General features: G+C 35.7%; 7 protein-coding genes and 1 pseudogene across 11 annotated transcripts in view; 6 read left to right on the forward strand and 2 right to left on the reverse strand.

The window, feature by feature from the left end:
- LOC137828542 (exocyst complex component EXO70A1) overlaps positions 1 to 942 on the forward strand; it is a 9,832-nt gene extending 8,890 nt beyond the window's left edge. The window contains exons 12-13 of one of the 4 annotated variants that reach the window (XM_068635160.1): positions 476 to 601; positions 692 to 942. In XM_068635160.1, the coding sequence (XP_068491261.1) occupies positions 476 to 593 (118 nt within the window). In that variant the 3' untranslated portion in view covers positions 594 to 601; positions 692 to 942. Of the gene's footprint in view, positions 1 to 475; positions 610 to 688 lie in introns of all 4 variants that reach the window. The other 3 variants (XM_068635159.1, XM_068635162.1, XM_068635161.1) reach the window with 3 other exon arrangements.
- A 1,108-nt stretch (positions 943 to 2,050) lies between these two features.
- LOC137828543 (Nuclear transport factor 2 (NTF2) family protein) lies at positions 2,051 to 6,912 on the forward strand. 2 transcript variants are annotated; one of them, XM_068635163.2, is made up of 7 exons: positions 2,051 to 2,194; positions 2,272 to 2,359; positions 2,446 to 2,529; positions 2,613 to 2,652; positions 3,429 to 3,497; positions 3,624 to 3,733; positions 6,571 to 6,912. In XM_068635163.2, exons 1-7 carry the CDS (start codon positions 2,083 to 2,085, stop codon positions 6,704 to 6,706), a joined length of 639 nt encoding a protein of 212 aa, XP_068491264.1. In that variant the 5' UTR covers positions 2,051 to 2,082; the 3' UTR covers positions 6,707 to 6,912. The 2 variants fall into 2 exon arrangements, with proteins under 2 accessions (XP_068491264.1, XP_090161049.1); XM_090304923.1 differs by having other exon boundaries at positions 2,072 to 2,194; positions 2,272 to 2,364.
- An 11,335-nt stretch (positions 6,913 to 18,247) lies between these two features.
- On the reverse strand, positions 18,248 to 18,652 carry LOC137829257 (uncharacterized). Its single transcript, XM_068636057.2, has one exon. It carries the CDS (start codon positions 18,650 to 18,652, stop codon positions 18,248 to 18,250), a length of 405 nt encoding a protein of 134 aa, XP_068492158.2.
- Positions 18,653 to 20,082: 1,430 nt separating this feature from the next.
- On the forward strand, positions 20,083 to 24,610 carry LOC150025916 (uncharacterized; annotated as a pseudogene).
- An 8,459-nt stretch (positions 24,611 to 33,069) lies between these two features.
- Positions 33,070 to 36,921, reverse strand: LOC137828544 (protein SMAX1-LIKE 3). The gene is made up of 3 exons (XM_068635164.2): positions 34,933 to 36,921; positions 34,587 to 34,815; positions 33,070 to 34,484 (listed from the first exon to the last, which is right to left on the reverse strand). The coding sequence occupies exons 1-3, from the start codon at positions 36,126 to 36,128 to the stop codon at positions 33,375 to 33,377; spliced, it is 2,535 nt and encodes an 844-aa protein (XP_068491265.1). The 5' UTR covers positions 36,129 to 36,921; the 3' UTR covers positions 33,070 to 33,374.
- Positions 36,922 to 42,510: 5,589 nt separating this feature from the next.
- LOC150025917 (uncharacterized) lies at positions 42,511 to 44,277 on the forward strand. Its single transcript, XM_090304816.1, has one exon. It carries the CDS (start codon positions 42,511 to 42,513, stop codon positions 44,275 to 44,277), a length of 1,767 nt encoding a protein of 588 aa, XP_090160942.1.
- Positions 44,278 to 69,565: 25,288 nt separating this feature from the next.
- LOC137829260 (uncharacterized) lies at positions 69,566 to 70,354 on the forward strand. The gene has a single exon (XM_068636061.2). It carries the CDS (start codon positions 69,566 to 69,568, stop codon positions 70,352 to 70,354), a length of 789 nt encoding a protein of 262 aa, XP_068492162.2.
- Positions 70,355 to 71,971: 1,617 nt separating this feature from the next.
- The window catches only part of LOC137824851 (uncharacterized), a 1,539-nt gene continuing 1,421 nt past the window's right edge, over positions 71,972 to 72,089 (forward strand). The window contains exon 1 of the mRNA XM_090304817.1: positions 71,972 to 72,089. This exon is cut by the window's right edge and continues 331 nt beyond it. Within this exon, the coding sequence (XP_090160943.1) occupies positions 71,972 to 72,089 (118 nt within the window).

A 72,089-nucleotide genomic window follows, 5' to 3' on the forward strand; every position in this document is an offset into this window, starting at 1 on the left:
CCATGAAGGTGAAAAGTTCTCTTCGTCCCCTTTGAGACAAAAATGCATGTATAATGACATCAAATCCTATTGAAAGAAAAAATATTATAATAATTTGAGATTATAGTTATTTTTGCTATCCTTAAAACATGGGGTGAATTGCACTTTATTCCCTTCTAAGTTTTGTGCAAATCAACTTGGTTTGCCAGTTTCAACAGTTCCAGTGTTTTTGGGTCTTCAAAGGGTTTTGTAATCTTTGTGCACCGAAAGTGTTTAGGATGTAACTTTTAGGGAGGTCAACTGAAATTTATTCTGAAATATATCTCAGCCGTTTATATGTGAATCCTCTAGTTTCCCTTCAACTTCCTTACAGTTTTTTCTAGTTACTGATCACTATTTATCCACTCATCTTTGATATGTTTGCATTTGATGGCTTATGGCTTTTGTAAGAACATTCATTTTGCAATGATGCATGATCGGGAACATTGTGTTTCAGGCCGTTAGTGGAGAGTGGAAAGAATCCTCAGAAGTACATCAAATACACTGCAGAAGATTTAGACCGAATGTTGGGTGAATTTTTTGAAGGAAAGAACATGAATGAGACCAAGCGATAAAATAATTGGTAATAAGGTAGATGATGTGGTTTAATTTATCATAATGGTATTTACTATTATGTGGATTGTTTCTTTTCTCACTTGTTATAATTCAGCAGGTTGCATTTGGTGGCCAAAAAGGAGTTTTCATTTTTGTGTTTTTGGTGTTGCAACAAGTGTGATAAGATGGTGATTTCTCTGTATAGTTTCATTTGATTTGTTCATGAGGTTGGTCTTCAAAGCAAATGTAAGTGTGATAATAGAATCTCTTGATTTACTTGAGCATTGATTTGTATCTTATGGGACGGCATGTACAAATGATTGTGTGATTATTATGAATGAAATTTTGGCAGTCATGATTTTGGGCCAATGCATATGGAGCAAACTAGGGACTTGCTGTGATACTCTACCATCAAATTTGAAACATCATTTTATTTACATTTTTTTTCAAATTTTGCAGGCTATATAAATGATACGTTGGGAGGTTAGGAAGGGATGGAATAGAAAAAAATAAAATAAAATCCTGGTTTCTCCTGTTAAAAAATAAAGGCTTTTAAATAAGATTTTAGTATCATCGTAATTTAGTGTTTTTGTTTTATTCTAGTTTCAGCAAGTTTTTCTTTTAGTTTTACTCTCTTGATATTTTTAAACGTTTCATTTTTAGTTCTTGTCGTTTAAATACATTAAAAATGTCCTCATGTGCCCGTTAACAAAAAAATGATGTCAATTATATATCATGTCAATTGTCAGAGTTACTAAAATCAAAGAAAATTATAAGGATTAAAAATTAAAGCAAAAAACATGAGCTGAAAAAAGTTACAATCAAATGATTGCGGCTAGTATGTATAATTTTAATTTAAACTAAATATAAAATTAAAAAATTAAATGACAAGAACAATCACCCAATAATACAATTTATCACTAAATAATTTTTGTTGACCCAAACACTATATATTAACAAACACTTTTATTATAACTCATCACCCATGTCATCAATCAAAATTACATGAAAAAAAATAAAAATTATGCATTTTTTGAACATGTCAGGAATCTAAACTTAAATAGCGAAAGAACCGTGTTTTTTTATTAAAATAATCATAATTAAATTTATGAGAAAGTTTTTAAAGTAAAAAAACTCAACCTTGTTCGTAACTTAATCTAGTTTGACCGGTTTCAATGTAATCGTCATAACATGCAATAGCTCTCTCTACACACGATGAATTGGACAAAGCTTATGAACTTTAATTGTTTTTGCAATATACTTAAATCTAGACTTTTCTAATTTTCATTATAGGTAAGTGAAAATAATATTATTCATTATTCTTTTTGTTATTTAAGATTTTTATGTCATATTAATCAATTAAATAAAAAAGAGGAGAGATGAATTTTATCCGTATTGACGAATTAATTGATTTGTATTATTATATTATTATTAGTTTTAATAATGTAATTAGAATTGATTTGAGACGTATATAAGATCATAATAATAATGTAAGAGAGAGAGGGAAGCATGGCCACGTTGATGGTTAGAGTGCCACGAACGGTATATAGCGCGCAACAACGTTCCGTGAAGAATTGGGTTTCTCTTCCGAGAAATTTTGCAATGGCTACTTACTCTGCTGGTAATCTCATACAATAACCATCGCTGAATGCATTTTAAGCTATGGATTCATTTGGCTTTGTTTTCTTGAATTTGAAGGCAGGGAGAGGACTTTCAAAGAATCATTCGATTACAGTGCAGCCAAGCAGCGCTACGCCGATGGCATAATTCCTCACATTCTGCATCTGTACTGTATAACCTTTTCACTGCTTCCATCTCTTTCTCTTCTCTTCCCATCCATTCATTTTAATTCAACACGTCGTTTCATTTCAGGTATGGATCGTGCGCAACGTCTCGCGACTTTGAAATCTATGCTTCTAATGCTTCCTTCGAGGATCCGCTTATGTGTGCTCGCGGGTCTGCATTTTTTTATTCTTCTTTCTTTCGGTTTTCCCTCCAATACTCACTAAACGCTGGATTTTGATTCACGCGTACTGCAGGGTGAAACAGATCAAATCAGCGTTCTATTCTCTTCCCAAGGTTTTCTTTGCTTCCTTTTTTCTTCTCTTGCTTTGGATATTCTAAATACAGTCCTGATCTTCCCGGACCAATGATTGCCTCAAAATCTTTATATGTTACAGAACATCAGGTTAAATTTCTCAGTAAGTACTTATAGAAAAAGATAATAAGAACTCCGATCAATTAAAATCAACTCTTGCACTTTAGCTTTTATAGAAACTATGTCATTTAATTTTTCTGAATGATAGGATAGGAGGATAAGTTGATTTTCACTTATAAGCAAAAATTTAGTTCTCGTCATATTTGTCAAAAGATATACAAATTTCTGTTCAAGATATAACAGTTTCTGAATAGTTGGTTGTAATGAATGTACCATTTACCGGTAATAAATTAGAGTCCATTCTAGCTTTTATTTGATAATTCTTGCACTGACTGAAAGGACAATACAAAGAGTATCATGTATAAATTGTTATATAATGGAATACTTCCTGCTTGCAAGCTGTTCTAACCCTGTTATCTTTCTGTTGACATTGTGTCACCAAAATATGAGTAACAGTGATAAGCCTTGAGCTTCTAATGTTAGTGGATCATCAAGCATGTGATAGAAGTAATTTAACAGGAAGAAATGCCTTTCCTTTTTGTTCTTTAGAGTGGAAGAAGTTTTTTTATATTAGAAGCAAATTAGTTATCCTACAATGGCTTGTTTAATAGTAGTATTAGATAAAATTTATCTCGTTTCAGTCCTTTTCTTAATGTTGAGTTAATTTCCAAACTCTATTTGTCTGCATATATCTCAGTTTTTTAAGGAATCAAAGATTGTGGAATACAGTATCAAAGAAAATATGGTCTCACCAGGAAAAGGAGAGGTTAGTAAATCTGGTGACTCAATTTATATAGTATATGTAGCACTTCAATCTTTTGTTTTGTTTAAAAGTTCAAGTGCATGCTTGATCTCTTACTGGATGATCCAAAATGATGGATGTTGTGTACAGATATTAATTGACAATAAGCAATACTATAAATTCTTGGGGAGGAGTATAAACATGGTATCGCTAATCAAGTTGTATATCGAAGAGGGTAAAGTCGTTCGCCATGAGGACTGGTATGTATTAATCTACTGAACACTCTGTTTTCTGCTTTCCTTAAAAAAAATCAATTTGACATTTTAAGATTACTTAGGACTCCTTACTTTTAATTTAATAGTACTAGAAATATTTGCAACTTATCCTATATTGTCGAAGAGTAATATTTTTGCCACTGAAGAGAACACATGGAGTGAATGTTGAATAGAAGATTGTTTTGTAATTTATAGATAATCTTGCGCATCTATTCAATTAGCCATAACACAACATTCATATCATGCTACCACTATGTGCTCGTATATATACACTTGCATCTACAATTCTGCATGTGCATGAAGAGAGGGAGCATGTTTTTTCATACAAATTGATAAATGGTGGTTTCAAGTAACTGTAGAAGTTATTATAATTTAGTGCTCGTCCCAAAGATATAAACTAATAGTGGTCCCTGAAGAAGTAAACATTTTTATGTCAGGTTCTTCGATTTTTTTTTTTGGATTAAGGTTAGTAATACTATACTTTAATATGAACACGATGAGTTTATAGCTGAGTAAGTGAGTGCAGTTAAAATTTAGAAGAGAATTAGTTCCTTTGAAGTAGAAGGAATGGTTAAAAATATCTGATAGGGCTGAACACAGAAAAAAATTACAAAAGAATTTGAAGTAGATAAAAAAAATGGGCGCCTATAAATTCTTTACTTTTATAACCAGGGATTATACTGAAAACTGAAATTAGTTTGATTTAAAAATCAAATATTCATTTGAACATAATTTTTATTATTGGATTGGAATTATTTAATTTTGCAAGGATACTCATTTAACGAATCCTTACATAAAATTGTAAATTTTAAATAATAAATTGAAGGCAAGTGAGATAGAGTAAGAGTGTATTGATAGCAACCTCTAATGGTTATTATATATGCATAATTTTACTGTTTAATTTTATAATTATAAGGATGGAAAAGTAATTTAACCCTCCCTTATCCTTGTGAATCAAAGAAAATAAATTATTGTCTTTCCTTCACTCCATTAAAATCTATCTTTTCCTTAATTTTTCAATCAAACATGATGTTTAATTAAAATTTCTTCCTTCCTTCCCTTTCTTCTCTCCTCTATTAAAATCTCTTCCTTTCCGTCTCAATTTGTTTTGCATTGATTATTTTTATTACCGAAATATCTTTAATTATTTTATATTTTCAGTCAATAAACAACCATTGTTGTAAATTAATAAGATAATGTCTCTTTTATGATGGGAAAGATGGAAAAATATTTCTAAAATAACACACTAACTTTTTTATTTATTTTTAGCATATTATGTGAAATAATTATCTAAATAGCAGTTGTACCAGTTTGGAATTCGATTTTCTGAAAATCAAACTCTGAGTATTTTTTTTTCTTCTTTATTTAAAAATAAAAGGAAAATAATTTTAAAATTTTAGAAAATATTATCTTGAAAATAAATATTTAGAATTAAATTATTGAAAAATATGTATTATAAAAAATAAAAGTTAGAAAGGTAATCACATTAAGGAATAATATTTTTGAAAAGTAGATATATTAAAAAGTAATAATTTGGAAAACTAATTATATTAAGAAATAATTATTTAAAAATTATTTAGAAAAGTAATTAATTTAAGAAATAATTAATTGGAAAATAAAAAAATGTGAAAAATTAATTTTTTAGAAAATTAAATATTTAGAGAAGTGATTATTTAGTTTTGTATTGAATTAAAAAATGTAAAAGTTTAGCTATTTGTTTATACAGATTAAGTAAATGTAAATATAAAAATGTGAAAATAAAGTATTTTCAATTTCTTTATTTATACAATTTTAAAATTCATTTTTAACCCTAAAAATAATTAGTAAAATAATTATGATAATAAAAATAGGGATAAATAATAATATATTCTTTTAATTTTATTTTTTTCTATGAAAATTTTCAAACCAAAATTACGAAAACAATTTATTTCAAAATTTATAATTGTTAATTTTTTTAATTTACATCTCTTTGTAAATAATTCTTGTTTAAAATATATGTTTTGTAAATAATTATTTATTTCTTCAAATAATTATTTTATAAATTATTATATTATATATAATTATTTTTCTAAATAAATATTTTCTTAAAAATTATTTTCCTAACCAATTGTTTTTTAAATAATTACTTTTTAAAAACTTAAAATTATAAATTTCCTTTCCATGAAAAAACAACAAAAATTAAAATTGAGTTCAAAGTTCGATTCTGTGGAAACCAAATTCTGAATTGGTTTTCTAGCGAAATTATATCCAATTAATACGAGAAAAAACCGAATTCTGAACCCTTACATTAAACCGTGTTATTAGGATAATTGTTTGATATATTAGGTAGAAAAAAAAGTTTGCTATTTTGGAAGAACTTCAAAAAGATGATTAGCAACAAATCATTAAGATACGTTGAATGATCAGTGTTTTCTCTCCTCACATTAATTGTCGTGATCAATTGAAATTCAGTGTGTAACACTTTAGCCAGGGTACATTGGTTATTAGAACTTGCAAAGGAGGGGCAAATTTGCAAAAGGGCTTTGCTTGTTTTTCAGGAGTGCAAGATCTTTATGTACATCATTTGGTTCATTTTAACTCGTTGGCTTCACAAATGCACCCTAGTTTCCTGTGATGTAAATGATTTCAATAAACTATAAATTATGCATCATTTTGGGCCGTTGAAACTAAGTCAATATATTGTTTTTTCTATATACCTATGAAAAATAACTGAAGGCTCAGGTAAAATTTTCTTGTATGTTCCAAAAACAAAATGTAAATATTTCTTCAATGCTTAATAACTGCAGCTATGTGACTAAATTTTATGTTTCCATACCCAATAGGTGGGACAAAAAACCAATTAGGAATAGAGCAACGGCGAAGGTGTCATTTTTCGGTCGAATAGCAGAAGTGAGTCGCAGAGGGTCAATGCTGGCAACGCATCTGCTTATGAGGTTTGGGAAGGACCCAAGAACGTGAATAACAAAAATCCTTGCAAAATACTATAAACTTTATTATATGGGCCTGTATATGGTACTTCATGTTCGTACCTGATCTTATTTGTAAAGCATATTTGTATTATCATGTTTAGTTCTTGTGGCCCGTATTTGCAATATATTATTTTGCTGACAAAAAATGTTTATTTCTTGTGCTTATGATGAATACTAGAATATATTTTGATGAAACATACTGCTTGCGTTTGTTTTAGGGGTAAAATATACTTAACGTTTAAGATTACACATTTTGTTGAAATTTATTATATTTATACATGCTAGAACTGAATTCTATAAATTATATGTTGCGTGGTACATTTAGCACGATGAGAAATAAGAAATACATATGATGAAATTGTTAGATACTGTGTTATTTGCATTGTTAGTTGAAGGGCAAAATAAGGAAGAAGGAGGTGAAAAAAAAGTTTGTAAGCAGCGTTTGTTGTAATGTTTTAACTTTTGTGAAAGCCATTCTCGTTAACTTGAATGGCAACCTCCCTTTTTGACTGGTCATATTAGCCTTTAGAACAAAGGTGATTCCTACACAACATTCCTCCCACTAATGGCCTTATGGATCCATCTTTGTGTTGTCCCCAGCTAGTTGAAGGATCCAAGGTCAGTGCAGAGATGATGCTATGAATGTGTCTGAGAGAAATGTCCACAATTATACACTGATTATTGGGAGTTCTAGATCCGAGAAATCCCTTACTTTCATGCAAAAATTCACTTGTAATAATAGAAAGAAGAGAGAACTAAAAAGAGGGTGGCCTTCTAAGGATAAAGGGAACACAGCCATTCAAACTTTATTGTTTTCTCTCTTTCTTTCCTAAAGACTGCAAAAGCTCAAGCTGTGGAAACTTTGTCTCCATGCCACTATCTCCCTTGCCTCAATAGTATAAAAAGTTTTCAATTTATATCCTACTAACACACAATCCTCACTTTACCACGCAACCCAAACACTTTTATTCTAACAAAAAATTGTTTACTATTTTAAACTTTCTCATAATATTCGATTCATATATTTTAAAAACAGAGAATTCAATAAACGATGTTTGCTATATGTTCAATATTTTATATATGAATGAGACACTCACTGATTCTCTTCTTTTCTTTAATGAATCCCTCTACTGAATGTCAATTATTTGAAGTCTTTAGAATAACATTATCATTTTATTTAACTTTCTTTATTTTATATCGTCATAAACTTGCAACCTATGATCATTGCACAACGCATCCCAACGGCCAAAAGGTTCTTTAATACCAAGATATTACACCAGTCGTTTTGGATACTTTAAATCTTACAAATATGATCTATAAATCATTACAAAGGAAGAAAAAGTAAAGATAAAGAGAATTTGAAAAGCATGACCCCACTAATTGTATTCTTTTTAGGGGTCATTAATGCTTTAAAGCATTCAAAATGTTGATACTTTTCAAAGGCAGTGCAACTTTTGTTCTTTGCTTTGAATATTGCAGTTCTTTGTCACCCCAAACGACCCATAGTACCCCAAACTTTTTATTAGAAGTCGTCAGTACCGTTTTAAAATAAATATTATAAAAATTAATAAATTTGTATTATAAAATAAAATTAATTTATGATATATATTATAATTTATAAATATAAGTTGATTTTGTGAAGTTGAATAAGATTTAAAATTTATTTTTCAATATTAGTATGAGAGTTATCTAAAATATTTTATAATAAAAGTTTTTTAAGTTTATTGAGCTGTAATCGAGAATGTTTGTTTGATTATAAATAATAAAAAATTTAAATTAATTTTATAAAATTGAATTAAATTTAAAAATTTATCTTTGAAAATAATTTATTATAAAAAATTATAGTTTAACCACGTTATAATTTCTTTTACACTATTAGGAGATAACCTATTTTCTCTTGAAAACATTAATATCTTTGATAAAATATTTTTTTTTTCAGAAACATGATAGGAGATGTTTGGAAAACAAACTCCTAAACAAAAGAAAATAAAGCCAATGCTGTTTAACATAAGTGATTGAGGATTTTATTTAAACTCTTGTCTTTTTCTTAGGTGTGGGGTTTGAATATCTAAACACTTTCACTTAACTATGTATTCAAATCTTTGGACATCATTTTTCCTACTTAGACAATCCTTTTTTAAGAATATGCTCCAATATTTAAGTACTAGTTAAATAGCTGCAACAAATTAGGCTTTCACACTAATTATCTAGATGATTTTTCATTACAAAAGTTTCAACATGCTACTTCACACCTACGAGTCATTTTGTTCTATCAATTTATAATTCAGCAAAAGAAAATAAAAATTGATGAGTCAAAATATGGTTGATACATTTTGAATTAATTTGACTCCTTCTTCCCTTCATTTTTTTTTTCATCTTCTAATAAAATAAAAATATTGTAAAATATTTTAATTTCTGATTCAATTTTATAAAATAATTCACTTATATATTATGAAATTTAGGATCTTCAACACTCTTTACGTTAAGACTGTCAACTTATACATGAGACTATATATTTATGAGTGACCAGATAGCAATTCAATGACGTGATAAGTCCAACAAACTTTTAGTATAATAAATTTTAAATAATTTTAATATTATATTATAAAATAAAATTTAAGTGAAACTCAATTTTATAAAATCGACTCCATAAGTATGCATATAGTCACGTGAGATCTTCAACAACTAATCACACTGGATCAGTCAATGATTAAGATTTAACTGATTAATTAATTATAAACACAACCAAGTGACATTCTATTCGTTTTGCATTACAAAAATTGGTGAGTTGAAGCACGTTCTTGATTATTTATATAATATTATATGAAATGGCAGCAGTAGCAACAGCAGCTGCCTATTATGGACTGTTTTGTTCATAAAATAAGAGCATACACATTCTGAATTTCTCTTGCTTGATCCTATAAAGATTTACTCTACAAAAGTCTCTTTCTCCTGTCGGATTGTGTATAATTCATGGGGATTGGTTCAATGGTCTGTCCCTCTTCAACAAAGCAACCTAATTAATATATTTTTGATGGAAGAACACATTAATGTCACAAGTAGAAAATCTGGAAAGATTTTATTACACAATATCAATGTAGATATGGACAGATGAAGAAGTATGAACATGGGTTTTTGCTATTAAAAAACAGTAATAAGAACTTGTGTTATATCACATCCCATCTTCCTCTAATGGGTACGGTGCTCAAGAACTTGGTGATACACTATGGTTTTCTCACTTTACTTTTGCATAAAGTAATTCATACTCAGATAGTGGATAACATGCCTATCAATATTGAAAATGGTAATAAAAAAATATTTATAGTTCATATAATTCTCATTCTGTTCAAATTTTAATTAATATTTTTTAAAAGTTTGCAAGTACAAATCCCTATGCATGTATATAATTTTGAGGGTAATGTTTGTTTTCTTCTTCTTGAATTTCACAAAATCAATACTCTAATACCTTTGGCAGACTATTCCTCTTGCCAACCTCGTACACAAGAGAACAATGAAAAATGGAGTGTGTTTGTTTGTGCACCAGCATATATATTTATAAAATGTATCGTGTAAGATAATTATTTTTATACAAGAGTTTTTGTATAGATAGTTAAATTAAAAATAATGTATAGATCAATTTCCTTTAAAAATAAGTCTTTCATATACATAATGTGTCTTTATGAGCAATGTTATTCTAGATTAGATTTATGGTCCAATTTTTACAATAGTTTTTTTTTAAAAAATATTTTCAACCTTAAAATATAAGTGTTGAACCGAACATATGAACTATTTAATATATGTGAGTGTATAAAATAAATAACATTTGTACTACTAGTAGGTTGAATACTGATTACTCAGCATCCCAACATCTCTCACACTATATTTCGTAAAATGATTAGCAACATCATTTAACAATTATTACATGATAACTATACATAAACCACTATCAAGAAGCAATTGGCTTCTACTAAACCTGGTTTGACGATTCTTACACTTCCATACACCGGAAAGTCCAATCCTGTTGTTACAAATGTGAATCCCCTAAAGTCAAAGGTAAGGAGTATCATATCATAAAAGTCTTTCACACACACCCTAAACTAACTTGAGTGTCAAAATGTCATTGTAGGTACCCATGCCAAGAGAGTCGATAAGACTCGAGACCGATGACCAACAACCGAGAAGATTAAAGACTGAAAAATTTAAATTGTGATAGTAAGAAAGTTTCATCATGCAAAATCAATATTCTTTTATATTATGTTTATGGTTTCTATCACTACAAGAAAATCAATAGAAACTAATTTTAAAAACCAAAATAATTAGTTACTATTTGATCAAATTAGAAACCATTTTATAAACCAAATAAATTATTGGTATCTAATTAGCTGTTTTAACTACTAATCATTTAGATTCTAAATTTGATAGCAAAAATCTTGGTAGCAAAAATCTTGGTAGCAAAAATCTTGGTAGCTAATTAGATACTAATTTAAAAACTATTTAAAAATAATATAAACTAATTTAAAAACAAAAAAAAAAATTAGTCTCTAAAATGGTCTCTAATTTAGTCAATAAAGCAACTGATTATTTTTTTTTTCTAAAATTGGTTTTTATTCAACGAATTTTTTGTAGTAGTGTTAAATACAAATTTAGAAACTATTTTATAAATTTTTATTAATAATAGAAACTATTTTAAATATGAATAAATTTTTAGTCTCTTATATTGACTAATTATTTTTTATTTCTAAATTTAGTTTCCAAAGTCAAATATTTTCTTAACAAACCGTATATAAAATATAATAGAAGAAGGATAAGTGTTATAAGGCATAGAAGTCTTAGCATAGTGAGTTTGTGAAAGTTACGAGGATAGTTTCCACTATATGCTAATTTGTAAAGAAAAGTGACACAATCTTTTGGAAAAAGAGCCGTAGGTTTCTTGTAAGTAAGGGAAGGCACATATTAATTTAGGGAAAATGTTTTTGCTAAAGAAAGGTCAATTTTATTTTTGTGTCGTTCTTTGCATCTTTTTGTGCATTAAGGATCAAATTATACCTATCTTTAAAAGCCTTTCACACTTTGCTACCAATATTTACTTTGGGTCACTTCAGTTTGGTTTTGTAACTTTTCTTTTCCTACTTTCTTTGAAAGGAAAAGAAACAAGAAAAAAAAAGAATTGTTTTATTTTTATGCTTACGTAGTTGTACTTAAAGGGTAGGGTTTAATGTTGAAAAATAGAGTTAAAAAAAGAAGGGTTAAGTTTTATTCTGCCAGATCAGCATGGCAAGCTAGCAACTTACTGGCACAAGATTTATTTTAACATATATCTAAGCAAAACAATAGCTGAAAATATTAGGTTTAATTACACTTTCACTTCTTAACTATACTTTTATAATTTTTCCATCTAAGTTTTTTTTATACCTTTTACTATCAAAGTTTGAAATTTTCATAATTTTATCGATTATTAAATTTATACCAAATCGATGTCATGTTATGGAAAAATAATTAATTAAAACAGGTATCATTTTACAAAAATTCATATGAGAACCTTGATTCTTGATTAGTATTTTTAGGAGGGAAAAGTTGGATGAGTATATATAAAAAGTTTTAGAGATGGAATAATCGAATATTGTGAGGTAGAAAAAGCAATGTCAACTTTAAACAAGTGTCATATTTTGTCACATATATATGGATGCAATTGGTATTTGATAGTTAAAATTTGTTCCCTCCATTTATGAGTTTTAGTGTGAGAATTCAAAAGGAAGGAATCATGGGAATGTTTATGTACTCATTAATTCCATCTATGGCATAATTCTACTAACTTCATTCCTTTTCAAACTTTTCACAACTTGTTTTTTCTTTGCACAATGCTTACGCTACCAAATATTCTTTCTTTTAAATTAAGAGTCTTAATTCCTTGAAAACACACTTTAGTTTTATTTGCAAAATATAATAAGTAGTATATGAAAATGGAGAGCCTTTGCAATGTGCGAATATTCAAAGTTTTGATTATATATATTTAAGAAAGCATGTTCATACTTAGATTATATATATATATATATATATATATGTTGCTGTGACTAGACCACTTTTATGGTAAAGAGAATATGAGAAAGACGGTCTCAATCATTCAAATGTCATTAAACATTAAATAATTATATGTATTTAGTTAGGCTTCCACATAGCTAATTTATGTCAGATAAAAAGGCAATCAATAAAAAAATTATACTGATATTTTTTTTAATTAAATTTAACTTGTTAACGTCAGACATAAGGTTGTTTCATGTAAATGGTTTTTAAATTTCTATTTGAATCTTTTTCTCCTGATTTTTCTCTCTCGCAAATGGTGATTTCTATTACGATTTTGGTTTTCTTTGGTAATAATTTTAACCAATTTGTGAAGGTTTTATCAGTGACTCAAACAATGATTTTGTTGGTTCCTTTTGATGGGTTTTGTGTATAATTTCTATTCAATTAGATTGAGTTTCAATTTTTCACTAAGAATAGTGGTCTAAATTATAAGAAAATGGTAAGAAAAAAATATTTCTTATTCTCTTGTATTTATAGTACTCAATGTATAGCAAATATATACAAGTGTATGTAAACTTTCTCTCTCTAAATTACAACCTAATTAGGTAGGGATCTACTAATCATGAGATTATATAATTATTAAATTAATAATTACATATAATTGTGTACAATATCATACAATAATTGCATACAATAATTGTGTATAATTTGATAATTATTATTTACTTATCATGAACACTCAACTTGTGTCGCAGCGTAAAAAACTGTTCCTTGTCCAGTACCTTCATAAAAATATCTGCGAGCTGATACTGTGTCGGTACATATGAAAGACTGATTATCTCGGCTTGTAATTTTTCTCGTACAATGTGATAATCTATATCAATGTGTTTTGTGTGCATTCATGAAATATTGGGTTTGCTGCTATATGTAATGTTGCTTGATTGTCACAAAAAAGTTGAGCTGGCAAGTTACATGACACCTTTAAATCTTGCAACAGATATCGCAACCAAGCTATCTCCAAACAAGTATTGGCCATCGTGCGGTATTCTGCTTTCGCAGATGATGTTGATACGTTTGTCTGTTTTTTTTTATTTCCATGAGATAATAGAGGAACCAAGAAAAATACAATACACCTAGATACTGATCTCCGAGTTGTCTGACAACCTCCCCCAGTTTGAGTCGCAATAAGTTGTCAATGTCAAATTGTTCTCAGATGGCAATAATAATCCTTGTCCCGGTGATCCTTTGATGTACTTTAGGACTCGAATTGCAACATCCCAATGAGGTTTCCGTGGAGCTGTATATATTGACTTAGGGTCCGAACCGAAAATACTATGTCAGGCTAAGTAACCGTGAGGTATATGAGTCGTCCCACAAGTCGCCTGTATTTGACTGGATCCTTTAACAACTCTTCACCGTTTGATGTGAGTTTTAAGTTTTGCTCCATTGGAAATTTGTCTGGACGAGCACCTGTGAGTCCCGTATCCTGCAAAATATCAAATGCATATTTTCTTTGGAACGGGAAAATTCAATGCTTAGAAAATATTTTAAGTCTCCAAGATCTTTAATGCGAAATTGTTGTAATAGACAGTCTTTAAGACGCTGAATTTCTATCAAATCATTTCCTGTCAAAAGAATATCATCAAAATAAATCAAAAGGGCAATAAATGATGAGTTATTCTATCTTGTGAATAGAGAGTAGTCTGTCTTGGACGGTTGAAATCCTGCAGATTTAATCACATGAGAAAATGTTGAAAACCATGTTTGGGATGCCTGTTTGAGACCATAAAGGGATTTGTTGAGTCGACATACAATGTTCTCCCCCTGTCGATGATGCCCGGGTGGCAAATTCATGTAAATAATTTCATGCAATGTGCCATGTAAGAAGGCATTTTACACATCTAGCTGGTGAGTAAACCAATTTCTAGTTGCTGCAATGGTGAGGAGACACCTCAAAGTTATTAATTTTGCTGTTGGTGAAAAGGTTTCAGAATAACGAACACCTTCAATCTAAGTGTACCCCTTTGCGACAAGGGGCGCCTTATATCTGTCGACGTTGTCATCTGAGTTGTACTTTATTTTATAGACCCATTTACATCTGATGGGTTTCTGCCCAGCGGGTAACGATGTCAAGGTCCACGTTTGATTTAGCTGCAAGGCGGAAAGCTCTTCGTCCATTGCTTTTTACCAATTTGGATCAAGGATAACTTGAGCATAAGTGTGAGGTTTGTTCCCGTATGCCAATACAGTCCCACATCGCTCAGGAATCGAGGTCAAGGGCAGTTTATATACTCCCTCCTCTCTTCACCCTTCGAGGCGCCTTTTAAGGACAAAACCGTGACGGAGCACCGACCTCCAAAGCGGACAATACCTCAGATGCGGTGATTGACCCTAGCGATGCTGCACAACGACTTGAGGTCGGAACAATGGCGCCCACCGTGGGGCTGAAGAGGCTCCTTCGCCCCTCAACTAGGGGGATCCACTCCCCTTAGACCTCGACTGGGGGGCTTGTTCCCGTATGCCAATACAGTCCCACATCGCTCAGGAATCGAGGCCAAGGGCAGTTTATATACTCCATCCTCCCTTCACCCTTCGAGGCGCCTTTTAAGGACAAAACCGTGACGGAGCACCGCCCTCCAAAGCTGACAATACCTCGAATGTGGTGATTGACCCTAGCGATGCTGCCCAACGACTTGAGGTCGGAACAATGGCGCCCACCGTAGGGCCGAAGAGGCTCCTTCGCCCCTCAACTAGGGGGATCCACTCCCCTTAGACCTCGACTGGGGGGCTTGTTCCCGTATGCCAATACAGTCCCACATCGCTCAAGAATCGAGGTCAAGGGCAGTTTATATACTCCCTCCTCTCTTCACCCTTCGAGGCGCCTTTTAAGGACAAAACCGTGACGGAGCACCGACCTCCAAAGCGGACAATACCTCAGATGCGGTGATTGACCTTAGCGATGCTGCACAACGACTTGAGGTCGGAACAATGGCACCCACCGTGGGGCTGAAGAGGCTCCTTCGCCCCTCAACTAGGGGGATCCACTCCCCTTAGACCTCGACTGGGTTTATATACTCCATCCTCCCTTCACCCTTCGAGGCGCCTTTTAAGGACAAAACCGTGACGGAGCACCGCCCTCCAAAGCGGACAATACCTCGAATGTGGTGATTGACCCTAGCGATGCTGCCCAACGACTTGAGGTCGGAACAAGGTTCTTTGGTGGCTGTGATGTTAGCAAGATATGCACTATGTGTAAAGAAAATCATGAATTAGAAAGAAAATGATGCATATGATACCTGATTCCGTTCTACTGGTCTTGGGCAGTGGTCGAATGATTGGCCTGGGATCCCGTTACATAGTCTTGAAGCCAGGAAGGTGGGGTTGATGTACGACTTGATCGTCGAACATGAAGGTTGGCTGGAGAAGGTTCGGTAATGGGTGCAAGACTTCCTGGTGGGAGAAGAAGGTTGATCTGCTGGAGGTTTAGTAGGAAAAGATGGTGAATCAAGTGAATGTTGGACAGAAGTGGGTAAGTCAATGTCAATGACGGGCAAAATATCTAGTAATGGATGTGAGGATTGCGTCTGAGAGTGTTGATAGAATGGGAAAACACTTTCATGGAAGGTGACATCTCGACTTGTAGAAAAAGTGTCTGCATCTATATAAAATAATTTGTATGCTTTTTTATTGTGAGGATAACTAATGAAGATGCATTTTCGGGCGTGCGGATCAAATTTTTGCTTAGGTGAAACAATAGTTGCGTAATAGAGGCAACCAAAAGATTTTAGGTGAGAAAGTGAAGGTGGTTGATTATATAGTAGCTTAAAAGGTGATTTATTTTTTAGTAAAGGTGATGGCAAGCGATTAATGATATATGTGGAGGTTAAAACGCATTCCCCCCAAAATTCTAATGGTAAATTGGATTGAAATAGGAGGGCTCGTGCTGTCTTTAAAACGTGTCTATGTTTGCGTTCTACTAATCAATTTTGTTGAGGAGTGTAGACGCAAGTGCGTTGTCATTCAATACCCTTTTTGAGAAAAAAAATCATGCATTGAAATAAATTCCAGTCCGTTGTCAATGCGGATGGTTTTAATAGATGCCTGAAATTGATTTTATGCAAATGTAATGAATGATTCTAAGAGATGTTGGGTTTCAGATTTGTGATTCATAAGAAATAGCCAAGTACATCTAGTATAGTCATCGACTATAGTGAGAAAAAAACGTTTTCCAAAATGAGTTGGGGTTTTATGAGGACCCCAAATGTCACAATGCAATAAATTAAATGGAGAATGAGATTTTATTGTGCTTAAAGGAAAGGATAGCCTTGTCTGTTTAACTTTGGGACAAACACTACAATTGTTATGAATGGAAATGAGATTTTTATTGATAGGTAGTAATAAAGATGCAAGTTGTAGACGCACCGGAGAAGGCATGCGTATTGTTTACCCGAGCCAATCATCCTCCCCGTGGCCAAGTCCTGCAAAATACAACCATGTGGAAAAAGAACGACACAACAATTTAGTGCACTGGTTATCTTACTAACAAACATGAGATTTAAATTAAAAGAAGGAACACAAATAACATCTTTGAGAGTGATATTGTCATTGAATTTAATCGTGCCGATAGATGAGATGGTCGCAGTTGAGCCTGTGGGCATATTAACATTTGGAATAAATGATGATGAAGTGTGTGTGAAAATTTGTGAATCAGATGCAATGTGATCGGTTGCTCCATTATCCAAAATCCATGGTTTTGTAAAAGCAGAATTAATTGATGAGTTATGAGCAAATAGACCTGCAACGTTTATAAACGCTTCACTTTTACCATTATTGTTGAGCTGAGTAAACAACCTTTGTCAATTGCTGAATTTGCTCGGCAGTGAACCCTTGTACAAGGTTTCTATCGGACTCATTGTTGTCATTTGGTAATGAAGAGGAATTTGCCATGTTTGTTGTTGATGAATGAGAGCTTTTAGGGTTAATTTTGATTCGCTGTTGCTGGCCATTGCGCCCATTGGAGCTCCACGTCCCATTTTTTATGCGACATCTATCTTTTGTGTGTCTTCTTTTATCAAGGTATGTGCAATGAAATTTTAAATTACGACATTCGTCTATGGTATGACCTGGTTTGTACAATGTTCACATGTCTTACCTTTGATTGCTTCCAATTGGCAGATCGACCTTGTACTGATGTCGCGATTGAAAAAATCTCGCCAGGATCCGAATTCATCTATTGTTGTGTCTTTTCTTGCACAATCAGAGGGTATGCTTGTCGGACATTTGGTAGAGGATTCATGATGAGAATATTGGACCTGATTGTTTTGAACGAATCATTCAACCCCATGAGGAATTGCATCCGTTTATCTTCTTCATTCTCGATCTGGTGCTCCTTTGTTTGATTACAAACTATGGGTGAACGATATAGCTCGAGTTCATCCCACAACGCTTTGAGTTTGATGTAGTATGAAGCCACTGACATCGTACCTTGGGACATGGTTGCTATTGTCTTCTAAATTTGAAAAATGGTTGGTGCATTCTTCTGTCCAAACTGGTCACAGAGATTTTCCCAAACTTGACGGGCAATCTTCGCGTGAATTACCCCTGCGGCTATCTCTGCCTCGATGGAGTGACTTAACCATGAAAGAATCATGGAATTACATTGATTCCACAATTCGAATTGGGATGAGTCTTTTTCTTGTGACGACATTTCTATGGTACTGTCAACAAATCTGAGTTTCTTCTTCGCCGTGAGTGCGTGTACCATTGTTGTCTTCCAGGATTGATAATTGGCGCCGTTCAATTTGGTCGACACCAACATGTGTCCTGGTTGGTCTAAATGATGAACATAGTAGGGATTAGTTGGATCCATGGCAACCGACTTGGCAACGTTATTGGTGCCTTCTTTGTCAGACATGATCTCTTATTTAGCACGGATAAAAATGGAGAGGTTGTCAGAGCACCAAGATCGGTGCTCTGATACCATATAAGAAAATGGTAAGAAAAAGAGATATTTCTTATTCTCTTGTGTCGATTTACATCACTCAATGTATAGCAAATATATATACAAGTGTATGGAGACTTTCTCTCTCCAAATTACAACCTAATTAGGTAGGGACTCACTAATCATGAGATTCTATAATTATTAAATTAATTACATATAATTGTGTACAATAGCGCCCAATATCATACAATAATTGCATACAATAATTGTGTATAATTTGATAATTATTATTTCCTTAATATAAATCTCCCATTTAAAGAATAATTATGTATGATTTAGTTGTAGGATATGAACTGTATTTTTAGTTAATAAATGTTTGAAAATGATGATAACATTTGAAGTTTGATTTATAGGTTTTTTACTCTCGTTCTAAAAGTACTTGAAGTTTGATAGGCTAAGAAACCTAGAAATGATTATAGTTGAATAATAAAATTTTGGATTTCATTTTATTCTTGATATTTTGTTTATATTTGTATATTTGGGTTAGTTATGACCAATTTTGGTTAATGGTGGGAACTTGAAAATTACGTTTCAAGTGTTAGTAACGTGATTTTGACTAGAAAATAATTAAATAGAATTTTATTTTTAAATACTTTTTGCATTAAACATTTATTTTTATAGTATTTTAGATATTTTGTGAAATGACTTATTGACTTGAAAAATATATTTTAGGTAGTTGAAGTTTAACATTTGAAATTTGTAGTGATCTTGACTAGAAAATAGTTAATTGAAAGTTTATAATAATTTTAAATATATTAAACCTTTCTTTTTATATTTTTTTTATTATTTTGTGACGTCACTTACTGAGATTGTTATTTTTTAGGATTTTGGCATACTCTAAATTTGAAATTGGAAAAGGCAGACCAGGGAGATTTGTGATCCGATTGGCTCAAGTCACTTAGGATGGATTGACAAAGAGAGGATGCAGGTTGCCATAGATTCACGTTCGTGTAAGTTGTCAAGGCCAAATGTTGCTAAGTTTAGCAACTACTTGGGATGAATAGCTTGACAACATGTATCTATTGTCATTCCATAATGAGTTGAGGTTGAAGAGATAGAGAAAAATATCATGTGATAGAATATTAAGGTATTACACCATTTTATGTTAACACCTTAAAAGTGAATTTCGTAATCATTTGACATTCTCAATTGATTAACATTTTATATTTTGTTTACATCAAAATTTTGACATTCCAAACACCGAGGTGGTTAGAAAGAAAGTCTTATCAATCATTGCCACCATGTGCAAGAACTTTAATACTTTCTTGATACAAGAGTATGTGTTCGAAAAGCATAAAGATAACAGTTAATGTGTCAAGTACTAGATAATTGAGGAGGAATGAATGCAGTTTCGTGCCATTCGATTGTATGCGTCTTTTGTAGGTTAGTTTTTTTTACAATTTTTATACTCACAAATATCTACCTACAATTTGTGGCTATATCCTATTTTATTTGCATTGAAGGAAAACATAATAACTGCCTAGGAGCGGCAGGAGCTAAATGATAACCCTCATCTACTGTAAGGAGGGGAGGGTATGCATTGCTACATCAATGCCTCATAAAGGTTGAAGTAGAGACAACATGGCTAGAGTTAGTTGACCTTGTATCTCCACCTCTACACTATGAGATGTGGATGGTTGCTCGCACGAAATCAGACATGCAAATGATTTCACAGTCCAATCAGATCATTACTAAATCTTTTAAAGTATAATCACACTTACTATCATTGTCATTTCCCCTTGTTCCTAAGTGAAGTAGTATTGCTTAGGCTTAATTATTGTTTATATGTTGCAGGATTCATTAGTTGAGCAGGAAACACAAGGCTCATTTGTTTCTTATGTTGAAGAGGATATTTTGACGACAAACATAGGAAGACCAGATCACATAAGATGTGTGCATGGTACTGGTGGTTCATGGGAACTCTGAGATTAGTTTGATCCACCACCACAAAGAATTTTCGAATCTTGCAGGCAGGATGCCTTGCAGAGGATGGAGATTCACTTTGAAAAGAAACTAAATAAAAATCGGCAATCCTTGCAGCAAGAGTTCAATGATAAGTTATAGTCCTTTTGTTCTCAACCACAAACTTAGGGATCACCTACAGTTCCCGAGGTTGTTCCAGTGAGCAAGAAAGGGATTTGTGTTGTAGATCCTTCAGGGGATCATACTCATATTGATGTACCAAACTAGTGTGAGTTATATATTGAAGATAATTCCCACATATAATCATATTTGAATGACGAATAAAGGGAGGGTTAGCCTTATGTGATGTCTCTCTACAGACACAAGTGATGGTTAATGAAGCTCGAGATGTTACTGCTCGAGTGCCTCTGCACAACATAGAGGTTCAATTGGTGGGAGAGGCTTTAGGTAGATTTTTGGCTCGGCCTACATATCTGGTGAGGCTAGTCTCAAAACGACCACATCTATTAAATTGTCTTATTTTATTTTTACTTATGTATAATGTTTATCAATGTTGGATAGAGGTAACATATCTAAGTATAAGATTATTTCTATTTTACCTTTAAGATTACGATATAATCAAGTGGGTAAAATATTTCAGGTTTATAATAATAAAAATATTTTGTCTCACGATAGCATCCAAAAACACTAAAAGACCATAAAAAACATAGTATAATTTTATTTTATTGTTAAAAATGTTTTTAGGTTACGTATAACTTTTTTTAGTTAAACTTGTTATACAAATCTCATTCAAACATACTACAACTATATTTTGTATAATTTTTTTAAGTTCAACTTCATATTCAAATGTCACTCAAACATTCAACAATTATATGTATTTTGCATAGCTCTAATGCATGCAAGAAAAATATTTGTTTGTCCCTCTTCAGTACAATTTCTCCTCTACATATGGAGTTGGGTTCGACAAATTTTTCTTACTTTTCATTTCTCTAATAAAGTTGATCTTTTTTCTTTTATTATGATTGATGATAGTCCTTTGGTTAAATTGAAGTGATAATTTTTTTTCTATTTGGAGGATATGATGTATGAGGAATTATGCTAGATTTCATGATAAGATTGATGTTTCTAGGGCTATTTTTGTAATTAAAGATTTAACTTGTCTAGTGGAAAATTCTTCTAAAGCTTCAATGAATAATGATATAATTTGGTATTAATATTTGTACTGGTAAAGTTCTTCGTCCTCTTTCTGTTAGGTGGGAGTTCCCTTCACCAGGTTGGGTTAAAATTAACATTGATGAGGCTGTTAAGGGATATCCTGGTCTTGCTACTTGTGGAGGTATTTTTCGTGGAAGTATGGGGAAGTTTATTGATGCTTTCTTTGTGTTTCTTGAAGTTCAGACTGCTATGGTTAATGAGTTTTATGGAGTTATACATGCTATGGAGGAAACTTAAAAAATGGGGCTTACTAATGTATGGCTTGAATGTGATTCTGCCTTGGTTTGTGTTGCATTTACTGTTAGGGCTAATGTTCGTTGATGCTTCGTAATCGATGAAATACTTGTCTTAATTATTGTGGAAAATCAGGTTTAGGGTTACTAATATTTTTTGTGAAGGGAATGCGTGTGATGATAAATTGGATAATTTATGATTTATTCATAAATAATCATTTCATTAGTATAATAGACTTCCATCTAGTTTGTTCTTAGAATTCTTTATAAATAGGTATAGTCTATCTATGTATCGTTTTTGTTAACATATGAGTTTTGAGTCTCCCCTTATTTTCTTGTATTTTTTTTAATAATAATTTTTCATATGCTAATTATTATTACTTGAGGTGTAAACATAACTGAGATGTCGAGTTTTATTAAGTATTATAAAATCTCAATTCAAGCGGTAGTTACGTAACATAAAATTCCTCATTAATTTCGAACTGCACTTAAAACTCTTAGACTGAAAAGATTTTTCATGAAGATTCTATTTTGTGTAAAATCTTTAAAAAATCATTTCTGAGTTTCTTTTAATGTAGTAAGAAATGGAGTCAACTTGTGTGATTTCGATTTGCATCTTGGATCATGTCTTTTTTCAATTACAATTGTAATTAGATTTTTCAATTAGGATCCTACTGTCTTTTTTCTCATTGATAAAAAAGTACCGTGTCTATGTATGAACTTATTATTACCTCACTATTTATTAAGATTTTTTTATTTATTTTATAGAATAAAGGTTTTAAATTATTTTAAAATTTTACTCAACATTGTATTTAAAAATATATATTATTGATTCAATCCATGTTCATTTTTTTTTAAATATTGAATCATATATAAATCAATATTCTCACTAACTTATTGATGTAAATATAATGAATAGTTTTTACATATTAAAGATAGTTTTAGAGTTAGCTTATAAGATGCGATACCTTAAAACATTTTTTAAAAGAAAAAGAAACACAATCTTTTCGAAAGAAGCCGTAGGTTTCTTGTAAGTTGAGGAAGGCACATATATTTATATTAATTCACTAATTTTATTCTATTTTATTTTATTTTATTTGCAAAGAAAAGCTGTATTTAATTCTTGTCCCCTTCTTTGCTGCTTTTAAAGCATTTTAAGGATAAACTTATGTGTCTTTAAAAGCCTCAATTAGACACTTTGCTAAAAATTCTTATTTCAGTTTTTTACCTTTTCTTTTTCTCTCTTTCTTTCAAGGAAAATAAAAAAAGAAGATTCTTTATTTTTATGATAATTTGTAAAAGGATTAATACAGATTTAAAGGGTATGCTTTATTTTACGAATCCAACACCAACACCTACGAATATACAGGCAAAATACTCGAACTTTGAAATATTAACTTCTTTTAGGTATTTAAAGACTACTTTATATGGAGGCAACACTTTTTTTGGAGCAATTGTACAAAACACATAAATTGTGTTTAATAAGTCATTTCAAGTTAATTATAAGTTATTTCACTAGTTAAATTATAAGTTTGTTTGATTGAAATATGTTGTTTCATAAACAAGTTAATTAACTTTTTTAAGCTACCATGCATTTAAATTTATAATTTAATGTTTATACTTTTTCCCCAATTGTACCTCAACACTTAATAAAAAAATTCATTTAATGTTATACTATGTATTTTATTAGTATATACTATTGACAATTTTTTTTAATGAAATGTTTATCTTTAATTTAAAATTGTATACAATATACATCTACATAACACAACATTCCAACAATGCAAAATTAAGTAAGGATAATCAAAGACTACAACTACTGTGAAGATATATTTTTGTCTATAATAATATATAAAGCATATATAAAATTTTGTTTTGTAGTTATTTTTTTTATTTGTTTTTTTTAATTTTTTTTATTATTTTGAAATATTTTAATTTAATCTCAATTTTATCTAAAATAATTACGGTAATGTTTTTTATTAAATTAAAATTAACAATGTTTATACAATAATTTAATTGTTTCATTAAGTTAGGTTGTTTGGAATTTTTCTAAGAGGAGAAACTAGAGTTATTTAACACCAATAATAAATCAATGTATTTACGTATGCATGAATAATAAAACTCACTTTTAGTTTCTTTTTCTCTCTTTTTGACACGGTATCCACAAGTCTATAGGTCTTACCATGATTTCTAATATTTTCTTCCACCATGCACTTTGAAAATTACACACCCCAAAGAACGATCGTTCCATACACATTTATCTTCTTGACATCAAGAAGACACCTTAGTTGTTATTGGTGCACCAATTTCCATTAATGATCATGTTAAAGCGATCTTGAATGATTATGACAACTTTGTTACCTTTGTTCTGTCATAGGTGGATCCCTACACTGTTGAAGAAATCAAAGATTTGCTTTTATATCAAGAAGAGCATTTTGATAAATACAAAATTGCAGATCCAGCTATTCTCCAAGCCAATTTTATATCCATCTATCAATGAATTTTTCCTCTGTATGCACCTTCTTTGTTTGCAAATGATAGTATGTCCTCTTTACCATAGGTCCAAAATAAACATCCTATAGTTACACGAGGCAGGACATGTACTTTTAAACCTAAAACCTACCATGTTTTTGTTTCTCTTGGTCATACTAAACCTAACACTTTAAAAGAAGCTTTAGCTTATCCATCTCGCTCTAATGCCATGAAACTTCAATATGATGCTCTCATTCACAACAATACAGTGAGTTTTATTGATCTTCCTAATAGTTCGTTGGTTTGAAATTGTTACACAAAAATAAATACAATGTAGATGGAATTTTCATCGTCACAAAGCACATTTAGTTGTGAAAGGCTTCCTCAAACACCTGCTTTTAATTATACTAAAACATTCAATTTGTTGTGAAGCCTCCAACTATTCATAATTTTCTTGCTCGTGATATAGTTTTACAGGTGGTCCATTTATCAAATTGATATCAATAATGCTTTTTTTTACACAATGATCTATAAACAACAGTATACATGCATCAACCTCCAAATTTCTCTTCCTTAAATCCAAAACATGTTTGAAAGCTTAATAAAGCTATTTATGGACTTAAACATGCCCCGCAATAATGGTTTAACAAACTAAGTCAAACCCTAATCACTATGGGATTTTCTTCAACAAAAGTGATCATCATTGTTCACCAAGTTTGGTATGGTATCAACTATTTTTATTCTGACATGTGTTGATGATATTATACTAATTGGTAGTTCTTCACATGATATATTACTTGATAAACAATTTTCCTCAAAGGATCTTGTTTCTTTACATTATTTTTCTTGGTATAGAATTTGTTTGGAACAGGGGTAACAACCTTCTTCTATCTCAAACCAAGAACATCAAGCAACTTCTTCAACGAGCCAACATGCATGATGCAAAGTCTCAACTGACTCCTATGATCTCTTAATCGCACCTCATTGATAACTATCATGATTCAGTAAAATTTCATGCAAAAAGATAAACACATATAGAATTTAATTTTTAATAGATTTATAATTCAACCTCTAATTTATGAATTTGAACCTTTTTACATATTTTTGGATTATGAGATGAATAAAAACGATTTATTCCAAGTTTGTGTCGATTTCAGGAACCTATGGAAAGATGGAGATAAAATGGCTAAAGAAGAATGGACAAGAAAAAGAAAAGATGAAAAGATAAAGTTGAAACATAAAAACATACCCAAGCAAGATCACTATAGAGAAACTCACCCAAGACTCGCTTAAGCGAGTTCACTTTAGTGAAGTTTGGCTTTATCTTGTGAAACTCGCTTAAGCAAGCAATATTTTGCTTGAACGAGATGTCACTTAACCTACATCAAATTAGGTTAAATAGAAGGCGTGAGGAAAAACCCTAGGGACCAAATGGAGGATAATCAAAGATAGAAAATCCTAGAGGAGGTAGTCGTCAAGGAGAAAAACCCTGAATCTTCTTTTCTTGTTTTCCATGTTTGTAATGGCCAATATGAGTGGTTAAGTCTTCCCTTTGGGATTGAGAATAATTTGTTCAATTTTATGTATTGAGGTGACATTTATTTATAATATTTTGTTCATGATTGAGATTTGTATTATCATTTTATTCTTAAAGTTTGAATCTTTATTAATAATTTTGATCTTTAGATTTAACTAGAAAGTACTTATTGTTGGGTATGAAACTAGGACCAATTGGGTTGGGCTACTAGACACCATGTTTAGTGAGTGGGCTTAATCATTGTGTCCCTTTTATAATATCTATTTAAAGAGATCATTGTACTTATAATTGGTGTGCAACAAGATAGAAATGAAAACCTAATAGTTGCCCGTGTGGATGTAGGTTGCAGTTGACGACCGAACCACGTTAAATCTTGTGTTGTTTATTTTTTGCAGTTGATTTGTGATTATGTGTGTTGCTTCTGCGTGCGTTTTTCCCATCAAGTGGTATCAAGAGTTTTGGTTTGTTTACACACTAGAGATCCGATCAGCAGAAATTAATCAACGAGACGTGAAAATTGCGGCGGAAACAACGTCCTAAAGCTAGGGTTTTGCAGGGGTTGCAGTAGTGTCCCAAAGCTAGGGTTTCGCAGAGGCAACAACAGTGTCCCAAAGCTAGGGTTTCGCAGGGGCGACAATAGCGTCCCAAAGTTAGGGTTTTGCAAAGGCGGCAACAACATCCCAAAGCTAGGGTTTCACAGGGGTTGCAACAGCGTCCCAAAGTTAGGATTTTACGGTGGCCCAAGATTCGCAACAATCCAGACCTATGACTTGCGGTAGGTGCGCGTAGTAGGCGGTGCGATGTGCATTGGTGTGGGTCACGATATAAATGGTGGCGGCTCACGACGTTGTGTAGGTGGCTTGCTCGTAGTAGGGTCATGTCCAGGCAGTGCGATGACAGATCGCGTTTCACGGCGAACAGGTGCAGGTGCTTGCGATGGCAGTGACGGAAGACACAGGGTGGCACGTGCTTTTTTCTGCTAATGCAGCAGTGACAGTGCGGTGCTAGGTGCGGGGTGTGGCTGTTTTTCGTTACAGCACGAAGTTAAGACAATTTAGTTATTGAGCACATTAATAAAATGAATTCGATCTTAGCCAGACTTATGTCAGTGGGCATTAAGTTCGATGATGAAGTTCAAGCTTTACTACTGCTATTGTCTTTGCCTGACAGTTGGTCTGGAAATGTTACAGCAGTTACCAATTCAGCGGGATCCGATGGATTCACTTTTGAGAAAATTCATGATCTCATTCTTGGCAAGGATGTCCGAAGAAGGAGTTTTGGGGAATTATCTAGTGAATCGCTATATGTCATCAGAGGTAAGAAAAATATCAGAGATAGTGGGAGCAAGAACAAAAGAAGGAGTCAGTTAAAGACTCGGGATTGCTCAAGTGTAACATGTTGGAACTATAAGGAGGTGGGGCATTTCAGGAATCAATGTCCAAATGATAAATAAATCAACATTGCAGAAAACTTCGCGGACGAGGAATTTTAGTCTGTTGCGCGGATAGTAGTGTGGATTCCTGGTCATGGATTCTAAAGCATTGCAGAATGTAGTTATTGGAGACTTTGGAAAGGTAAGACTAGCGAACAACATAACTCTTGATGTTACGGGCATGGGTGACATAGTGTTGAAGACACCAGTTGGTTTCTGGACTTTGAAGGATGTCAGAGTTGTTCCAAGCTTGACGAAAAGTTTGATTTCTATTAGGCAGTTGGACGAACAAAGACATAAAGTGAAGTTCGGAAATCAGCAGTGGAAGGTCGTCAAGGGAAATCTTGTCGTGGCCCACGGAAGAAAGAGAGGTTTGTTGTTGGTTGAATTACTGTCTAAGGGAGTGACCATCCCAGTTTAGAAGATAAACAAAGTCCGGTTCACAGAATCTCGTGGGCAGAAGAGGGTTGTCTTTACAAGAGAGAAACCCGGAGCCACAGGTTAGATTCAGGATGAACGAGCATGAAAAGGTTCAGGTAGACCAATGAGAGGTACTTATGGCAGTGGGAGCACGGGTCGTGCTTCAGCTGAGGTTCCTAGACGATAGTGGGTTAGGAGAACCAATATTCCAGCGGTTGAAACTTCTCCAAAAAATTTCTTGTTGAATATGGAGAGTGTTTGTTCTCAGGTTGTTCCAGGATCCGACAGTTCTTGCAAGTGGGAGTCGGTAGGAACAGAGAACGGGTCAGTGACTGACGTGTTGAAACTCAGGGGAGTTTTAGCGAAGTCTTCAAAATGATTAAGAAGGCCGGTGGCAACTAGAGGTGGAACATTGAGTTTCGTCAACAGATTATAGAAGTACATGTACACAGTTGAAGCGCAGGTGAACATTGTTCCGTGACTTCAAGTGGGAGATTGTTGGGTATGAAGTCAAGATCAATTAGGTTGGGCTGACTAGACATCATGTTTAGTGAGTGGGCTTAATCATTGCACACAGTTGAAGCACAAGTGAACATTGTTCCATGGCTTCAAGTGGGAGATTGTTGGGTATGAAGTCAGGACCAATTGGGTTGGGCTGACTAGACACCATGTTTAGTGAGTGAGCTTAATCATTGTGTCCCTTTTATAATCTCTATTTAAAGAGAACATTGTACTTGTAATTGGTGTGAAACATGATAGAAATGAAAACCTAATAGTTGTCATGTGGATGTAGGTTGCAGTTGGCGACCGATCCACGTTAAATCATGTGTTGTTTATTTTTTGCAGTTGATTCGTGATTATGTGTGTTGCTTCCGCGTGCGTTTTTTCCATCACTTATAAGTATCTGACCTAAATGATAATGTTTAACATATTAGAATGCTAGAAATAAATTTGAAATGTTAATTGTTTCATAACATTTATTCGTAATCATAAGAAAGTTTTTATAAATATGCGAGGAATGGATATTTAGGAGATAATCTTAATATTTTTGTATGCGAGGAATCAATATGAATGATTTTTTATATGTGCATCAAGGTCAATCAAGATGGAATGTTATATGTTCTTATTCATTAAAAATACAGACGAGAGAGAAAGATTAAAACCCAATCCCAATTTTCTTAATTGAATCATCTAAATCATTTACTTTGTTTTTATTTAAATTTCTTCATAAATTCATGATACCAACAACCTTTCAAACAAACTTTGACACATTTTTCATATTTAATGAATATTATACTTGAGATTTTAGAATTATTTCTTCTGGGTTCAAAATTCGTCCTCATGGACAATTTATTACTTTTGACTCGATACACTTGTCGAATTAAAAAAATCATCACTCACTTAAAATAGCTCCACTACGTTTCATGATCCTACACTTTATAGGTCAATAGTTGGTGCTCTATATATAGAATGTAACATTCATGTAACATTCATTCATCATGAGCTTGTTTATTTTTATAAATAAAATTAGCCACTACATGCATAAACCACAAGAGCATCATTGGAAACCTCTCAAACACATTCTTTGTTATCTCATTGACATTGCTCACCATGGTCTTTTTCTTGAAAGTTTAAAAAGCTTGTCTGTTATTGGATTTTGTGATGTCAACTGGGAATCTAATACTGATGATCGTAAATTGACAATTATATTTTGTGTTCATGTTGGACCTAATGTTTGTCTCTTGAGGATCACTAAACAATGTGTTGTATCTCGAAGTAATACCGAAGTTGAATACAAATGCATTGTTGTAACGCTCACTAAAATTTTATTGTTAGTATCTCTTCTTTGTGAGCTTTGTATTCCATCAAATGTTCCAATTGTTTATTCAGATAACCTTGACGCGATTCTCCTTGTTGCATTACACTCTCGCTCCAAACATTTTGAACTCAATTTGCATTTTATTCATGATTGAGTACAACAAAATATTGTTTACTTGGTGCATTTTTCAGTTCATTTTCAAGTAGCAGACATCCTATCAGCCTTTATATGAATCCTCTTTTTATAAGTTTATAGATAAACTTATGGTAATCATCAGACCCACCATAAATTTATAGAGGGATGACAAGCAAACCATCTTAACAAATATATAACAACTTTTCTATTATATATATTTTAGCTTTTTCCATATATATATATATAAATAATACATTATGTATATGTGAATAGTAAATCAGTTTAATTTTTTCTTCTCTTCTTAATCCAATAATTGATATCAAAATTAAAGTCATAACAAAATTCAAAATTTGAAGTTATTGTGTGATATTATAATTATAATTATATACATACTTTTTTTTTTAAACTTTTCAAAAAATAACTATATATTTATTGAAACTTTTCAAAATAGTAGGACAAATAAATAAAAAACTTAATAAACAAACGAACAAAAAGACTATTAAATTATTGCTTTTTGTGGGTTCCATCACTTCTTATCTCCTTCCAACTTTTACTCCAAGAACTATTGAAGTATTGTAATATTCACACTTTAGTTTATTTTTTATTCTATTGTAGGTAACAATAGATCTTTTATTCTATTGTTGACTCATTGTTGGTCTATCAAGAATGAGGTGAGACGGATTGGTATGTCATGGTTATTCAGGTTGAGAGTTTTTATATGCTAACTTATTTTTATTTAATATATATATTAATGTACTTAATCATATAAATATTTTTAAATTTAATTAGTAAATTAAGGTTCTTAATTGGATAAATAAAAAAATATTATATTTATGTTATAAAAGTTACTCTATTATAACTAATCATTAAAACTTAATTTATAAATATTAATTATTTAAATTATAATATTATCATATATTTTTGTTTTCGAATAATAATTTTTTTTTTTAATTTTAAGTTTTCGAATCAGTTCCATTGATAGGTAAAACAGAGGAGGTCAAAATAAATCAACGGATTGAGAAATTGTAAAATCATGTTTAATATGCTCGAGTGAAATTTGAATAAATTGATGATATATAATATGATTTTGAAGCTTTTGACATAAAAAAAGAAAAAATACTTTGCAGAATGCTTACGCAATGAATTAATTCTTTCATAAACCTTTTCAGGACCTTTAACTTTTCTTTCCCCATCAACATCTTTATTTAAACACTATTTTGTTGATTCACGAGAAATTATACTATTTTGTCAGATTAACCGACGAAAAAATAACTATTCATATAAAGTCAAATACAATTTTATATTTTTTAAACTCAAACTACACTATTAACCAAGTTTTAGATCATTCTATAAAAGCATAATAACTAGAATTTTGATTTGTATTAGTTGAAAGGTATTTTAAAAGTTGTTATTATAATATTTAGTGTCTTACACTTAAATTTTACATCCTCGTTGATTTTTCTTCTCCAACATATTATGAAAAAAAAATAGTTAACCAATTAATAAAAAAATCTCATTGCTATAGACTCAGGTAAATGACAGGCTAAACAAAAACAATTTAGAAACAAGGTTAAGTAAAAATGATATCTTACACCATCATGCGATGGTGAATAAAAATTTAAACTTTTAATATAAAATAAAAAAATTATACTTTCAGAACTCATGGAGTTGTTACAACTTCTGAAATGATAGTTTAAAAAAAATATTTAATAAAAAGTAAATTTATAATTAAATAATGTGAAAAGTAATTAAAATAATAGTATTAAAATTGTAAGGTAAGTGTAGAAAAAAAGTGATTTGTTAATGTATTATGGTTAAAAAAATATTTAAGAGTTATGATAGATTGATAACACACTAGTAAATTTCTCTATGTTACAACTGCTAAAAATAGAAGGAAAGATAAAGACAATTTTTCCTTTCCCAGTGATTTGTTAATGTATTATGGTCTAATAGAGTGATAACACACTAGTAAATTTCTCCATGTTACAACTGCTAAAAATAGAAGAAAAGCCATCTTTATTTCTTTTTCCGCACCTCTATATTTTTTTAAATTCCAACCATACTCTTCTAAGTATTGTTGAGAGTGTGACATTTTTTTTTCATTTTCAAATGATAATGGTTGCTTGTGATAACTGGTGATGAATGTTGATAGTTAAGGTTGATTTTGTGGTGTTTTTACTGATGGTGATTCTATTTTTTTTCACTCATTTTTTATTTTTATTTTTTTGGAAGTCACAAAATCCACAAAACCCAAAAAACCAGCAAGGTAAAAAAATGGAGAATAAAACTTGAAAAAAAAAATCATAACATTGAAAAATGTCAAATTTTATCATCAATCTTCTTATACACGCTCAAATGATGTAACTGTTATCTCAAACACCGCAATAAAAAAAAATAGTGAAAGTGTTGCAGTTGAAAAAGAAAGAAACGAAGATGTGAGGTGGAGCGAGGTTATGTAAAAAAGTTAAATTATATTAATTTTAAGTTATTTAAACATTTTAAAAGTATTAATATATGGTCATGGAGAGAAAATTTGTAAAAATAATCTTTTCATGTGAATCCATTGAGAAGAAGATGATTTTTTTAAAATCTTTTTTGAAGTATTTTGAATATCTAATCTGTCATAGTGTTACAAAGAACTTACTTTCTATATATATTATATATATTAAATAGGATATTAGAGATTTATTTTGAATAGACATGTAAGAGTAAAGCTGAGACAATAGTACGCTGTCCTGACAAAGGAATTGTATGAATGCCAAGCATATATATCACTGCCAAACTCCTGTTTCAGAAACACAACAAGGCCTGTCATCATTTTCTACTTCCTTTTCTCAATCAAAACACTCCCATCTACAAACTCATCTAAAATATGTATCTGCTTTCCTCTTTTTCCCTTCATTTTCCCTTTTCCTTTTTATTAATGCTACAATATATCATTATAGTTTCTGTCAGAAGTTTCACTGTTTTTAGTGTTGGAAATTTAAGTTACAATATTTTATTTTTACTTGAAATTTTCATAATACTTGCTAGAAAAAAAATATGACAGCAGAAAAATAGAGAGAGAAATATGAACTGATGTGAGGAGATTATTGAATGAAACTCCATGGGACAATGAATAGTGAATGGAAGATGCACCACGAATGATTGGAAACCAAAAACTAAAATATATTTAGTTAGAACAGGAATGAAATTACATGCAAAAGATTTGAGCACATTAATCAACATATACACAGACTCATTCTCTTCCTGAATATATGCCATCTGCATTCAAGCTTAAGAAATGCAGATTAAGCTATATCATATCTCTATCTAATATAAATTTTCCATTCATGTTTTTCTTTTCTCCTGGACCCCACTAAGTGTAGCTCAAAAACAATACAAGAAGAAGAAGAAGAAAAAAAAAAGTTAACACCCAAATTTAACATAACATCGTTTCCCCATTGCTATCACAATTCTTGTATGTTGAAATTAATTTGTTTATCAACTAACTCTAGGATACCATTGTCTCCACTATCATCTTCAATGGCAATATTGAGATCCAAAGAGAGGCTAGAACTCTCATCGTTCATATTCTCTGTCCTTTTGTTTTCAGATGGTGATTTTCTCACTGGAGATCTTGACATTGGCGAAGAGAAGGTTTCACAACTGAAAATAACAATGGCATCCTTGAGAGGAACAGATTCACCACCAGGAAGTGTTATGCTTCCACTTTGAATTGCTTTTTTTACACCCTTTTGAGAAAGGTAATCAACTTGTTCCAAGTCTTCCAAGAAGAACACCCTATGAGGGTTCTCATTCACTGCTTCCCCGAATCTTTGAATGTAAGTGCTTTTCAACTCTTCTCTTGGCCTCTTCCTTTTGGACTTTTCATCAGTGGAATCATCAGGGGAAGAGAAACTGCTCATGCCAATTGTGACAAAGTTACTGCAAGAGCCAAAAACAACTTTAGCTAACTCCCTTGAGATACTCTCTTTGGCTTGAGAATTCACACCAAGAAAGAACATCCAAGTTTCCTGATTGTCTTCTCTCTTCATCAAGAGGTTCTCTCTTTTTCTCATTCCTGATCTACAGTGAAGGACAGTACTTGCAATCTCTGGAATAACTTCTTTAAGCTGTGGAACCTTTTTCTCCAAGGCATCACACAGAATCTTATGATTCTCGGCACTAGGTTCCTTGAACATTTCAGTGCTTTCCAAACCATCCACTGCTTCACTTGAAGAAGCTGAGTTGGGGCTAGAGTTGGGATTTGACAGAAGATCTGGTTTAGGGACATCTCTATCTGGCATGAACATTATGAAATTGCTGTCATAACCATCATCTCCAGTTTCAGTGTATAACTCACATTCTTTTGGCGTCTTTTCTGATTCAGAAATGATAGGCCAATTTAGGTGGCTGTGATGGAAGTTAGACTTTATCTCAAGTGAAGAAACAGAAGTGGGAGATGAAGGAGATGATGAAACAAACAAAAACGGTTTCTCAAAAAGGGAAGGGTGTCTGTGTATTGAGTTGCACAGTGAATTCCATTTCTTGCACAGATCCTTAAGCCTTGCATTTTCCTGTTTCAGAAAGAAGAAGAATAAATCAGTATTTAAAAAAAAAAAGGAAAAAGATAAACATTTGTATGAGCTAAGTCTGTGATTATTAACTATAATACAAACCTGTTCTTCCATTATATCACTTCTCTCTTCCTTGCAGTTTTGAAGCCACGTTGGCAAGTTACTGGTAGTGCAAACTTTCTTGCTTACACTGTTGGCTATGCTCTGAGCTTCTTTTTCAAAATTTATTGAGCAATCCCTGCAGCAAGTTAGATTGTTTCGAACTCTTTCTACATCTTCAAAAGCGACATCCTTGAAAAATGCCTTGCTTCTTTCTTTGGCTTGAAAATCACTGAAAAAGGACACAAGAGAGAAGTTACTACAACAGGACAAGAAAAGAGAAAAATTATAAAAGCTTAAAAAAATTCTAAGCCAGAAAATAAATAAATATAGAAGAATAAAGAATTACCTGTCGAAATTCAAACTTAGGCTGAGGCTTCCGACAGGAATGGTGAAGGGATGAAGCTCCCAAATAGCTTCTAGGGATGGGTGACATATTTTACTCTTCACGTATGTCTTAAAAGTTGTAATCCCCATAAGCCACAGTCTACTAGACTCCCCACCACTTACCAAGTTTTTAAGCTCCATCACCATGTGCTCCACAGAACAGTAGTAGTTTGTTTTTTGCTCACAATAGTTTGTCCAGAACTCAAACAACCACTTTAGGTCACCCAAATAAAGAATAACCCCTCTTCCCACATAGCTCTTCACAAGGTTTCTAACCTCCATAAGCTTGTGTTCAACTTCCTCCTTGCTAATGTTTCTGAAGCAAATAAGAGGAAGGCTCACAAATTGCACATACCTCAAGTCTCCAGGAACATTCCCTACCTCAAATCTCTCCATTACTCCCCTAGCTACACCCTCGGCATTGGTCACACTCTCCCCCACAATGACTGTGTTTCTTCTTTTCCTCACCAACTCACTCAACACACTAGTTACATCGTCATTGTTGACACGGTCTAGAGGCTTGATGAATTGTCCCCCAACTTGACCAAAAGGTCTAGATGGAGACACATTACTACCACCAAGAATAAGTTGAGGCTTAGTGCTTTCTGTGGCCTGGCTCCTATCAGGAGCCTTTTGTGAACAAACTTCCATTGAAACAGTTTGTTCAACCCTGCTTTTCACAAGGGTGCTAGAGAAACCAGCTTCTCTCATGACCCTGCTAACACTTGGGTCATCGAGAATGGAAATTATGAGCTGTTCCGCCTCAATCTTCAAGGCCAAAATATGCTGCTGCTGGTTCTCAATGGATCCACGGCGCTGGTGAGCCTGAGCACGTTTGAAGGCTGCAACCAAGGCATTGGAAAGTGAAGGGGTAGAATACTGAGGAGCCAAAAGAGGGCTTGAAGTGGAAGCTGGCAAACGGTTGAGTGCAACATTGAAACAAAGCTCAAGAGCCTTGCACTGAAGAGGATGAGAGTGACACTGAAGACAGGCCTTGCGGAGAAGACCTGTGGAAGTTGCAAGCATGGCACTAGCAACATGAAGAGGAGTGACTTGTGCATGACCTCTTCTTGTCGCAAGATTAACAGCTTGCTTAACAACAGTTGCAGCATCAGGTGTTAGAGCCTGAAGCTGTATACTACAAATACCTCCTCTCATCTTCTCAACTAGTAAAAATAACAACTCACACTCAGGAATATAAATATAGTACAAGGGCTAGGCTTAGATAGAAGTTAATGGAGTTTTGGATGAACAGGGTTCATTTGGTTTGAAAGATGTAGTAAGGGTTGTGTATATGGTGGGTGAGGAGCTTGGATATGCAGATATGTATCTCTATATGGTGGTTTATACTTTGTTTGGTATACTTATAGCAACGTCTGCAAGATAGATATTGTGTTGGTTTTGTGCCTTTCTTGTCAGTGAGGGAAATTTTGGCTTTTTATATGAAAGTGGATTGGTGTGTGATATGAAACTTTCTCTCTCTTTCTCTTTGTGTTTCTTTCTTGTAGATTGTAAAGGTAAGTAGATTATGAAAAGCTTGTGGTGATTAATATTGTAGGAAGTGCAAAATAAGTGGGAAAGTGAGAAGAAGGTTTAAACATTGTGAATGGAATAATGAGTTTTGTTAAGAATAAGGTGGTGGAGAGAGAAAAGGGAAGGAGATGAGGAAAAAGAGAGAGAGGACTGTCTGTCTGGTTGAATGGACAGAGGGAACAGTGGTGGTGGCCTTTACCTTTTATCTTTTCTCGAGGAGAAGAGGGAATAATGCCTTGAATGATTGATGGAATAATCGCAAACCTACAAATAAAACAGATTGCATGAAAACCAATGTTCCTGTTCAAATAATACTTCTTTCTCTCTCTTCTAATTCCTTCCTCAAAACTTGGCTTTCCTCACTCTCTTCTCAATCCACATGCTTTTCTGTTGCCTGACACATTTTCACAAACACATTATCTACTGCTTTTCTCTCCTATATTATATTCTCTTCTCCTAACTCTACTTCTCTACTCAAACTTTGAACATTCAACAATCTTAATCTTCCCCACTTTCTCACAATAAACTTATCATACATATTCCCACCAAAAATTACTTAATGCAAACATATTTATAGAATTCTTATATACAAAAATAGAGACAATTGTCACTATTTTCTATTGCAAAGCTCAGAATCAATATACCAAAGATCACATATAAATTAAAAACTTACTTTTTAATTTCATTCTTTTATTTTATCATTTATTAAAGATCACATATAAATTAAAAATAAAAATATTTTATTATATGAAAATAATGTAAACTTTAGTTTTAAAATGATTTTGTAAGATAAAAGATTGATTTAGACTTTCATTTCTTTAACATTAAATTTAGCTGTGAGATGTGAGAAATGTGAGCAACTTATTATAATAATAAATTTAAAGTTTTTTAACATAACTTGAGTCCATTATACATACAATTGGGGATGTGTTTTGTAATCATCAAATATTTTAAGAATCTCAACGAACTTTCTTTTAATCTCGATTGTTTATTATTTATTATTTTCACTATCAATATGCGTTTCAGTAAAAGTAATATAATACTAATTACTAACAGTATTTTCTAGATATTAGTGCCACTGCAAAAAAAAATAATATTTGAATGGAAATATTTTATTAACTACATGTTTGTGCTGATTAAAAAAATACATGCTTGAATTAATTTATTGAAATAGTTAACTATTTGATAAAATAACATCTCACCAAAGAATTAGAGAGAAAAAAACTTCATAAAAACCGTTTTGCACAAATAGTACAAACAAATTTTTGTGAGAAAAAAAAAGCGGTGGTGCCCAAAAGGAAAAGCTCGAGCGATTGTGAATTATTATGGAGAAGCATTGAAGAGTGGCTCCAGTCCATCAATTATTGGGCTTTGGCTTCTTCTCCCATTTCAGTGTGGTGTTTAGTAAGGTCAAAATACAAATAAGAAAATAAATTAAAATTAAAATTTGATGAAATCCTTATTAATTTTTTTCTCTTCTCAACCAAAAATTTGATTTACTTCCTATTTTGTTTCTGTATACTACAAAAATAACTAAATTGTGCTTGTGGTAAAAAGTAACAAAACAGAAAAAGCCTTAACAGTTTTACCCTAAACACTAAACTATTTTACCATAAATATAGCTGAGAAAAAAACACTTATGTGTAGAATAATGAATTTGTAAAATTGAATGCAAAGACATAGTTAGGAGTGAAGCAGAGGCAAGGAGACAGAAAGGATCATAAAAGTGGTATGGAGATATTTTCTCTGCACCAAGAAAAGAGTATTATAGAAGATATGGAAATATTTGCCCTGACACGTAAAAAACGCAACAATAAAACGAAAAACAACATAAGATGAGGAACTAAGAAAGCATATAGCATTTAGTTAGAACAGTGTTTGTATGATATTAGAAGGGTTTTATATGAGCGTGCATTATTGTGTGAAGACAGTGGTCATGTCATGGAGGCTATGGCATAGTATAGCCAAAGGTATGATTCCTTTGAAAAGAAATGAATGAATGAATGAATGAGAATGAGGGATGGAATTTAGACTTTGACTTGACTTGACTGTATCGTGAAGAGAATAATGTGGATCCCTCTTGGATATAGAATGGACAACACATCCATTTCAAAATCAAAAATTACATCTTATAAGCTTTTTCTTTCTTAAATAACAACAAAACAAAACCATCAAATACTGCAATAACCTTCCATTATCAAGAGTCATGGATTGATCAGTTTTCAAGGAATGAGACAATTGGTACCGTAAGCGTTGCAGACTAAATTATGACAATATTTTCAGAAATTCTGGATTACTGATACTGACCCTTATTTTTGTTTCCATCATTCGATATTGACCTTCAAATGCTACTTTGAATACCAACTCCTCTAACTTTTTCACTCAAGAATAACACTGCTACTCATATTACTCTTTTTTTCCTTCAAATTTAGAATAAATATTACTTATTTTCATATCAAGTCCTTTATAAGATAATAACATGATGTTCAGTTTTATTATTATTATTTCTCAAATTTATATAGTTTCTAAATTAATTAATATTTTATTCAACAAGTCGTCAAGTATTAAATTATGTAATAAAAAGAATTACACACAAATAAAAAAGAATTAATTACACAAGGGAAATTAGTTCAGAGTGTTTTGATAGATTCATACTAATTTCCTGCAGCACGTCTTTTTATCGTAACAAAAAAAAAAAACTATATACAAATAAGAAACTACGATACGAGTGTTACAGTCTATGTAGAAATATAATATTATATGAAAATAATTATATAACAATTCCTCACCTAAATTTTTAAAAATAACAAGAAAACTTTGAGTTAACATCCGCTAAAAATTAATGTACCGGGATGACCGACCGGTCAATAGACCCGGTCAACCCATGCGTCAGGACCATACTTTAAGGTACGAGGTCGACCACGTGTCATATGCGGCCGACCGACATAAGGTGCTCAAGTCAAACCGTTGACCCAATTAGCAAAGGTCAACCCACGGTTAGGAAACGACCTAATCCAACCCTAATCGCTAAACAACCCCCTAATCCGGCCCAACAGCAAGGGCCCATCAAGGTAATATAAATATCACGCATTCCAAGGAAGAAGGTACGTCATTATCTACAGTATTCTAACCAGCCGAATACGATACCCCACTGACTTGAGCGTTGGAGTGCCATTCGCAGGTACCCCACCAGCCTGAGGAGTCGTTCAGCGAGAAGGACTGAAGGGGGAAGTGAGACACGACCGACCGAGTGACATCCAAAGACAATAGTTCTCCCAGTCCCCAACCTAGTTCGAGAACAATTGGCGCCCACCGTGGGGCCGTGGAGAGCCAGCAGAAACCACAACAGTAGATGGTATCAACCCGCAGCATGGCAAGCATGACCGAAGCAGACCAAACAACAATGATGATGGCCCTTCAGAGGGAACTAGCAGAGATGAGGAAGGCGCACGAGGAAGCCGCTAAGAAGAACGAGGAGGAAATCAAAAGCCTCCAAGAAGAGAACAAGCAAATGAAGAAGCTGGTCGAGGGGGTGCCATCCCTCGCCATGACCAATCAGGCCGGCAGGTCCCACGCCACCGGGGCCGGCCTCCAGGCCGAGAAAGACACCAAGAACGACTTCACTCTGGAAATGGATGGAGAGTCCCATCCCAGCAAGACAATCAACATTACCGCTCCGGCGGGTCCGGACCGACGCCATCCCTTCACCGACCGTGTCATGGAAACCCCCTTGCCGGAAAAATGGAAAGGCTTCAACAGGGATCGGTACGATGGGACGACCGACCCAGATGAGCACGTGGACGCATACACGACCCACATGAGCCTGTATACCACGGACGACGCAGTATTTTTCCGAGTCTTCCCAACCTCTCTAAAGGGCAGCGCTCTGAGTTGGTTCACCAAGCTCCCGACACACTCTATAGACTGTTTCGAAACCCTAATAGCGAAATTCGACGTCCAGTTCGCAACGAGCCGCCCCCACCATCTAACATCCATAGCACTGGTCGACATTCGTCAAGAGAAGGGAGAGTCCCTCAGAACGTTCATTGATCGGTTTAGCAAGACCGCTATGAGCATTCGCAACCTCAGCCCCGAGGTGGCGATGCACCACATGCTGACCGCCCTCAGACCCGACCCATTTGCCGATAGCCTGTGTATGCAGCCCGCTACCAACCTCGACGACCTTAGATGCCGAGCGGCGAAATTCATGCAGCTGGAGGAACTTCGTGAATTCAGAAACAACGTCCGGACCGAGGTGAGCGGAGAAAAGAAGGAGGACAGGGAGCGGCAAGGAAGGTCCCGAACTGGCCGGGACCAAAAGAGGGACAATCGTGGACCCTGGTTCTCCCGCTACCTACCTCTGAACGCGGATAGGAGCAAAATTTTGCAAGAGGCCCTGAGCGCCGAGCTAATACCACCGCCCCGAAGGGCCTTGAGCCCAGACAATGCCGACCGCAGCAAAAGGTGTCAGTACCATAAGAATACCAGCCACTCTACCGAAGAATGCCAAGCCCTGAAAGATAAAATCGAAGAACTCATTCAAGCCGGGCATCTCATGCCCACGAGAGGGAGATAGGCGTGGAGACCGACGGGGGCGAAGAGACGACCCCCCACAAGCCGACACTCGCAGAGGCCGAGAGGTAATTAACACCATAGCCGGAGGGTTCGGCGACGGAGACAGTTCCAACAGCGCACGCAAGAAGCACCTACGCGTCGTCCACCAAGTAAACCTTGTCTCCGCCCGACCGAGGATGCCGCCAATCACGTTCACAGATGAAGATTTCAAGGGGATAGACCCGACACAGGACCACCCCATGGTGATATCGGTCGATATCGATAACTTTACGATCAAGAAGACCCTTGTGGATCAAGGGAGCTCGGTCGACATATTATACTGGAAGACCTTCAAAGCCATGAGAATCCCGGAGGAGGAAATGATGCCCTACAACGACCACGTGGTCGGCTTCTCGGGGGAGCGCGTAGGAACGAGGGGTTACATAGAGCTGTACACAACATTCGGCCTGGAGGGAGCTAGCAAAACCCTCAAGATTAGATACCTGGTCATAAACGCCAACACGTCCTACAACATCCTCCTCGGCAGGTCGTCCCTTAACAAGCTTGGAGCGATCGTCTCCACACCCCACCAGCAATGAAGTTCCCTTCCCTCTCAGGCGACATCCTGACGATCCATGTAGATCAAAAGGTCGCCCGAGAGTGCTACGCCGAAAGCCTGCGGGTCGAACCCACACAACAGGGGCCCAGCGGCAGCCGTTCACCCAAGCGAAAGATCGCCGACCGTGGGAGAAGTCCCCGCCGGCACTCACCCCAACCAAAGAAGGGCATCACCATGGCAGATCTGGACCCCAGGGAAATCGAGCCAAGACTCGAAGCCAAGGACGAGCTACGTCAAGCCGAACTTGACGGGGAGGACCGATACACGAGCATAGGCACGGCCATGGCCGCTGCCGATGCGGACTTTGTTCACCAAACTCTCAAGAGGTACGTGGACCTCTTTGCTTGGACGACAACCGACGTACCAGGTGTCCATCCGGACATCATCACCCATCGCCTCTCGGTGTATAAAGAAGCGCGTCCGGTAGCACAAAAGAAGCGAAACCACGGAGAGGACAAGCGGCTGGCCGCCAGGAGTGAGGCCGAGAAGCTCCTAAAAGCCGGCTTTATAGCCGAGGCACGATACTCCACTTGGCTGGCCAACATCGTGATGGTCAAAAAGTCAAGCGGCAAATGGCGGATGTGCGTAGATTATAAAGATCTCAACAAGGCATGCCCCAAAGACTCATATCCCCTTCCCAACATCGATCGGCTCATAGACGGAGCGGCCGGTCACAAAATATTAAGCTTCCTAGACGCCTACTCTGGCTACAACCAGATCAGCATGCACCATGGCGACCGAGGCAAAACGACTTTCACGACGGACGACGCAAACTACTTTTATAAGGTAATGCCGTTCGGCCTAAAGAACGCCGGGGCTACCTACTAGAGGCTCATGGACAAGATTTTCAAAGGGATGATCGGCAGAAGCGTAGAGGTATACGTAGACGACATCGTGGTGAAGTCCGACTCGTGCGACCAACTCATAAAAGACCTACAAGAAGTTTTCGATGCCCTAAGAAGGGTCAACATGCGCCTTAACCCCGAGAAATGTGCGTTCGGCGTTGAAGGTGGCAAGTTCCTCGGCTTTATGCTGACCCACAGAGGGATCGAGGCGAACCCTGACAAGCGCAAAGCCATAACAGAAATGAGGAGCCCGAAAAACTTGAAAGAAATTCAACAGTTGCTTGGCCGGCTGACATCACTTTCCAGATTCGTCCCCCGCCTCGCCGAACGGATCAGGCCGATAGCCACCATGCTCCGCAAAACTTCGAAATTTAGCTGGAACGAGGAGTGCGAACAAATCTTCGGCCAACTCAAAGAATTCCTGTCGTCACCGGCCGTCATCAAAAAACCCCGCCTGGACCTGCCTATAGTGGTCTACCTAGCAGTATCAGAGGAAGCGGTCAGCGCCGCCCTCGTCCAAGAAGTGGACCACGAAGAACACCCGGTGTACTTCGTTAGCCGGACGCTCCATGCAGCCGAGACCAGGTACCAAATGATAGAGAAAGTGGCACTAGCCCTGCTGTTGACAGCAAGGAGAATGCGCCCATACTTCCAGAACCACGAAATCAGGGTAAGGACCAACTACCCTATATACAAAATTCTATCTAAACCCGACCTTGCAGGACAAATGATAGGGTGGTCGGTCGAGCTTTCAGAGTTCGACATCAAGTACGAACCGAGGGGTGCCATTAAATCCCAATGCTTGGCGGATTTCGCAGCCAAGCTCCCCAAAAACACAGAAACCTCAGCCAAATGGGTCCTCTACGTGGACGGCTCCTCCAACAAAACGACTTGTGGAGCCGGGGTCGTCCTCGAGGGGCCTGGGGACTTGCTGATCGAACAAGCCCTCCAGTTCTCCTTCAAAGCAACGAATAACCAAGCGGAATACGAGGCCATACTGGCCGGCCTCAACTTAGCAAATGACCTAGGCGCGCGGCAGGTCGCATGCAAGAGCGACTCCCAACTGGTCGTCGGTCAAATCAAAGGAGAATTCGAGGTCAAGGAGCCCCTCCTCCAACGATATTACCACACCGTCCGTAACATCATGGCCAAATTCGACACGGTGGCGGTCCAGCACATACCACGGGAGGAAAACGAGCGTGCCGATGCACTCTCACGCCTGGCATCTTCGAAAAAACAAAGCCACCATCGATCGGTCGTCCAGGTGCGACTCGCACAGCCGAGCGTAGGTGACGCCGAATGCATGATAATCACTGAGACCCACACATGGATGACCCCGATCACCCAGTACTTGGAGCACGGAATATGCCAACCGGGGGAAGAGAAGAGCATCAGACGGCAGTGCGCATGGTACACCACGATCGGCCAAGACCTATACCGAAGGGGGTACTCAACGCCACTCCTAAAGTGCCTCACCAAGGAACAATCCCAATATGTGCTACAAGAAATCCACGAAGGGACGTGCGGGAGCCACTCCGGAGCCCGAACGATGGCGGCCAAGATAATCCGCGCAGGATACTACTGGCCGACCGTCCATGGAGATAGCGCTAATTACGTCAAGAAATGCCAAAAATGCCAAGAGTTTGGCCCCCTAGACCACGAAAAACCAGAAGAACTGCACAGCATGACATCACCCTGGCCGTTCGCCATGTGGGGAATGGACATCATCGGTCCATTCTCACCAGGCAAAGGCTAGACGAAGCACCTGTTAGTCGCGGTAGATTACTTCACAAAGTGGATAGAGGCCGAACCACTAGCCACAATCACCGCTCGAAACGTCCAAAATTTCGTGTGGAAAAGCATAGTGTGCCGATTCGGCATACCACACTCAATAGTCTCCGATAATGGCCGGTAGTTCATCGACCAAGGCCTCATGACATTCTACAACGACCTCGGCATCAAATTCCTCACAAGCTCTGTCGAGCACCCACAAACGAACGGACAAGCCGAGGCGGCCAACAAGGTCTTGTTGAACGAACTAAGGAAGAGGCTCGGCACCGCCAAGGGAAGATGGACGGAGGAGCTGCCCGAGGTCTTGTGGGCATACCGATGCACCCCGCAATCCACCACACAAGAAACCCCTTACAGCCTCACGTACGGCACCGAGGCCATGATACCAGTAGAAGTCGGGGAGCCATCCATCTGACGTCAACTCTTCGACGTATCCCTCAACAAGGAAAGCCTGGCGGTCAGCCTTGACCTCTTGAACGAGCTCCGAGATAAAAGCAAGATACGAGAAGCGGCATGCAAGCTCCGAGCGTCAAGGAGGTACAACTCAAAGGTTCAGCCCAGAAGCTTTCAACAAGGCGACCTCGTCTGGAGAATGCGCAGCAACGCTAGGAAGTCGGACGACAAGTTCTCATCAAATTGGGAAGGACCGTTCCGAATCCGAGAAGTAGGAGAAGGGGGGGCTTATCACTTGGAACATCTATCGGGAAAAATTGTACCTAGGACGTGGAATGCCACGCACCTAAAGTTTTATTTCAGCTAAACATGAATAAAATACACGCACTCTTTCCTCGCCCGATCGGTCAGAGAGGTTTTAACGAGGCGTTTCGTACATAAGTGTATACAACGAATGACACGAACGGTTCGGCCAGGATGTAGCCCTAACCGGCATACCCTCCTGTCACCCACACGGTTCGACCAGGATGTAGCCTTAACCGGCATACCCTCCCACAACCCACACGGTTCGGCCAGGATGAAGCCTTAACCGGCATACCCTCCCGTAACACACACAGTTCAGCCAGGATGTAGCCCCAAACGGCATACCCTCCCGAACCCGTACCCATCTCGGCCAGAGCGCAGCCTTAACCGGCATACCCTCCCGGCACACACCTAACGTTCGACAAGAACCAAAGTTTGCCTAAACAGTAAAACTCGTCTAAATCGAATTCGCTAAAGAACGACCGACTGATCGAAGTCCGTTACATTCACTTGGTTGATTTTAATTATCACAAGTCACTCAGTTGATTTCATCCGCCGACCGGTTGCTTAGTTCTTTTTACTTAGTTAATTTTACCACGATTTAAGATTAATTACTCCAAGCCACTCGGCTCGTAAAGACTCGTCCGTCCAAGAAAGTGCAGAAGTAATTGAGGATAAAAAACACTTGTATTAATAAAAAAAGAGGTGGGGGCCACACCTCGACCCCAAGGGTTCAAAATCAAAAGCCAAACCGCCTAGTCTACAATATTCAAAACAGCATCGGCGGGATCGGCTTCCTCGGCGAGCTGGCCGGCCTCCGCAGGGACCAAGCGGCCGTCGACGACCTCCATGTCTTGGTCAAATTGACCGGAAGGAGGAGGACCGCCATAGAGTACCGCGGCCTGGCGGACGACCAGGTCGAAGCTCTGGTTGATCAGAACCATGGTATCTTCCATTGTCTTCAAAACCTCGGCCTCGGCCGCCTTCTTCCCCTCACGCTCGGCCGCGACCTCTTCTCCCATCAAGGTGACCCGATAGTCGGCCGCTTCCAATGCCTTGCGGAGACGAGCAACCTCCGCGACTTTCTCTGCATCGGCCTTCTCCAGCTCGGCCAGCCGGTTCTGACGCAGCTCCAGTTCGGCAGCTTGCGCACACAACTGTTTTTCATAAGTTGTGTTGGCCTCCACGGCTTGCTTCATATTTTGGCCCGCCTCTTGCAGCTCGTGCTCGAGGTGGGAAAGTTCCTCCACTCGGCCCTTCCGGGCGTCTGCCCCCCGCCTGGCCAGCACCAGACCCCGACATATCATCTCAATGCCGCCATTGAGAAGGTCGCCCTCGGGGATTGACTTGATCTCCCCCTCAAGGCCTGGGGGCAACCTGAAGGATACGGCCCGGCTGAAGGTCCGGTCGCCCCCCAACAAAGCCAGGGCTGACCCCCCAGAGGCCGGCATGGGCACCGCCACCGCCGTTGGGATCGGACGGTTGAAGTCATTAGTGGGGGGGGGGGGGGGGGGAACATTCCTACCCGACTGGCTAGGAGGAGGAGTCGGCATCTGTCCTGCCTCCCGCACGGTACGGGCAATGTTGCCGCCCTCGCGGCCACGTTTCTTCGAGGGCCCCACCCGGGCACCCTCCTCTACGCGGGGCTTGGCGCTAGTGGCCCCCCTCTTCTCGTTCAATTTGTTTTTGAACGAGTGTAACATCCCGACGGCTTGCGGGATTTCTCTCTTCGCGATTTCTGCAAACCAAACAAGAAACGATCAGTCAGAGCAAAACGCAACAAGTAATAAACTGAGTGCATGAAAAGAGCATACCCTCAAAAGCCTCCGCACGATTGGTCGCATTGTACAGCGACATGAGCGGTCGGGCGGGGAGCTTCCTGGGGAGACTATCAAACAAAGCAAAAACGAGCCGCTCATGCTCGCTCGGATGTGCCGGCCTCGGCCAATCCGTTATCTTCGTCGGACTCCTCGACCAAAAAAGTGGGAAACGAGACTGGCCAACCTCGTCAAAAAAATAACGCGTCTCGGTCGGCTCCACGTACACTTTATAGAACTTTTCTTTAAAGGTCTTATAAGAGGTCGTGAAGGGCTTGAACAACACGCTACCCGCCCGGCTGACCAGCGATTGCCAACTGGCAAGCTTGGCCGGGTACGACGAATAGAAGTGAAGAAAACAGGAGGGGAGAGGGTGCAACCCAAACGTCCGACAAACAATGCGGAACGCTTGCATAGACGCCCACGAATTGGGATGAAGCTGAGTTGGAGCCACGTTGAGCTCCTTTAAAACCCCGACTGTAAAGACATCAAACGGGAGAGACACATGCAGGTCCGAAAAAAGACAACCATACATGAAGAAAAAGGGAGGCTCGGTAGATGACCACTCCCTGTACACACGATCCTCCAAAGAACAAGGATCGAACGCCAACAAGGATTCCTCAGCCGAAGCCTTCAAGACAGGAACCTCGTGATGTTATTGTTGGTGCACAAAACGTCAACGACAATGATTCTTTTAGTAATTAAACGGAGATTTCAAAATCATTGTCTATGCACATATAATTTATTTTATTGAGGTATAGACGGCGGTTTTGGAATTGTCGTATATAAATCACATATAAAAAACGATTATAGCAATAACTATCGTTTTAGATTCTTTTCTGGCACTGTCAAACATTGTGCATGCTCGAAGTTTAAAACGACAGTTATGACCATAACTGTCATTTTAGACCCTTCCCTTCACAACAATATAATGCAAATGCTCGAGGTCTAAAACAACGTTATGGTCATAACTGCCATTTTAGACCCTTTCCTGGGAGGTATAAACGACGGTTATGACCATAACTGTCGTGTATTTTGGGATTTTTTTTTAGTTCATTCTATTTTATGTGTTTTCTCGTCTTAATTAACCTATTCATTTAAATCCATCCAACCAAATACATAAATTCAGACATTCATTCAAAGAAGCAAATTATATGTATTGATAAAAATGTATTACAAACGCCAATACATATTCCTATCTATCTATCTAATTCATATACTATTGATTAGCTATCCTATAGTTATAGAAATTAAGGAAATATGTTGCCCAAGCATGTCTCACATAATCTATGGTGGACAAAGGCAGTGGTTACTCATTCATAAAGAACTGCATTACAAAATAAGGTTCACATTAACACTAAGATACATATACTTTAAAAAATTATAAAGAATAATTTACATATTATTATCGACTCCCAATCTTTTTTAATGCCTAGTCTTACAATGGTAACCATCCATTGCATAACGTAATAGCCACACTCATAGCCTTCTGGTTGTCTATTACACTATAATTCAATAGGAATTAAAAGTTAATATTAATAAAAAAATGAAAAGAGGAAGACAAAAATTACAAACCTTTAGGTTTAACCATGTTAGTTTTTGATAATTTGCACTAGGTCGACCTCTAAGTATGCTATATCCACGTCATGCCCTGATTAATACAAAAAACTGTGTTAGTAGACGTTTAAGTAACATACACAGTTAAATTTATAATGTAATTACACATAAATTATTTGCTTCAGATGTGTGGATGACTTCTTATGCAGGGAACAAAACCACACAATAGTCTTATATAACACAAGTAACTGCCAATGACCCCTATATCATCCATGAAAAGAGTTAGTAAATATTTAAAACATGAAATAGTAATAATTGACAACTTATAATTGAACTTACTCATTAATATAAGGACAAAGATAAATTTGTTTCGCTCTGAACTCAGAGTGTTAGTGATGTATGACTGAGTTTCTACTTTCTTTGCTCCAATCGGATTAATCAAATAGGGATCCAAGAATCCATAGATACCTTTATTCCCGTCATTAATAGAAACTCCAGAAAAATACCTACATGTTATTAATTAAAGCATAATCAATAATAATTTAACATAAAGTAAATTGAAATATAGGTAAAGATACTAACATCGTAAAAAATTGAACTATATATTGAGCTCCTAGTTTCAACTACAAATTCTAACAAATCTGACATGTATATGTACAGGGGCATGCTAGTGTTTCTTCCAAAAAAAGTATCATCCCACAGAACCTCAATAGGGGTCTAGATCAATATCTTTAGTCATTGTTGTTAAAGAAGCTATAGGATCGTCAATGGGAACCGCAAGCTTCTTTTGCGGACTTGGTTTCCGACGAAATTTCTACAAAATAAAGAACATTTATATTAAATTAGATGTAAAAATATAAATTAATATAATTGAATTAAATTATTACCTGGGGTTTTGGTATAATTCGAATGAGGTGTCTGGACTAGGCTATGAATGTTTGAAATGCCTCGACCACAATGGTTACCTTATTTGTAGGTAGTGGAACACGAGCATCAACTACTTATACTTTGTCCACCATTACCTTCACCACATCAGAGGGAGAGGAACATTATGCAAGGTGGTGACCTCATGAAAGACTTTTCCAATAATCACCACCTAAGAAAAGATGTCATCCTTATCAGTAACTTACATTGACATATCTGGCCAATGACATCCTTCCCTGATGTTGTAGTAGTTGCACAACTCCCCTTTGTGCTCTTGAGAGGAGTGAAAGTAACAAACAGCTCAACAAAAAATTGTTGCGATAGAAACTCTTGTCGCAACAAACGATTCTTCTCCTTAAACTCTAGTCACACGCACTCAGTCTCCTTTTTCATCTCCTCCATTAATTCTTGTTGTATCTTAGTCTCTATTTCTGCTTTGGTCTCTAAGGCGGGGGAGGAGAATGAATGTCGTGGTGCAGCTCCAAAATAATGTCAAATTCCAACCCCTTTTCCAGCTGCACGTACACGAGCAGGGTGCTCAGGTCGTCCAATAGCTTCAAGCAAGATATCTTGACAACTTTGAGGTACAAAAATGTTGAATAATATGCTTTGATGTCTCCAAATCCATGTGGAAAGCTTGAAGACCTTGCTGCTGGGTGTGTGTTGTCTAGTAGTTTTTAACTTGTTAATTCACCCCTTAAGATGATCCAAGTTCATTTGAATCTTTACCTTTTTGAAAAGATGTGTTTTCTAAAAGGGTGTGAAATTTCAACCTGTTGAAATGTCGAATCAACCTGTTGTTTGACACTTAGTGGTTTTTAAAATGGTTTGGAAAAGCTTAGCTTTGTTTTGTCTTTGCTGTCAAACAGAATCAACCGGTTGTTTCAATAAATCAACTGGTTATTTTTATTAAAAATTTAACAGAAACACCATTTCAATCGATTGATTTAGAAAACAACTGGTTATTTTTATAACAGAATTCTGTTAAGTATTTAAACTGTTTTAAATGATTCCAACTGCTTTTGGTTTTTGATTTAACTGCTTTGAACACTTGATTGAGGTTATATAAAGGTTGTTTAACATTCTTTTGCATTAACAAAGAAAGAGAGATTATCAAAAACGATTTTCAAGAGTTCAAAAGTTTTGGATAATCTCAAGTGTGTGAAATAGGATTGGGTTTTGTATTCTTTTGAACTTAAGCTTTGTATACCCAATCGTATTCTATTCTCTTCTCCTTGAACATTGTATTCATGTGTGTTCTTGTGTAGGGCAGTTTTAGAAAGATGTTTTTGGAAATTGTTGTTTTGCCAAAGAGTGATGTGTGTTCTTTAGGGGTTCAAAATCATCAGTCTTGATGTGTGTTTTGTAATCTACATGTGAATTCTCAGTGGTTAATTGAGGAATGGATGTAGCTCTTGGTTAAGAGTGAACCAATATAAACATCTTGTGTGTTTCTCTCTATCTCTACTCTCTTAATATGTTTTAACTTGATTTCATATTATGCTGGTATAAACAACCGATTGTTTCGTGAAAACAAGTTGATTTTCTGGAAATAAAATTAAAAAAAAAAGATTATTGAGTTCAACAGAAAATCAATTGGTTGATTTTTCAGAGCTTTTCACTCTACCTTCAATCTTTACGAAAATCTTTCAAAAACAATTTACCCCCCTCTTGTTTAGGCCACTAATGCTAACAATTTCCTTGAGAAATTTGCTTAACCAAGGAATCCTGCAAGAGACCAAAATCATATAAGTTTTTAATATAATTAATTCTTTAAAATAAATGCAAAAGAAGTTAAAAATAACTTACAATTTTTTTGAGACTATCCGTGATTGCTCAGAACTATATGTACTCGATTTTTTAATTCGGGCCATCTTCCATTTTTGGTGGTGGGTATGTGGAGATGGAGGTTCACTGACCCCTGTATCAATTTCAGAAGTAGTCCCCTGTCTCAATTGCTCATTTTCAATTATCAATGATTCTTCAAGCTTACGATACCCCGAATGAGACATAGGTGCGGGGTCATATTCTTGGATGATATGTCTCGAGCTTTCTTCCTACGATCTTGTCATAAATGAAATAAATAAAGTGAATGAAATAATATTGAATAATTAATTATATGATACATAAATAAAATAATTAAGTGATTTCACTTACCAACCACTCTTTAGATTCATGGCTTTCAACAAAAAGACGCCATGTCTCAACATGCATTACATTTATACAATGTCTGACTTTTAACCTCGACAGTACGGATGATGAAAGAAGATTGATTTTTTCTTCCATATGTTTGTCATAGATGACTTCTTTTTCAACGTACCGAATGTGTGGTTTATGTTATTTACCTTTTCGTAAAACTCAACACCAGTTAATGGAGTTGGTGCACTGTCAGTCTCTTGATGTCCATTAAAAGATTTTTTCAACCTTCGATAAGGATGATAACTTCTAAGCAACCTTCGATTCCGAAGATATATGTTTCAATTGTCGAGAAGTGATGTCTTCTTTGCATATTTGACATGCTTTATGACCATTAACACTATACCCTGATAAGTTACCATATGTCTGAAAGTCATTGATGGTGCAAAATAACATGACATGCATCTTGAAAGTTTCATTACCAAATCCGTCAAATACTTCAACACCTTGATTCCACATTAACTTTTAATCTTCAATTAGGGGACTTAGATAAACATATGTCATTTCCTGGTTGTCTTGGACTGGATATCATCATGTATTTTCACTTCATGCACAATCCAGGTGGTAAGTTGTAAATAACTAGTAAAACAGGCCATGACCTGTGATTCATACTCATATTACAAAACATATTCATTCCTTCTGTAGCTAAACCAAGTCGGATATTTCTTGACTATTTACCAAACTCTGGAAACTCATTATCAAATTTCTTCAATTGAATAGAATTAGATGGATGTCGGTACATGCTATCACATTTCCTCTCATCTGCATGTCATCTAAGATTCTTAACATCATTTGGGTTTGTAAACAAACACTTCATCCTTGGAATGATGGGAAGATACCACACAACCTTCATTGAGGGTCCATGCTTTTCCATCTCTTCAATAGTATCATCGTTGTTTTGTTTCAACTTATAACTTGATAACCCACACCTCATACAATTTTTAACCAATTCAAAATCTTTCTTGTATAATATACAATCATTAGGACTTACATGTATCTTTTTATACTCCACACCCATCAGACAAAGAATCTTTTTAGCCTCATAATTACAATTAGGTAGATTATTTCCCTCTGAAAGCATATCCTTCAACAACTGAAGCAATTCCGTGAAGCTTTTATCATTCCATCCATTTATTATCTTTGAATTCACCAATGTTAACACCATCGACAACCGTGTGAAGTTAGTTGATCCAGGATACAATGAAGTCTCTTCACCGCTTGACATACTTCCACATCCATGCAATTTTGCAAAAGAATCAACTCTAACATCACAAAGTTTGTCCTTTAATCGATCATCATGTATTTCACCATGTACTGCATCATCCATAGTGGACTGAATATATTCTTCGGATATGGAAACACTTTGTAAATTTAATAATTCAACATGCCATGTCCATGTTGTATAAGATCGTAGAAACCCGTCACATTGAAGGTGCTCCCTGATTTTGTTAACATCCAATCTCCTTCCGTTCAAACAATTAACGCACAGACACCTAAACTTTACTCCATCATGACCACTACTGTTGGCGTTACGTTGCGCAAAGTGTATAAATTCTTCTACTCCTCTTTTGTACTCATCACTTATGTGAACGAAGTTAATCCAATCTCGACCCATTATGTTCTATAATGGTCATTGAGGTGTTCACTATTGTGTGTGAAATCTCACGTTTTTATTATAGGTATGAACCTATCCCATTCGAGAAGAATCACTTCTATTATAATTTAATAGTACATAACTTTAATCAACATTCCTTATATTTAACATTTTAAATATATTTCTAGCATTCAAATATGTTAAGCCTTACCATTTGGGTAAAAAACTTAAAAGTACTTTCTAGTCAAATCTAAGGATATAAATCATAGAAACAAGCATTTACAAATAAAATGATAATAGCAATCATCAATCAAGAACAAAATATTATATTTAAATACCACCTCAATACATAAGAGATTGAAGAGATTAGTCCCAATCCCAGAAGGTAGAATTAGTCACTCATGTTGGCTATTACAAGCATGGTGAGCAAGAAAAGAAGATCCAAGATGTTTCTCCTTGACGGTTGTCTTTTTTAGGTTCTAACACCTTTTATTCTCCCAATTAAATGTCTAGGATTGTGCCTCACGCCTCATATTTAACCTAGTTGGGCTTAGGCTAAATGACTTATCGCCTGGGCGAGTTGCACGAAAAAAGGCCCAACGTCACTGTAGTGATCTCGCCTGGGCGAGATTGAGCTTGCTTGGGCGAGATCCTCTGGGAGCTTCTGGCTTAGGCGAGTTTGGGCGAGCTTGGGTGAGTGTTGGTTCATTCCAACTTTCCCTTTTTAGCTTTGTATATTCTCTTCTTTCCCTTTCATCTCTAGTCTTCCATAGAATCCTGAAATTAATACAAATTTGGGAATAAATTGTTCTTATTTAAATTAAAATAACAAAATATGTAAAAAGATTTAATTTCATAAATTAAGAGTTATTTTATAGTTATTTTATCAATTAATATCCATAAATGTCTGTATTTTAATATGAAATATTACTGAACTCTGGCACCTATTACTTTTTCGCCGAAAAAGTGGCCGCCTCGCCGATATCTACATGCAGGAGTAGATGTTGTTCCTTGGCCACCACTACCGTCATGCCTTCCACCTCCTCAATGCCTCTAAAACCCTAATTTTGAGATTCTGAAACGTTTGTAGTGTATTGCTATTTCTCTTGACCTTTCATTTGTTTTATTTATCCTTATCTAAAGTTGAGACTGTTGTTTTTTCTTCCCACACTGCAATTAACTTATCTTTCCCTACTTGAAATTGACGATAAAAGTGAAATAAAAATAATACAATTGCATGAATGTATTACTCTAATCTCTCGAATTAAAAAAAATCCTAATTAAAAGATTCCTCCAACATGCAAATATTCATCCCAAAAGAATTGCAAATTATGCAAATCCAATTCAACTAAAAAAACTGTTATATGCCACCTAACTTAAAAAACAAAACCCTACAGATAAGCTCCCAAATTTAAAAAAAATGCAACAGTGTCTGTCATAAATTTCCCAAACACAATAATAAGATGAAGCAACCACCGCACGATATGAATGCAACCACCATAAATCGGAACTTAGACGACGTGACCACCCTATGGTTGGAACTTATATGCAAGCAACCACGAATGCGTCAATGACAAATAGAGACGACATGAATGATCACGAAAACACAACAACAAACACGATGAACGACAAAAGCGCGTTAACTTTAACCAACAAACACTAACATGAACAAAAGACGTGAGTTTATTTGATTTTTTTTTACAAAAGACATCGTTTTGGGTTTAAAGAAAAAACCTCTAAACTCATCAACTCAGAGGCAAACTTGTGAGTTTACTGAGTTTATAGTAAGTCTACCAAGTTTGATCCAAAACCAAGTTTGCTTTTGAGTTAACTCGAAAAGGATGAGCAGAAACGTAAACTCATATGAGTTAACTCACAAGTTTGATAACCATAACTTCAATAGTTAAAATAGAAAAGATGAAAACATAATATTGAATAAACATTATCTTACCTATTTAAAAATTCTTGCACTAAGGACATTATTGTTTAATTTAATTAAATTACCTTCCTACGGTAAATTATTGAATTAAATTTCCTTGGTCATTGTCTTCTTTAATCTTATGTCTTTGGTACTTGTCATCAAGCAAAACATAAAAGACATCCTTTTTCTCTTACTGATTGTTCAAACTTTTGAATTGTTGCAAATTAATACTTGTGGGCCTTGCTCTATTGTTTCTATGCTTGAGTACATTGTTGATGAATTTTCTTGACACACTTGGTTTATTCTATGCATTTGTACCGATAATGGGATTTAATTTGCTATGCGTGATTTTTTTTTCTTCAAAAGCAATAATATATTAAACCACTTGTATTGAAACACCCAAACAAAATGAGATTCTTGAAAGATAACATCAATACCTTTTAAATGTCACACGCGTATTGCTTTTTCAGTCTAATCTTCCCGCTCTTTGTTGGTGTTTTGTTGCAGAACGTACTATTTTTTTATTAACTACATTCCCACTCCTTTACACAGTAATATTTCTCCATATGAAAAATTACTTGAAAAAATATGTGATATTTCTAATCTTTGTGTGTTTGGTTGTTTGTGTTATTCCATTACTCTCTTTGCTCATAGAAGAAACTTGAAAATTGTGTTGTTCCTAGTATGTTTCTCGATTTTTGACCTCATACTAAAGGTTTTTTTTTTCTTAATCCTTAAAAACTAAAAAGTTGATGTTTCTAGGAATGTTGTATCTTATGAAATCATTTTCTTTATCATTCTAAAAATGTTTTCAATAAAGATTCAAATAGTCATTCTCTTCCTGTTCCTCAAAATTATGCCCAAACTTTTAATGGAGCTAATATGAAAATTTTCAATGATAATGTTGTTGATCACAATAATAATGATAAACTTAATGACACTTCTGATGAATCCATTGGCATACCCCCTAAACGATCTGCTCGAAAAAAAAAATACCTCCAACATATCTACAGGACTTTCATATCACAAACTTCAACAACAAAACTATAAGTACTAAGCATCACATTCAATCTTATTTAAATTATGATTCATTATCTAATAACTTTAAACACACAATAATGTTTATTTTTTTTATTGTTGAACCCCGAAATTATGAGGAAGTTGCTTATAATTCCTTATGGATTCAAGCTATGAAAGAAGAATTAAATGCCCTTGAATCTAATCAAACTTGAATAATAACAAAAATTCCTCCTGAAGATTGTTATTGGCTGAGATGGGTCTACAAAGTTAAAATCATGTTGATGGTACTATTGAGCGCTACAAGCTCGACTTGTTGCAAATGGGTACAATCAATTGATGAGATTAGATTTTATGAATATTTTTTCTCCTTTCACGAAGTTAACTACCCTACAACTTCTCCTTGCTTTTGTTGCAGCAAATAATTGGATTTTGTAGCTGGATGTTAACAATGTCTTTTTACATGGTGATCTAAATGAAGATATATATATATATGTATATATATATATATATATATGAGAATTCCTCCAGGATTTCATATTGCTGATAAAAATCGTGTTTGTCAGTTACAAAATTCCCTTTATGACCTCAAGGAAGTCGGATGCCACTAGTATGCAAAATTATCTCACTTTCTTATTTTGACACCATTATAATTTTTATGCTATTGATCACTCTTTATTTTTTTAAACTTGATGGAAAATTCACTATTGCCCTTCAAGTATATGTGGATTAATTGTTTTAATTGGAAATAATCCTAAGGAAATCTCTAACATAACTGCCCTTCTTCACCAATTCTTTCGCATCAAAATCTTGGAGATTGTACATACTTCTTGGGCCTTGAGGTTGCTCACAACAATACTTAAGCTAGAGAAAATATACTTTGGATATGCTTGAAGAAATTGGTATACTTGGATGTTCTCCTATCTCTACTCGCAAGCTTCATAATGCTCATCTATCTGTTGACAAGGGTACTAAACTCAATGAAGAAAAACCTTGGCCTACAAAAGGTGTTGGGTATGAAGTCAAGACCAATTGGGTTGGGCTGACTAGACACCATGTTTAGTGAGTGAGCTTAATCATTCTACACAGTTGAAGCGTAGGTGAACATTGTTCCGTGACTTCAAGTGGGAGATTTTTGGGTATGAAGCCAAGACCAATTGGGTTGGGCTGAGTAGACACCATGTTTTAGTGAATGGGCTTAATCACTGTGTCCCTTTATTATCTCTATTTATCTCTATTTAAAGAGATCATTGTACTTGTAATTGGTGTGCAACAAGATATAATGTAAACCTAATAGTTGCCCGTGTGGATGTAGGTTGCAGTTGGCGACCGAACCACGTTAAATCTTGTGTTGTTTATTTTTCTGCAGTTGATTCGTGATTGTGTGTATTGCTTCCGCGTGCGTTTTTCCCATCAAGTGGTATCAAGAGCTTTGGTTCGTTTACACACTAGAGATCCGATCAGCAGAAATTAATCAACGAGACGTGAAAATTGTGATTGCAGTAGCGTCCCAAAGTTAGGGTTTCGTAGAGGCGGCAGTAGTGTTCCAAAGCTAGGGTTTCGCAAAGGTGGCAGCAGCATCCCAAAGCTAGGGTTTCACAGGGGCTGCAGCAGTGTCCCAAGGTTTAGGGTTTCACAGCGGTGCAAGGAGAGGCTCCCAGATCTGCTTCACAACAGCGGTGACCAACGATGGTGGTGGTGCGGAGCGCCAGTGCAGTGGGGACTGCGACCAAGTCTGTTGGTGAGTGATTTTGGGTGGTGCAATTTTTGTAGTCTTAATTAAAAAAAAAAGATTGCCAAGATCTGAAATTAGTTGTATCGAGTATCTCGTCTAGTCATTTGAGATGGCAGAAGAAGGAAAGTTCCGAATTGAAAATTCGATGGTACAAATTTTTGTTGGTGAAAAATGCAAATTGAGGATTTGCGAGTTCAGTTACTGAGCACATCAATAAAACGAATTCGATCTTAGCCAGACTTATGTCAGTGGGCATTAAGTTCGATGATGAAGTTCAAGCTTTACTACTGGTATTATCTTTGCCTGACAGTTGGTCTGGAATGGTTACAATAGTTACCAGTTCAGCGAGATCCGATGGATTCACTTTTGAGAAAATTCATGATCTCATTCTTGGCGAGGATGTCCGAAGAAGGAGTTCTGGGGAATTATCTAGTGAATCGCTATATGTCATTAGAGGTAAGAAAAATATCAGAGATAGTGGGAGCAAGAACAAAAGAAGGAGTCAGTCGAAGACTCGGGATTGCTCAAGTGTAACATGTTGGAACTGCAAGGAGGTGGGGCATTTCAGGAATCAATGCCCAAATGATAAATAAGTCAACATTGCAGAAGATTTCATGGACGAGGATTTTTTAGTCTGTTGCGCGGATAACAGTGTGGATTCCTGGGTCATGGATTCTGAAGCATTGCATAATCTAGTTATTGGAGACTTTGGAAAGGTAAGACTAACAAACAACAAAACTCTTGATGTTACGGGCATGGGTGACATAGTGTTGAAGACACCAGTTGGTTTTTGGACTTTGAAGAATGTCAGAGTTGTTCCAAGCTTAACGAAAAGTGTGATTTTTGTTAGGCAGTTGGATGAACAGGGACATGAAGTGAAGTTCGGAAATCAGCAGTGGAAGGTTGTCAAGGGAAATCTTGTCATGGCCTGCGGAAGAAAGAGAGGTTCGTTGTATATGGTCAGATTACCGTCTGAGGGAGTGACCATCCCAGTTCAGAAGATAAACAAAGTTCGGTTCACAGAATCTCGTCGGCAGAAAAGGGTTGTCTTTACAAGAGAGAAACCCAGAGCCACAGGTCAGATTCAGGATGAACGAGCATGGAAAGGTTCAGGTAGACCAATCAGAGGTACTTGTGGCAGTGGGAGCACGGGTTATGCTTCAGCTGAGGTTCCTAGACGACAGTGGGTTAGGAGAACCAGTATTCCAGCGGTTGAAACTTCTCTAGAAAATTTCTTGTTGAATATGGAGAATGTTTGTTCTCAGGTTGTTCTAGGATCTGGCAGTTCCTGTAAGTGGGAGTCGATAGGAACAGAGAACGGGTCAGTGACTGACGTGTTGAAACTCAGAGGATTTTTAATGAAGTCTTCAAAATGATTAAGAAGGCTGGTGGCAACTAGAGGTGGAACATTGAGTTTTGTCAACAGATTACAGAAGTACATGTACACAGTTGAAGCGCAGGTGAACATTGTTCCGTGACTTCAAGTGGGAGATTGTTGGGTATGAAGTCAAGACCAATTGGGTTGGGCTGACTATACACCATATTTAGTGAGTGAGCTAATCATTCTACACAGTTGCAGCGCAGGTGAACATTGTTCCATGACTTCAAGTAGGAGATTGTTGGGTATGAAGCTAGGACCAATTGGGTTGGGCTGAGTAGACACCATGTTTTAGTGAGTGGGTTTAATCATTGTGTCTCTTTATTATCTCTATTTATCTCTATTTAAAGATATCATTGTACTTGTAATTGGTGTGCAACATGATATAATGTAAACCTAATAGTTGCCCGTGTGGATGTAGGTTGCAGTTGGCGACCGAACCATGTTAAATCTTGTGTTGTTTATTTTTCTGCAGTTGATTCGTGATTGTGTGTATTGCTCCATAGGTAGTCTAATATACTTAACTAACACTTAGCCAGATATTTCTTTCTCTATCAATCACCTCAGCCAGTTTGTTCCTACTCTTATAAATGAACATCATCAAACTACTATGTGTGTTCTTCGATAACTGAAGACTTCTCCTGGTTGGAATTTTCCTTCACATCAGTAACATTATATAGATAAAAGCTTACAGTTATTCAGATTTGGCAACATGTCCTGAAACCAGAAAGTCTACTACTGATTTTTCTATATACTTGTGAGAGTCTCTTATGTCTTGAAAGTCCAAGAACCAATCAATTATCTTAAGAAACTCATCCAAAGTTGAGTATCGTGTCTTGGCTGCTACCACCTACGAAATTCAATGGATAACATATTTGTTATAAGATCTTCATGCCAATCATTTCAAGCTTGCACTTTTGTATTGTGAAAATCAATCATCTATTCAGCTTGCACTCTGTATTTCAAGTTGAGAATGAAAAACATATTTTGAGAGTAGCTGATAAAATTCTTATTTTCTTTTTGGATTCTTGCTTCTTATAGTCTCTTTTTGTTTTCGGCCTTTTCTTTTTTCGACCCACTTGCTTTTTATTTCAGTATTTCTTTTATTATCTGTTGTACACTTCTTTTGATATTGATTGGTAATCTCAACATTCTTCGATTGACTTCTTCTCTATCTTATATTGTTACTTTTCAATGTTTCTATATTCTTCCTTATTCATCCTCAAGGGTTTTTTTTTCTCTATTGTTACTATTCATCTATATTTTGTTTTGTGTTTGCAAGATCATATCTTAAGTTCTTGTCATGATTTCTTTCTTATCTCTAATATGGTGTTTTAATAATAAACCAAATACATGACAAAAGATATATTCAAAATCTTAGGGTAGAGCAGTAATACATAGATGCTTAAAAGAAAAAGGTACTTACCATGTTTTCTAGAAACCAAGGTAACCCACAATCCTGTTTAGTCATTCACTTTCAACCCTTAATATACATAATAAATTTGAAACAACACAAATCCAGAATACGTTCACATAAGAAATTAAACACAAAAACTAATAGAAAGGCAATTCAACACAAAATTAAATCCAGAGACTAAAGAAGAACTAAGAGAAAACAAGAATAAAAGACATATTAAGAAAATAAAAATAAAAAGACGGATCAAGAATTAGTTTATTTCATAATATAACAGAATCGGAAGACTAAAAAGAGAATATCAGTGGTTTTGAAAAATATATATAAAAGGAAACAAAAAGAATAAGATGGTGAAAAAGAAAATAAATGTATAGAAAACAGATAGAGTAGACTAAACCAATTTATGGAAGCACCTTGCAATGCATAATAGGGAAAGAAAAAAACATTTGTAATTAATTACAAGGACAAATAATATATAACATATTATGTAAAGTGAAAATCAAACAAATACATAGACAAGAGAAGTAGATATAACGGACTAAAATTGGATATGAAAAAAAAATTATAAAAAGAAATAAAAATAATAAAACAAATGAAGGAAAAATAAAATTTTGAGAAGGAGGCTTAGAAAAGGAAGACAGATTGAAATGGAAACTCAGAAACTAAAAAAGAAATGAAAACAAAAACAGAAACTAAAATACGCCGAGTTTTACACATAAAAAAACAAAAACCAAAGGATAGAATAAGAGAAAACAAACAACAAAAGGATCAACACATCCATAAAATAATAGAATCAAAAGACTGAAAATATAAAAAAGAAAAGGAACAAAACGAATAAGGAAACAAATGCAGAAAAAAATGTGGGAATAGATGGCAGCCACTTGTAATTTAGGAAAAAATATTAAATATTAATTTTAATTCAACTTTTGTAAAACTAATTTATATAGTGTGATTTGTATCCATAAAATCAGTTTATAGAGATTTGCACCCACTTACATATTACAGAGTACAAAAGTTTAAAACAACGACCCATTATTTAATGCGTTTTTACGATTAGACACTGTCTTTCAAAACGCGATGTCATTTTTTAAATTAACATGATTTAAGAAGACGGCTATTACAAATAGCCGCCTTCTTAAAACCCTTCTTACCCTAATTCAGAAGCGCGCCACTTACGTTTTCATACTCTCTTTTCTCTCGCGTTTTGTTTATCTTATGTGCTTCCTCCATTAATTGTGTTTCATTTTTTCTTCCTCTCTTCTTTGCATTGTTTTCGTGCCATTGGTAAGCATTGTCTTCCTCTCTTATTCACCATTGATTTTTGTATGTTTTTCATTTCTCTTATGTTTTGTCTTATGTCATTGTTAAGGTTAAGGGTGGTCATGGATTGGATTTTGAAAAATTCAATCCAAATCCAAATATTTGGAATGAATTTTAAATCCATATCTATATTTTTTATAAAACTAATTTGGATTTTTACATAATCCAAATCCAAATATTTGGATTGGATTTTAAATCCAAATCCATATTTTTCTATAAATCAATTTGGATTTTTAAATCCATATTTTTATAAAAACAATTAATTGAATTTTAAATTTATATTTTTTTAAAAAACTTACAATATTAATATAAAATTATGCAAAAAAAAAATTAATATTATATAAATATCAAAAAAATATCATAAAATTATAATTTAATAGTATAAAAAATTATAACTACTGTTCTAGTAATCCTTCCTTCTCCTCAAAACATGAATAAATGTTTGAATATAAAATTGTCAAACTTTAAAAGCTTACAAATACAAAACTGCACTCATGCATTGGATTTTGTAAAATCTAATTCATATCCAATCCAAATCCAAATATTTGATTTTAAATCTAAATCCATATTTTTATAAAAGAAATAAATTAAATTGGATTTTTAAATTAAATCTATATTTTCTAAAAACTTACTATAATATTAATATAATAATATGTAAATAAATTAATATCATATAAATATTAAGAAAATATAATAAAATTATAATTTAATAATACTAAAAATTAACATTACAGTTTTAGTGATACAGAAAAAGTAATTGTATACAATTACAAACTAGACATAAAATTGGTGTTTTTGTTTTTAATTTTATTGCTAAAGTAATGAGTGTAAAAATCAACCATTGAATTTATATTTTACTGTATAGAATATCCTTTAAATGTAAATATATTTTGTGATAAATTTTGTTGGTATATTACTGTTTTCATATGGTCCTCTCAAGTGTATATACATGAAGACAACTGAAAATGTATGCAATAATTAAGTGAAGAAAATAAAATAAAAAAATTGTCTGTGAAAAAAAAAAGTAAAAAATCAAAACAATTTTTTAAAAAAATTTTAATATATGATTTTGTGACCTTTTAAGTTTTTTTTATAGAAAGAACTTTAGTTTTAACAAAAGAAAATAACAATAATAGAAATAAATTATTCTAAGAATTAAAAAAAAAAGGATAATAAAGTATAAATGAAAAAGGAAGAAGAATGGAAAAGTATATGCACATGAAATAGTTACTGAAGGTCATACGGTGCTAAGGAATTAAATACAGATTGGAAATCTGGATTTTCTAGATTCTAAAATCCATTCAAGTAAATTGGATATCGTCCAGAAAATTGATAAAATGTGGATCAATATAAAAACTAAATTTAAACAAATGGATATTAAATGGATTGGATCAATATAAAAATAGAGCAGTTTTATTATAATTGGATTTTTTGCCCACCCTTAGTTATGGTCACTGTTTCATTGGGAAGATTTTTTTTTGCTCTCTATTGTGCTTCCTCGTCGTTGTTGCCTCCTTGCCCAGCCATTTATTTGCGTTTCATTGGAAAAAATTTATTTGCGTTTTCTAGACTTTTATTTATGTTCTTGGTTATCAGGCATTCCAATATCAATCCATTATTTGTATGGTTTTTTTTTATTCAGAACATGTCAGATTCAAATTCAGATTGGGATGAAATACTAAGAATGTGAAGAGGTATGACATGGGTGCACCAAAAGATAAAAATAAATGCTAAAATAATGACCTGCTCTTCAGAAAAGATCAAAGTTGAGAACTTTGATTAGAAACCCAAACAACAGCGAAAAAGAAAAGAAACCCTAAACACCATTCGTAAATGCGATTTATAAATACGGTTATGGTAAATAGCCACATTTATAAATCAAATTTACGAATTCGGCTAAATAGTTGCCTTCTTATCTCTTCGATTTAAGACTACATGTATATCAAATGCGGCTATATAACCACCGTTTTAAATTGAAAATAATTGTCATTGTTTTCCCTTTCTCCACCAGTGTTATGAAATGTTTCAACCTTTAATCAATATAAGATCTCAAAATATATATTATATTAATCAAGGCACAACTATAACATTCAAATGATAATCAGACAATTTATTTTTTGAAGAGACATTTTTTTTAGCTTTAAAGGAAATACCAATATTATCAAATTTCAATATTCTAAGATTATAACAAAAGAGATTTAATAAAATTTCACACTTTCACATTCCAGACAACAACCATGTCAAGTATACTCTAACAAAGAATAACACCAATTCCTTCTCTTGCTAAATCCATATTGATATTACAATTAGAAACATCTTTTTCAAAAAATATGACAAACCTTTGTTTGGAATCACACTAATTGATCTTATAAACTCATAGCTCCACCCCATTTACCTGAATTCAATCCCAAATCTAAATTTAAAACTTATCAAAAGACACAATGGAGTATTCAACATATTGTGATTCCTCCATGGTGTGCAAAAGACTAATTCACTCATTAAATGATAATGAAAAACATCGTATGTGCACCAAGACGAACAAACGAAAATAGAATAGAGTGAGTAGAATAATTTCTAATGTGTTATTCATGTTCTGGAAAAAGAATACAAAGGGTTATTTGTAAAGGAAAAAAGCCTAAGTAAAAGGGCCTAAAAAGAAAACAAAGACAAGCCCAATAGAAAAGAAAACTACAAAATTAACGAAGCCCAATAGCCTCCCTCAAGCTGAAGGTTGATAATTTTTAAACCCAAGCTTGGAAACCATCATATTGAAAATGGATTGAGGAAGGACTTTGGTGAAAATGTCAGTAGGTTGCTCAGAACTCTTGATGGGGAGAAGATAAAATAATCCAGCTTGTAGTTTTTCTCTAAAGACGTGACAATCTATTTCGATATGCTTCGTGCGTTCTTGAAGAACAGAATTTGAAGGAATGTGTCGGGCAGCTTGATTGTCACAAAATAGGTTGGCATTTTGTTGAATATTGATCTGGAGATCTTGTAGAAGAAAAGTGAGTCATTGAATTTCACATGCAGTGGTAGCAAGAGCTCGATATTCAACTTCGAACGAAAAACGCGAAACAATACTTTGTTTTTCTTTTCCACGAAATCAAGGATGATCCAAGATATATGCAGTATCTAGTAGTAGAGCTTCGTGTAATGGCACAAGAGGCCCAATCTAAATCACTGAAAGCCTTCAATTGAATGTCATAATCACAAGAGAAGAAATACCTGAGCAGGAGAATTCTTTATGTATCTCAAAATACGGTTGATAGCTTTGTGATGATGAACAATAGGGAATTGCATAAACTAACTTAAAAATTGAATAGGAAAATTTATGTCAGGTCTTGTGTTGGTGAGGTAGAATAACCTCCCAATAATTTTACGACAACTTCTACTTCATAAGTACATTCGTCTTGTTTAAACATGAGCTTCGTATCTTTGTCATAGGGGTATAATTAGGTCTGGTAGCAAGCATTCCCGAGTTAGCCAAGATGTCTAGAGCATATTTACTCTGACAAACATGTATTCCCTTACTTGTTCGTGTTACTTTTAAGCCAAGGAAGAAATTTAATGGCCCAAGATTCTTGATCTTGAATTTCTCATCAAAAAGGTTTTTAACAACATTTATGTCATTGAGATTGTCTCCGGCAAGAATGATGTCGTCCACATATATTAGAAGGACAATAAAAGATGTATTATAACTTTTTATGAAGCGAGAGTGATCTGAAAAAGATTGAATAAAATTGAGATTATGCAGAAAAGAAGATAGTTTTTCATACCACTGTCAACTGACTTATTTGAAGTTATATAATGACTTGTTAAGATGACACACATGGATTGGTTTCTTAATACATAAACCTTGAGGCAAAGTCATGTAGTCTTCTTCATTCAAATCACTACGGAGAAAAGCATTATTTACGTTGAATTGATCCAGAAACCAATTCTTAGCAGCAACAACAGCTATGAGAAAATGTACAGTGTTCATTTTGGCAACAGGGGAATTAGTGTCAAAGTGATCTACACCTTCAAGTTGGGTGTATCCTTTAGCAACAAGATTCATTTTGTGTTGCTCAACACCGCCATTAGCATTAAACTTTAACTTATACATCCATTTGCAACCAATGGGAGTTTTTCCTACAGGAAGATTAGTGATGAACCAAGTCTGATTGGATTTTATGGCGTCAATCTCGAAATTCATGGCATCCTTCCATTCTAGTATGTTGATAGCTTCCTCAAAATTACGAGGCTAAGTGTGAGATGAAATAGCGGAAATAAAACGTAAGTGATTTTGAGATAGAAAATTGTATGGAAGAACAGAGCTTATAGGAAACTGTTTGATGATGATAATCCTATAACTATATTGGTGCCTTACGTGTTTTGGTGCATCTTCTCATATTGCCATCTTTTTTATTATTTCCAACAAATCTTCTCAGATTGCCATCCTCTTGATTATATCCAACATGCTCCTCCAACTGCATATTCTCATTGACACATTCATATGTAGGAAAAATTTGTAAATTGAAAGAAATTTCCTTTGAGTTTCCATCAAATTGTTTGGTATTATTATTACATAGATGAATAAAAGTTTCTTCATGATAAACAACATCTCTGGAAATGAATATCTCCATAGTCTTAATATCAATAACAATGTAGCCTTTAACACCAGATTTAAATCCCATAAATATACATTTTCTACTTCTAGAGTCAGATTTGTCTATGTTATTTAAGCACAAACACCAAAAAACTCTTAAGACATACAAATCAGAGGTACAATTGTAAAGTAATTTATGAGGAATTCTAAAATCAATAGTAGAAGAATTGTAAAGTAATTCATAAGGAATTCTAAAATCAATAGTAGAAGAAAGTATTATGTTAATTATATACACAACATGACATATAGCATAAGACCAAAACTGCTTGGGTGAACTAGAATGAAACATGATACTTCTAGCCACATTAAGGATATGTTGATGTTTTCTTTTCACTACAAAATTTTGCTGAGGGGTTTTGACACAAGAGGTTTGATGTAATATGCCAAAATCATTATATTAGTAATCAAATTCCAAATTATTATTAGTTCTTATAATCTTGATGCATTTATTAAACTGATTTTGAGCATATATAACAAAAGTATTGAGAAGAGATCTAGTTCCACTTATATTTTTCATTAGGTATATCCAAGTATGTCTATAGAAATCATCAACAATAGTAAGAAAATACCTATGTTCGTGTATATAAGTTATGCCAAAAGGATCTGCAATATCTATGTGGATAAGATTAAACACATCAGAAGTAACAAATTTACTGTCAGGAAAGCTAACAAATTAAACATATATTTTTATTGTTGTACTGAAATCATATTTGTATTTACAAATGTGGTCTAAGATTTTATTAGAAGGGTGGCCAAGTCTGAAATGCCAAATATCCAAATTCTGATTTTTAAAGTTGGTAACATTGTTGATATGATTCTTATGAGAACTGATAAAATCCATGTCAGCGGCAATATGATATAAGCGACCAATGAGATTAGCTTGCCCACCGTCCTCAACGTATGGGTATCCTGTATCTGACAATTTTGTTGGGCAAAAAGGCATTGTAAACTAGAACAAGAAATAAGCTTTTGAACATAAATAATGTTTAATGTGAATTCAGGAATGTAAAAAACATTGTAAATTGTAAGCCATTTTGTTATTGGAGAGTACCTACATAATTTGCAAAGACACATGTACCATTTGGTAAACTGATTTTTAAAGATTTGATTTTGTAAAAACTAATGAAAATATTTTCCATGCATGCTACATGATCTGTGGCACCCGTATCAATAATCCAAGAAGAATTTTTACCTTTTTCATTCGGTTGTACAGTAGAGGACTCACCAAGAGAGTTAATATGTTAAATTTTGCTTTTTGAATTTTGTAAGATTTTCAACAATTGTTGTATCTAATCTGAAGTTAACAACACAACAACTTGCTTATTTTCAACATGATTTAGTTGTCCCTCTTCCATAGAAGATTGAGATTGATTTTCTGATTCGATTTGATTAACATTGTTCTCGTATCTTTGCTTCATCCATAGAGGGAATCCATGCTTCGAGTAACACACATCTGTCGTTTGATTCATCTTATGGCAATAGCTACATTGCTTCCCTTGATCTTCCCCTTCCTTGTATCTTTCAACTATTATTCTGGTAATTTCCAGTTCTGTTCTGAAAGTTCCATTCTTGTGTGTTTCTATTGTTGATTAAACCTTTGGATTCTATTGGATTATGCCCATTGAGTTGTCGTTTTGTTGATATACAAGAGAAAAAAAACTCTATTAATGTTAGGCAATGGTTCCATAAGTAATATTTGAGTTTTAACATTTGTATATACATCACTAAGCCCTTTCAAGAAACAAATCAAGTTATCAGAATCTTTGTAATCGATAATAGTCTTTATAACGTTGCATTTGCATTTGACTTCGAAAGTGCAAGAAGTGATGGGTCTCAAGAATTCCAGTTCTTCCCATAAAACCTTAAGATCAGTGAAATATTTAAAAACACTCCTTTCTCCCTATACCGACCGGTCCTCGGCCTCGGGCGTTGACGAAAGTCAACATGGTAGGACCCCGAAGGTGGGGTCCACCGGAAAGATCAGCAGGACGAGAAGGAGTCTCGTTAGGCTCATGAGGAAGGGAGCCGAGGAGGGGGCGTGGAGTCCTCGGGCCTTGGCACCTCAACAGTAAAGATGGACAAAGAAAGGTGGCTTTCAAGCCACACCCCAGTTGCCAGTAGGGAAAGGCCCAGATCACGAGGGATCCGTGCATGGGGTGTAGGGACGCGGTAGTACGCACCACCGTTAAAGAGCCAATGGGAAAGAAACGACTTGTAAGGGTCACATCCCAGGGGTGATCTGCATGCATGGCACGTGAGTAAGGCAATGAACTCCCAGGGCGGATGACTCAGAGATTGGGTGCATGAGTTGGCATCCAAGCAGTCATATCGCGCCAGTAACACTTCGACAGGGTAGTCTTACACACTAGATGGCCCTAAGTCTGGGTGTTAGTGTCGCTAAGGCGCGCTTACAGGATGCTTAAGTCACAGTTAAACAGAACGACAGAAACACTGAAAGGTATATAAGGGCAACAACAGACATAACTAGGTACGTTTTAGAACACATTACGCTTCACTAGTACGCATTACGCATTTCTGAGATAAGCAACACTGAGGGAGAATGAACACACACAGTGCTCTCAGAGTTAAAGTTTAGTGTTCATTGCCCAGGAGTTTGACTTGAGCGTCGGAGTGCAAACGGCCGCAAGGGCGCCCTTTGTCTCTTTGTTTTCAGATGTTTCCATCGGAGGAAAGGGACGTGGGAGCAGAGGGTTCTTGGACGCGAAGTTATCAGAGACGCACAAAGACAGTCAGGTCCCAACCGCAAGAAGGGAAGAAGAATCGTTAAGATTCATCAAGAGTTGTCAAGATTCACCAACATTCGTAAAAGATTCATCGAGAAACGTTCAAGAATGAGGAATACCAGGCAAAGTTCTATTGCACCAGTTGGAAGTGAAGGTTTGACTCTGCAACAGGTCATGGAGATGATGCATGGCCTCTAAGGAGCGATGGCAGCGTTAAGAGCTGACCAGGAGCGTATTCAGATGGATCTGGTTGCATCGCAAGCAAGAAATAAGGAGTTGCACCGCACCAATGAGAAGTTGCGGTGTAGGCTGCGATGTAATGTTCTGGTCCACCTTTAATAAGGTGCAGTTGTCTTCTAACCAGCTCAGACCTTACACGGGGTGTTTGTACAGATTTGTTGGAGATCAGGTGGAAGTGCGGGGGTATTTGGAGTTGAGGACCACCTTTATGGATGGCTCTGCATCCCGCACAGATAATATAAGGTATTTAGTGGTTAATGCACACTCGGCCTATAATATCTTGTTGGGAAGACCGACTCTAAATAGGTTGAGGGCGGTGGCATCGACACGCCACATGAAGATGAAGCTGCCAGACTTGAGTGAGAAGGTGATAGTAATCAAGTCCGACCAACAAGAGGCTAAGAGGTGCTATGAGAACAATCTCAAAGCCAAGAGGAGGGTGTTCATGGTTGTGGAGCACCCACCTATCGAAGATGACCGCGTGGGAGTCTCTCGCGCAGAAAGCACTCGGGAGAGGGGACCCGAGCCAGTTGGGAATGTTGTGGAAAGGCAGATTAGGGGCAAGACGTTTAAACTTGGTAAATCGTTGGACCAGGAAGAGCAAGACCGAGTCGCTGGAGTGATAGCGCGGCACCTGGACACTTTCGCATGGTCCGCCTCGAACATGCCAGGTATAGACTCGAACTTCTTATGCCACCGCCTCACCATGGACCCTAAGGTTTGGCCCGTCCACCAGAGAAAAAGGAAGTTCAACGAAGAAAGGCGGTTGGTCGTCCAGGAAGAAACGAAGAAGTTGTTGAATGCCGGCCACATAAGGGAGATTCAATACCCTGAGTGACTAGCGAACGTGGTCCTGGTGAAGAAGGCCAATGGGAAGTGGAGGATGTGTGTAGACTTCACTGATCTCAACAAGGCGTGCCCGAAGGACTCGTTTCCCCTACCCAGTATTAACGCCTTGGTGGACAGCGCCTCTGGTTGTAGGATGCTCAGTTTCCTAGACGCGTTCTCAGGGTACAACCAGATCAAGAGGCACCCCAAAGACGAGTGTAAGACGACGTTTATGATCGAGACATCCTATTACTGTTATACATTGATGTCGTTCGGTCTGAAGAATGCGGGTGCAACCTACCAAAGGCTTATGGACAGGGTCCTTGCACCCATGTTGGGGAGGAATGTGCAGGCCTACGTAGATGATATGGGGGTGACTTCGCATGAGAGGAGCCAACACGTGTCTGATTTGGAAGAGTTGTTTGCTACAATAGCTAAGTACCGTTTGAAGTTAAATCCCGAGAAGTGCGTGTTTGGAGTCAAGGCGGGTAAGTTCTTAGGTTTCCTACTCACAGAGTGTGGGAGAGAGGCGAACCCAGAGAAGTGTGCGCCAATCCTTGCCATGAGGAGCTCGACCTTGGTAAAAGAGGTGCAGCAGCTGACAGGACGGATGGCCGCCCTGTCCAGATTCGTATCTGCTGAAGGGGATAAGGGTCACCCCCTACTTCCAGTGTTTGAGAAGAAATAGTCGATTCGTATGGACCACGGAGTGTGAGGAGGCATTCCTCAAGTTAAAGGAGTATTTGGCCGCTCCTCCCATGCTATGCAAGCCATAGCTGGGCGTGCCGCTCCGGTTGTACTTTGTCATGACGAAGCGGGCGATCAGCTCAGTTCTCGTTCAAGAGCAGGATCAGGTACAAAAACCAATATACTTTGTGAGCAAAGTATTGCAAGGGCCAGAGGTAAGGTACCAAGCCCTGGAGAAGGCAGCCTTGGTCGTGGTGTTCTCGGCTAGGAGGCTTCGCCATTACTTTAAAAGTTTCACAGTAATAGTAATGACGGACTTACCTATCCGGAAGGTGTTGCAGAAGCCGGGCGTGGCAGGAAGAATGCTGCGCTGGGCGGTGGAGCTCTTGGAGTTCGATGTGCAGTATGAGCCCTGAGGCCAGGTGTACGCAGACTTTGTGGTGGAACTCTCCTCAGGGGGTACACAGCAGGAAGAGGGAGCCAGTTTCAAATGGGTGCTCTCCGTGGATGGGTCCTCCAATCAGCAGGGGAGTGGAGCTGGCGTAATCTTGGAAGGGCCAAACAGGTTGTTGATTGAGCAGGTCCTGAGGTTTGCTTTCAAGGCCAGCAACAACCAGGCGGAATATGAAGCCCTCATAGCTGGAATGCTCTTAGCCAAGGAGATGGGGGCACGTAGTTTGCTGGCAAAGAGTGATTCCCAGCTAGTTACGGGTCAAGTGACCGGGGAGTATCAAGCCAAGGATCCAAAAATAGCCACATACCTGGAGTACGTCCAAGTCTTGAAGAATGCATTGGCGGTGTTTGAGCTGGTGCATGTCCCAAGGGAGCGGAATGCCTGAGCCGACCTGCTAGCCAAGCTGGCCAGTTCGGGCAAGGGGGAAGGCAGAGGACGGTGATACAGGAGACCCTCAAAACACCGCGGGCGTTTGTTGTTGATAATATGGTGGGCGTCTATCAGATCAGTACGGTTAAGGAAAGGGTGAGGAGTCACCGGTCGTTGACTCAGGAAACGCTGAGGACGCCCAGTGTAAATGCTTACTTGGTCTTGGTGGGAGAGG

This window comes from Phaseolus vulgaris, chromosome 7, assembly GCF_051622355.1.
Source record: "Phaseolus vulgaris cultivar YP4 chromosome 7, ASM5162235v1, whole genome shotgun sequence".
Taxonomy (NCBI): Eukaryota; Viridiplantae; Streptophyta; class Magnoliopsida; order Fabales; family Fabaceae; genus Phaseolus; species Phaseolus vulgaris.

Excerpts from the sequence above, each read along its gene's own strand:
- LOC137829260 (XM_068636061.2), top strand. The coding sequence starts at position 69,566 with ATGAGAAGTTGCGGTGTAGGCTGCGATGTAATGTTCTGGTCCACCTTT.
- LOC137828544 (XM_068635164.2), bottom strand. The coding sequence starts at position 36,128 with ATGAGAGGAGGTATTTGTAGTATACAGCTTCAGGCTCTAACACCTGAT. Across the intron at positions 34,816-34,932 it reads CTAAGTTTGAATTTCGACAG|TGATTTTCAAGCCAAAGAAA; the intron begins GTAATTCTTTAT and ends GTCCTTTTTCAG. Across the intron at positions 34,485-34,586 it reads GTGATATAATGGAAGAACAG|GAAAATGCAAGGCTTAAGGA; the intron begins GTTTGTATTATA and ends TTTCTGAAACAG.
- LOC137828543 (XM_068635163.2), top strand. The coding sequence starts at position 2,083 with ATGGCCACGTTGATGGTTAGAGTGCCACGAACGGTATATAGCGCGCAA. Across the intron at positions 2,360-2,445 it reads ATTCCTCACATTCTGCATCT|GTATGGATCGTGCGCAACGT; the intron begins GTACTGTATAAC and ends GTTTCATTTCAG. Across the intron at positions 2,530-2,612 it reads CCGCTTATGTGTGCTCGCGG|GGTGAAACAGATCAAATCAG; the intron begins GTCTGCATTTTT and ends CGCGTACTGCAG.
- LOC137829257 (XM_068636057.2), bottom strand. The coding sequence starts at position 18,652 with ATGTCTGACAAAGAAGGCACCAATAACGTTGCCAAGTCGGTTGCCATG.
- LOC150025917 (XM_090304816.1), top strand. The coding sequence starts at position 42,511 with ATGGACAAGATTTTCAAAGGGATGATCGGCAGAAGCGTAGAGGTATAC.